The 62,750-nt window shown below is 42.2% G+C and overlaps 4 protein-coding genes across 5 annotated transcripts in view; 3 read left to right on the top strand and 1 right to left on the bottom strand.

The window, feature by feature from the left end:
- MSANTD2 (Myb/SANT-like DNA-binding domain containing 2) overlaps positions 1–21,991 on the top strand; it is a 69,142-nt gene extending 47,151 nt beyond the window's left edge. The window contains exons 2-4 of one of the 2 annotated variants that reach the window (XM_006867654.1): positions 14,740–14,839; positions 16,929–16,989; positions 20,456–21,991. In XM_006867654.1, coding sequence (XP_006867716.1) covers positions 14,740–14,839; positions 16,929–16,989; positions 20,456–21,308 — 1,014 coding nt within the window. In that variant the 3' untranslated portion in view covers positions 21,309–21,991. Of the gene's footprint in view, positions 1–14,583; positions 14,840–16,928; positions 16,990–20,455 lie in introns of both variants that reach the window. The other variant, XM_006867653.1, reaches the window with a different exon arrangement.
- A 9,166-nt stretch (positions 21,992–31,157) lies between these two features.
- ESAM (endothelial cell adhesion molecule) lies at positions 31,158–41,767 on the top strand. The gene is made up of 7 exons (XM_006867652.1): positions 31,158–31,227; positions 36,632–36,819; positions 37,806–38,007; positions 38,210–38,365; positions 40,348–40,470; positions 40,738–40,864; positions 41,452–41,767. Exons 1-7 carry the CDS (start codon positions 31,158–31,160, stop codon positions 41,765–41,767), a joined length of 1,182 nt encoding a protein of 393 aa, XP_006867714.1.
- A 1,297-nt stretch (positions 41,768–43,064) lies between these two features.
- On the top strand, positions 43,065–48,192 carry VSIG2 (V-set and immunoglobulin domain containing 2). The gene is made up of 7 exons (XM_006867678.1): positions 43,065–43,125; positions 43,596–43,759; positions 44,259–44,466; positions 45,523–45,678; positions 46,661–46,780; positions 46,897–47,038; positions 48,060–48,192. Exons 1-7 carry the CDS (start codon positions 43,065–43,067, stop codon positions 48,190–48,192), a joined length of 984 nt encoding a protein of 327 aa, XP_006867740.1.
- Positions 48,193–50,054: 1,862 nt separating this feature from the next.
- Positions 50,055–57,539, bottom strand: NRGN (neurogranin (protein kinase C substrate, RC3)). The gene is made up of 2 exons (XM_006867651.1): positions 57,525–57,539; positions 50,055–50,273 (listed from the first exon to the last, which is right to left on the bottom strand). Exons 1-2 carry the CDS (start codon positions 57,537–57,539, stop codon positions 50,055–50,057), a joined length of 234 nt encoding a protein of 77 aa, XP_006867713.1.
- Positions 57,540–62,750: the final 5,211 nt, after the last annotated feature.

Here is a 62,750-nt window from a genome sequence, read left to right as displayed (position 1 = left end):
TGGGATTCACATTTAGGTCCTTAATCCATGCTGAGTTGGTTTTTGTATAAGGTGTGAGGTGAAGGTCTTGTTTCAATCTTTTGCATATTGTTTTCCAGTTCTGCCAACACCATCTGTTGAAAAGACTATCACCTCCCCATGTGAGATATTTAGGTGTTTTGTCAAAAACCAGTTGGCTGTATGTAGATGCGTTGATTTCTGGATTCTCGATTCTGTTCCATTGACCGATGTATCTTTCATTGTACCAGTACCAAGCTGTTTTGAGCACTGTAGCCGTGTAATTTGAAGTCAGGAAGTGACATATCCTATTCATTCTTAATAAAGTAAAGGTAGATAGCTTCATGATCAACAAAAATCTCTATTTCATAAGAATTTCTGTTTCTTTTGAAATAGAGATTTTTGTTGATCATGAAGCTATTAGCTTAAGAATGATTAAATGTACCCAGACCCATCTGAGTGGGACATTTCCACTTTAAAAGACACACAAACCAACCCAGGACTGCTGGGAGAACAGAAGATTCTTATTGAAAGAAAGACCTGCAGACAAAAAGTGGACTGTTTGGCTGTTTGAATTTCAAGCAAGCAGTTTGCTTTGGAGGCACCAAGGCAAGAAAAGTCAGCCCATCAGGGAAAACCCCTTTCTAAAACTGAAACTTAAAGGCAATCTGTGAGCAGTCTAGTATGCTCGCTGGTGACCACCTTGGTCTACTTTTGAGTAGAAGTGGGGGACATACAACAATGAAGACATGGGCGGAGTTTGACTGTGTTCCATTGACACCCATTGACTTGAGATGAGAGAAAGAAAGAAGGGGTGGACTGATCTGAAGTTTAGGAAGATGTGTGAACTCCTGAGTCCATGGGCACTGTCCGAGGCCCCTGGATGCTAAGGGGTGAAAGTGAAGCAGCAAGCTGGTCTGAAGTGCAGGAAGGTGTACGTGAACACCAGAACTTGCAAATAGTACCCATTTGACCTAGCTTGGATGGCTAGCTGATGAGAACTTGACCAGATGAATATAAGGATGTTTGATACTGTAACCAAGTGCAAACTGCTACAGTTTGATGAACTAGACTTTGGCTTATGGGTGCAGTTGCTCAAAATTCCAACTGGAATGGAAGGATACTTTGTATTAAGGAGCAACCTTGTTTCCTCAGTGTACCAGGTGGATAGGGACTGGTGATTTAGACTTTGGCTATCAAAAAATGGTAGGGGGGTATGTATAAAGGCATGAAGTGACTGACTTACAAGCTTTTATGAATGTGCTTACTTTCACATTGAGGGGGATAAGGTAGAATCCCCACTGAATAGTTTCCTTCTTTTCCAGGTGGATCTGGTGAAAAGGGATGGGGGATGATGATGGTAGGATTTTATGATTCAATCGTAAGTAATTGTTAGCAGGATTAATTGTGATCGTCATAACTAATTTTAGAAGATGTGCAACTAAAAGGAGGAAGTAGTTAATCTTCCATTTCAGGAAGAGATCATCCCAGGACCCTCAAGAAGGAAGAGCATGAATGGAGTGTGAAATCCTTACCTAGAAAAATACTGATAGTGGAGACTGTGACAGAGGTGGAGGCATGGAGAGGCAGAACAGCTGCAGGCTCTAGGTCCATGGACAGAGCAAGGCTGTGTGCCTTTGGGCAGGAGTCTGGGTTACGGAATGTGCCCTTTGGAATTTTAAATGAATATGTACTTTTTGTTTTGTATGTGTATATCAAATATTTTTGCTTTGTTCATTTGTGAAATATAAGATGTAAATGGAGAGCCACCAGGAGGAACTGTTGTTACAGGAAGGGGATTGTAATCAATGAGCTGAAACAAAGTATATAATTTGTTGAATGTAAAGCTGATGATCTTGACTGAAAACGTTCTTTCAATTCACAATAAAAAGTTTTTAAAACAAGGATGATTAAATGGATTTCTATATCCATAAGTAATAATAATCCATGAAGCTATTTGTCTTTGCTTTATTAAGAATGCTTTTATATTGTTCTTTCTTGTATATATCCATTTGACACTTGAGGTTTATACCGCCTTTTCAGCAAAGTACTACATTATTAATATTCATTCGGTAGTTAGGTAATGAGCATCTGTTTCTGAATCAGACACTGTACTTCGCTGTACAATGAAAGTCTGGAGCAAAAGGAGGTAATGTCCCTTTCCTCATAAAACTTCCAAACTTTTGCAAATTAGGTAACATGGGTATAATTGGGCTTTGGGAGATCAGAGTGGTGCCGGTGTTAGAACAATATAAATATTTTATTTTCTGCATGGAAGTTATATAAAGACATTACAAAATTAAGTGGAAAAATAAGGGGAAGTCTTTAACTTCTTCACCATAGCTTCTTGTTAGGGCCGTCTAGTCAGTTTTGACCTTATGCAAACAGAAGGAAACACTGCCTGGTCCTGCGCCATCCTCACAATGGACTTGACCCAGTCCATTTTGTTGGGAGACTTCCGCTTTTTAGCTGACCCTGCACTTTACCTAGTATGATGTCCTTCTCCAGGGACTGGCCCCTACTGATAGTATGTCTGAAGTATGAGAGAGGAAGTCTAGCTATCCTGGCTTCTAAGGAGCATTCTGGCTGTACTTCTTCAGCACAGATTTGTTTGTTCTTTTAACGGTCCAGGATATTTTTAATATTCTTCATTAACACCATATTGCAAATGCATTAATTATTCTGCAGTCTTCATTCTCCACTGTCCTACTTTCACATGAATATAAAAGCTGTTGAAAATACCATGGCTCGAGTCAGGCACACCATAGTCCTCAAACTGACATTTTTGCTATACTAAAGGCACTAATTTTCCGTAATTGTGTGTAGTGCTTGCTACTAATGGCTGTGGCTAAATTCCCTCTAGGAATTTTTGTTGTTGAAGGGATTTGCCTCAACCAAGGAGCTTAAATTCAATGACTAGTCAGTGCTGAAATAGAAAGGCCCAGCCTCAGGACAACTCTGAAGGATCATACAAGTTTCATACTTCATCTAAGGCTACTCTCTGCCCAGTCCTGCTTCCCAGGTGCCCTCCCCAGTAAACTTCTAGTACACAGTCTCCTTGGAGTCCTTCTCCCAGGACACTCTCTTTTAGCTTATTGTAACCATTAGGAATTATGTAAATGGCTCAGGAAAAATCTCAGGTAGTTAATGGTTTTACTTTATCTCGAACCACATAGTGGACAATGTTTGATTTTTATAGAAGTATGAAGACTTTTCTTAACCATCCTCACAAAGCTGAGAATAAAATAGAAAATTCTATGAAATTGGCTATAAAAAGTGTTATAACTGAATTTCCAAAAATTTCTTAAATAAGTACAGGTCACTTAAGGACAGATGCTTAAATTAAGTTGAAAATGTTTACTTTTAGGTTTTTCATAAAAAGTATATTTACATGTCAGAGTATGAGTGTGTTCTTTTCATACATTTGTGACCTGTAGTTTACACAGTGTAAACTGAACTTTGATTTAATGTTTGTACACAGATAATTTGATGCAGGATTTCTGATAACTCAATTTTTAAAATTATTTTTATCTGGATGTCAGGATTATTTCTTTCATAATCACACAAAATTTATGCATGGAAAAATTTCATAGTATGGGTTACTTTTGCATTATAGTAGAATTTCATAAGACCTTCACTGTGAGACTCACACAATCTACATGTGAAAGGAACTGAGAGGCGAACTCTTTTGGTGGGGTGGGGAATATTGATTTGACCAGGTTCCCCTTTAAACATTGAACTTATAAATAGAAGGGGCCTTTGCTTTTTGGAAAGCAATTCAGTGTTGTAACGGTTAAGTTCTGTGAGATTTTTTTTTGGTCATTTTGTGCATGTATTTCAATATATAGATATAATTGATGGTGGAACAATGGAGAATGTAATGGCAGATGAATGTTTGTATGGCAGTGTTATGCTAAAAGTATTTGGATAATTCTCCTGAATGTGTTTTTTAAATATACATTTTAAAAATAGACATTTTCAAATACCACTTTGAGGTGGTGTCCAGGGAGTGCTGTACAGAGAAAAAGATTCAAGAGAGATGCTGGCATAGAAGCTTCAGAAGTGATGTAGGAGGTAGGATGAAAATAATATGTAATCTAAATCAGTTCCTTGCCAGTAATTGATTTTTTTTTCTTCTTCTTCCAAGTGGGAAGTTAGATCTAGACAAATAGATGACTATCTATTACTGTTTATGTCTGAAATAGTTAAGGGATTCTGTGTACTCGAATCACTTGTACCTGTTTTGCTCTAAATAGAGACAATGATTTTGACCATTAGTATTGCTGTCTTTGAGGGTTTTTTCCTTCATAATCGGAATGAGCAAGACCCTCAGCTGCTGGTGTGAAGGAATCTAGAAAATGTGAGGTTTCTCACTGAGAATTAAAACTTCTGGAATTTTATAGTCTATGCAAGAATCTCTTCCTCATAAGACACTGACCAGTTTAAGCTAAGTGAGTCATACAAAACCAAACCACTGCTATTAAGTCGATTCCGACTCATAGAAAACCTATATAGACATATAGCGCTTCTGAGATTGTAGATCTCTACAGGAGCAGTTAGCCCTATCTTTGCCCTGTGAGGAGCAGCTGGTGGGTTTGAATTGCTGACCTTATGGTGAGCAGTCCAGTGCTCATCCTACAGCCTTACTGGGACTCCCTAAGTCACTGATTCAGAATGAACTGCAGACTACTAGGAGTCAACACTGGACAGTTCCCCAACAGAGACTGAAGCTCCTGAGAGGTAAGATCTCTTTGTTTCTGGTGGTCATTCTTCTCTTTGACCCTGTTAAAATCCAAGAAGCAACTGAGTCTTTTTTCCTTTCTGTTATTGACAGAGCTACCTTATGTTCTTAAATTGTTTATTTATATTTAGTTTGTAAGTTGTAAGAAATAACAAATTTCAGACAGGGCTTTAGAGCTCCTTTTGCCAGGTGACCCTTCACTCTCCCAAAGGAAAATATAATAGCAAGAGTGATAGATATTTTTTAAAAACAACCTTGTCCACTGTATTTAGTCCTCATATGTTAGAAATTAGAATTGATTTGCTTACTATTAACGTACAGCTATAACTGTATGTTTTATACCCTTTTCTGTTCCTGCCTGTTCTAAAAGGTTTTTATAGTCCCCTTGATTTGTTAATTTTATAAATATAATCCACAATTGTAGTTAAACCTGCAGTATGCAGATGATATAATCTTGCTTGTTGGAAGTGAAGAGGACTTAAAACACTTAATGATGAAGATCACGAAGATCAATGTAAAGAAAACAAAAATCCTCACCACTGTACTAATAAATAACACCATGATAAATGGAGAAAAGATCAAAGTTGTCCATGATTTCATTTTGCGTGGATTTACAATCAGCACTCATGGAAGCTGCATTCAAGAAATCAAATGACATATTGCACTAGGCAAATTGCTGCAAAAGACATCTTTAAAGTGTTCAAGAGCAAAGAGGTCATTTTGAGGACTAAGGTGTACCTGACCTAAGTACCATGTGTTTTCAATTGCCTCATATGCGTATGAAGGTTGAACAATGAACAAGGAAGACAGTAGAAGAATGAATTTGTTTTAATTTTGGTGTTGGAGAAGAACATTGCAAGTACTATTGGCTACCAGAAAAACAAGCAAATCTATCTTGGAAGAAGTGTAGCCAGAATGCTCTTTAGAAGCCATAATGGTGAGACTCTGTCTCTTATACTTAGAACATGTTTATCAAGAGGATTCAGTCCCTAGAGAAGGATATCATGCTTGGTAGTATGGAGGGTCATTGAAAAAGAGAAACACCCTCAGTGAGATGGGATTGACACAGCGGCAGCAACAGTGGGTTCAAAGGTAATAACAATTGTGAGAATGGCACAGGACTGGGAATTGTTTTGTTCTGTTGTGCATAGGGGTGCTATGAGTCAGAACCAACTCACCAGCACCTAACAACAATAATTAACATTGTGGTTAATTAATTTCATGATTTTGTTAACTAAGAAAAAGTATATCTCCTTTGCTAGTGATTCACCACTTTGAAATTATTTTAATTACTTAATTTGTTGTTGTGTCATCAAGTCAGTTCTGACTCATAGCGACCCTATGTAGGGTTTCCGAGAAGTAGATGGTGGATTTGAACCGCTGTCCTCGTGGTTCAAACCCACTTGCAATCCAGTGCTTATTGTACAGCACCACACCAGGTACATATTGGATAATCTTTTATGTGATAAAGCACTTTTCTAGGCTCAGGGGAACAGGTGAATTACAATTTATGAGTGACATTTGGTACTTTTCACATGCCAAAAACTTTTTGAAGGATTACTTGTCTTTGGGTCTTGATTCCTCATTGATTAAGTGAAGAAGTTGGCCTAGACGATCTCTAAAGTTATTTTTCATTCAAAATTTACCTAATGTTTTAGAAATTGGAGCTTCAGTTTTCAGTTAGAGTCTTGGGTACTCCCACCCTCACCCCTTGAGGATTAAATAATATAGAAAGTTTTATAAAAAAGAGATAAGTTGGCCAGGATAATCACATGGAAAGGTGCTGCATGAATGTCAAATGAGTGAAGGACAAAGTTTAAGAATCATTGTTAGTAACTAACAAGACACGAATGACCATAATATGTATGAATAGTTTCAGTAGAATAATAGACCAGACAGATCATATTGGGGTATGGATATAAATAGTGTAAACCACAAGCATTACCTGAAGTTCTGGTATGGCACTGTAGGAAAAGCACTGGACGGCTAACCCCAAGGTCAGTGGTTCAAACTCACCAGATGCTTTTTGGAAACATTATACAGGGTCTCTGTGAGCTGAAACTGACTCAACAGCATCTAACTACAACAACAATTAATATTGTTTAATTGCCACTTCAGAAAAAGATATCTTGCCCAGCTTGTAGAAAAAGGTGCTGTTTTTTGTGAAGAATCAATTAATATGTTTCTATGACATTACTGATAGAATTGTTTTCCTTTGAGAGACAGGAATTTGGCTGTATGACTCTTAAGGTCTTAAGGGAAATATTAATGTTGTTTTATCTAAATGAGCAGGATCCTGATAAATTATACTTACACTGGTTGTCCCAATCTTTAGACTATCTTGTAAAGTTTAAGGTACTAATTAAATCTTGTCTTATTTTAGGGTTTCTGACTAATATATCAGACTGCTTACCAACATGTTATATTCTTTTATGGAAGAAAATACTAATCACATAGGGTAAGCAGAGTTTTTAAACCTGATGTTCTTGGTACTTTTTAGTGAGTCCACACAAACCTTGAAATTCTGTGGAAAGGTTTGTGTATGCGTGCATTTTTCTGGAGAGGCAATCTATAATTTCCATTAGACTGTCAGAAAGATTCATGACTCAAAAAGGTTAAGAATCTTTGCTTTAGGAAGGAAAAGCAAAAGATTTAAGGAGAAAAAGTAAATAACTTGCAAGAGTTGCTCTAAGTAATAAAAACTTGGGGGTGGGGTGTAAGGGTGGGAAAAAGTATGACCTTAGTTTGTGCTGGGCTTTATTTTGTTGGTTTGTAGTTGGTTTTTGTTTTTTTCCCCAAGGATTTACATGATTGCCAAGTAAGTTTGCCTGATGTTAGTGTATAGAAAACCTAAGAAAATAGGTAGTAAACATTCTGCTGCCCTCAAGGGACTATTGCTGTAGGTGACTTCCTGATGGTCATTGGTTATAGCTATGTCAAAAGATATGCATGGTAATTTATCCTATATTTTTATCATCCCTTTTGTTGGATGCCAAAATGTTTACACTTATTTCTTCTCACTTATTGATAATCTTATTATCTCACATTTCCCATTTACAACAATAGTAGAAAAAAGTCTACTTTTGGACTGTTTTATTTTGCAACAGCTGTGGAGCATCCACTCCCTCAAGGAGGGTCTCCTTGAAGCTGGGCTGTGCTGCTCCTCTACCACCATTCCCTCCCCATTTGACTAATTTGGGTCTGGTTGTCTCTGTGTCTACAACCTCTGGGCAATTGCACAGGCAGCATTGAGCCTGTTCTGGTTCCCAGCTACTGTGTGGCTTAAGACCCACACTGCAGCTCAGTATTGCTGTGGGATGGGAAGGGAGGAAAGAAAGTGATATAGGAGAGAGTATTTGGAAGGAATGCTTCAAGTTTAATGATTTCCCAAAGTGGGCCTGAAGCCTCCTCTTCTTGGGTCCCCCTTCTCCCCACTTGCCAGGTTTAGAGGGCAGAGCAGGCTGTAGGGTCATGAGCTGCAGGAGTTACAGGGATGGCAGTAGAGCCCTGGAGGTGGCACAAAGGACGCTCTGTCCCAGAACAGGAGGAGGTGAAGTAGTTAAGCCATGAGTCCTCCAGTCACACAGCTCAGATTTACTCATAATTGTTTCCTCCAAGCCTTCTCCACAGAGAAATAATAAATATATAGCTAGACTCCTCACAGTGATGAGGGCATCAATACAATTGAACTGTTATAATTTCTATAATCATATTTTCTTTAAAAAAAAAATGGACAAGTAGATGGTCTGAAAACAGAAAAAAAAAATCCTCTATTTTTGTATAATGCCAATTTTCACACAAGACTTAGTCTTTAGAACCTAACCATGTGGATAAATGAAGAGTGGGTGTATTTACTTATGTTTATTATTTAAAGTTTCTCCCCCCTCCCCCACCTTTGTGCTTACAAGCTGTCAAGTTGGTGTTGAATCATAGTGACCCTGCATAGGGTTTCTGAGGCTGTAAAGCTTTATGGGAGCAGAAAGCCTCACCTTTCTCTCATGGAACTGTTTGTAGTTTCAAACTGCTGACTGTGATATTAGCAGCCTGACTCATAACCACTACGCTTTCTTAAATATAAAAATAAACTAGGTGTTGTTTTGCCACTCCAACTAAGAGTGCAGCTAATTATAATAGTTAAAGCAATAATTTTAGCTATTTCTGTAAAGGAAGAAGAAAGATCTCTTTCTGCTTTAGATTGAGGTACTGTTTTTAACATATTTATAAGAAAATCAGTCACTAGAGATTTACTCCCAGTGTCATTCCCTGTGAAGTGCAGAGATAATATTTTTAAGGCGCTAGTTATAAATAAATGCAATAATTTGGGTGAAAGGAATCTCAAATTAATCACGCTTAGTTAGCAAGGGATAAAATAAACTATGTAACCCATTTCTAGTATGGCAAGTTCGACAACTACATTTGAAAATCTGTTTCACTGCTTGTTTTTTCTTATAGCATTGTTTCCTACTATTATAACTAAGTTGTCCTCTCTGCAGTATGACTTTCTCATGTGACATCCTAGACTGATTATGCCAATGTTTTCTAAACATTTATATAGCTTGTTATGCTTTATTTCTATTCCTCCTTGTTAAATACTTTGTTTCACTTATCACTAGCTCTGTTAGAACAGTGGTTTTGTCATGGTGATTATTTTTTAGTGGTATGAAATGGGGTAAATTTTGAGAAAATTATTGAGTCATTAGCAGAATTGGTGGCATATGCCCTTATGATTTATTTAGTGTGGTTCCTACCTTGACATATCTGGGAAGAATTTAATTCTTCTCACTTCTGAAAATCGGAGGGATTGGAGGACACTGAAGCAAAAGAAACCCTATTTCACCCTAAAATCATGCCAGGAAGGGCTTTGATGAAACCACTGACCCTATTTAGAAATCTTATTTTCCAAGCCTTTCATTATTTTATTTGCCCTTTTCTGAACTCTACAATTTCCCTCTCTTGTAGCTGGTTCGATGCCCAGAACTGAATGCTGTGCTCCAGCTGTGGCCTCACCGGTGCTGAATAGAGAGGAAGAGCCACCTTCATAGCTTACATGTGATTCCTCTGCTTATACAACCCAATACTGGATTTACTTACTTTGGCAAGATAGCTGCATTGTGCACTGTATTTAATGTTACATGTACTGTAACCCTGGGTCTTTCTTTGCATTGCTGCCGTTAAACACAAATTCTGCCAATCTAAAACTCCTGCCTTTGTTTACCTGCCTCCCCTCCCATGGACTTCCCTTACATTTATCTGCAATGAATGTCATTCTTTTATTTTCTCATTTCCTTTCCCTCCAATTTAAACTTTGGCAAAACTTTCACTTTGTCCTATAAATTGTCAGTTTTCAGCCATCTTATTTTTCTCCCTGCTTTGGTGAAGGAACACCTTTCAAATCTTTTCTCTGGCTCTTTTCCTATCATAGTCATTAAATATGTAGCCTGGTGAATTTCGTAAGCATTCACCTGGCATTTCTATACACATGAAATCCTCTGATTTGACCACCTGATCAAGTTGTTATCTCTTCTTTAGTTGTTCTATTCAGAGTTTCTGGACTCCTAATCTCTGTTCCTATGACCCCATTCAAGATACAGTATTCCTTATAGATCTTCCCCTAAAAAGGAGAAAATAAGATAATATCAGCTTACTGTAGAACTTTCTAACATTAAGGAAAGTGTTAGTCTTAGTTATGGATAGAATAGCCTTTAATAACTTTAAGCGTGTTCTTTCTCATTCAGAGTTAGTAATTTTTAAAAAATTAAAGCTGTGCACCTCTAAGATGAGTAAGGTAGAGGGAAGAGAAGAAAGACAAATTGAGGTATTTGCTGAGTTTAGTATAGCTCTCTGAAAATGAGAGGTAAAACTTTTTTTTTAAATAGCTTCTGAAACATTTTAATCTCAGATTTAGAATCAGGTTTTAAGTTGTTTAGTTTAGGACTGTGATGTAATCGCTCAATTACGTGCTTTGATTAATCATTAAGTGTGAAGAGTGTAACCTTTTCTAATTTATTATGAATGATAAGAACTGGAAGGTCTCCATAGGTCTTTCTTATCTATTTTTGAACTCCCTAAAGTTTAATTAAACCCAATATTTAGTATAGTAGCAGTCAAGGTAATATTTGAGTTTTAATTTATTTTTCCTATTTTATTTGATGTACTCTATTTAAACAGTATTTCTTGGATTTGTGGTCTTTATTGAAATCTTACATGCTCTTTTATCTTGAGACAATTATAGTCAATATGGAAATCTTAAACATTATTTCAATATACCAAATTCCTATTATGTGGATTTACCAAATATCTTTCCATCAGACACCTAAATAGGTCTTTTACATATAGCATATTGCATTATAAAAATATATTACAAAGAGATACTACAAAGTAAGATGTCAAGATCTGTCAGCTTTGTAACAAAATGTAAAATATAACACCTGACTTTTCCCACAGTATCTTTAAATATTACTAGTTTCTTCATCTACAATTACATAGACCAAGTGATATTTTAAGCTCAATTTGAAGGTTTCAGAAACATTAAGATAGTTTTCTGTGGTTTCCTGCCATGTATGTTGTCAAAGATTAGTGACTGTGTGTGTACTGTGTCACTTACTGATGAGCATAGTGTTTCCTAAAGCACTTTCTTCAAAGGAACGTTAGTTCTAACCCTTGACTTCAGAAATTATCCTTAGTGACAGAGCCAACTGGATTTTTCTGTTGTGGAATGCTTGTCTCTAGACAGTAAGTCAGTAAAGCAGTGGCGTGGCTTTTATCTCCATTTATGGACATGGAAGGGTAAAAGGAGCATGGTTCGGACTCTCTGTTTATGGTCCTTAGATCGGTTGGAAAGAGTGGTTGGGGTGTTCTTTCAGGCACAAGACATTGTGAGATAAAAATAAACTGGCAGGAGATGTTTGTAATTCAGATTCTAATCCCTGCAAGAAGGGCAGGGGCAGTGGGAAAAGGGAGTGTGGAGAAAGTCAAATGAGATTTGCTGTAGTCATTTGTCTCCTGCCACTTGAAGGTTTGCCCATGACACACTTTTCCCAAGTTCATATTTCCAATTTGTTCTGAAAATTTTTATGTTAAGTAGTTGTAGCTATCCTTTATCAAGAGAAGGAAAGGACACTTAAAAGCAAAAAGTGTATTATCAGAAACTTCAGTTCTTTAAACCCTCGTTTGAGGTATCAGAAGACATTTTAAGAGAGAGAAAATTATGCCAATATTTATGTAAGAAAAGACTGGCTGGTATTAGGGCAGGGTGATTCTAATCATTGCTCTGTTTATGTCTGAAGAAGATCATCATATGTAGCATGCTTTTATTTTTATTTTGTCTGTCTGGATTTCCGGCTTCAAGGGAGAGATTTGCAAAGTATTTGACAGGGTGTCTTGTAATTTGTATTGAGCATTCATGGAAGCTTAATAAATATTATTGAGGGTTGTTTTATTTTGGCTAGTATAGGTGATGTACAAGTGTAAGTCAAAAAATATTGCTATAAAAGCATAGCAACCTTTATTAAATATTTCAAAATACAAAGCTGTTGTTTCTCAACATGGCCTCCTTTAGGTCTGTATACTTCTGAAGAGAGTATTTCCAACTGTCTGCCCCTTATCCAAATAACTCTGAACTCTGATTTATACAACATCCAAACAGTACTTTTGGTATCCTCGAGGTACTCACATTGTGTTCCTTTTAAATGTTCCTGGCGTTTGGAGAACAAAAAGAAAATTGAAAGGGTAAGATCTGGGTTGTAGGGTGAATGGGGTAAGGTGTCCCAACAAATTTCTCTTAGGACAGCCCTTGCTACCTTGATGAGTGAGAAGGTGCATTGTTGTGATGAAAAAATAAATTTCTAGGTGCAAATTTCCTGGACTTTTTCTCACCAATGCAATCCTCAGTTTTCTTAAAACTTCTTCTTGATAAGCTCCCATAATTGTCCTATGTCCTTTGAGAAAAATCTATCAAGATAGATTTAGAGTCCAAAAAATCAGTAGCTATACCTTTGAACTGAATTTAATTGGTCCAGCAATTAAATTTGGAAGTTACTGTTTTGATTAGAACTTGCTCTCTGGATCTTATTATTGGTAAACTCAATTTGTCCCCAGTTATAATTCATTCCATAAAATTGTCTTCATTCACTTAGATCTTATTTTAAAAACTGATGGAAAGATCAGCTCTTTGAGCAAAGTAATCATATTGCAATTCACTTTTAGTATACTTTTGGTTTTGAAGGTACCCCAAGGAGATTAGCTGCTCCTCAGAAAGCCTATACAGGGTTGCTCTAGGTCGGAATCGACTCAACAGCAACAACAACAAAGGAGACTAAGACAAGTGTATTACTGAGAGAACTTGTCTACAACCATTTACTGATAACAGAGCTGTATTTAAACATGTTTTATTTGGAATAAACCCATACATGTATAAACTGGAACCTAGTAAGAAATACTTTTTGACTTACCATTGTACGTACCGGCTTACGGAAAGATCACGTCTCATTTAAGATAAATTTTTAGCCTGGCTAATGCCTATAACAACAACAACAATGCCTATAAGGAATCCTGGTGTGGCGCTGTAGGATAATGTGCTGAACCATAAGGTCAGTTTGAACTGCGAGGTCGGTGGTTCAGCCCATTCAGCCATCCCTTAGAAACCCTATGCAGGGTCGCTATGGGTCGGAACCGACTCAACGGCGCTTAACAACAACAGTGTCTATAAATTAAGTCTGAAGTGAACTGGCTTTATACAATTGAGTAAGGAAGTATTCAGTAGCCACCAGAGAAAAAGAATCTTGTCTTTCATGAAAATCTTTAACATGAAACCCAGGAAATTAGAAAGGAAATCAGAACAAAGGAAGGCTGCGATGGGATAGAGACTATGACTGCAGCTAAACTAAATTTGGAACCTGGAACTAAGTCCTTGGTTTATCTTCTGAAATATCAGATAAGATAGTTTTGAACTCAGGAAACTGGACTAATAATCGTAAATGTGAGTTAAAAATAAAAACCATGAAGAAAATTGAAGTGTTGTACAAGATAATAAAACTACCCAGATTTCATTTGTGGACTTACATAATATTTATTGTGCCGTGTAAAAGAAGTGAAATAACATCTTCAACCCGCATTGCTACTCATCCCCCACCAAGGTGAAATTATTGGCCTCATTTGTTGTTTTGCTTAGCTAACATGTTGAGTTGGTAGATTATCAGTACATTTTTAGACATTGGTATTAGCGTACTATTTCTTTAAAATTTGGAGCTAGGAATTTATAGCATTATTGATCTAACTTCTATTTAAATTCTGGTAGCTTCCCCAAAGACAGACTAAGTTAGTAAGAAATACAGATTATGTGAGCTTTAATACCTGTTTGGTTCAGACAATTGTTTTTGTCCGAATTCCTTCTTATTCAAGAGTAAGAAAGATTATATTCTTTGCTTTGGGGAATTCTTTCTGTCCTCCCTTCCCTCACTTTCCAAATTCTGGGCACAATAGCAGCTCTTTCTCGTCTGTGGCAGGTGTGCATCCTATTGGCTGGCTGGTATTTATTTATTTATTACCTTATTCTTTTTAAATGGGGGTGGTGGTATAAAAATATGTGTATGGGTTACATGCAATAATGTTGTAATGTTTCTTGTTTAATAGATAATTAATTGCAAAATAATTGTTTTAAATATAAAATGTTTGAGTAAATGATAAATTAGTATTTTTTTCTAATAATGAATTGAAATCTAACATTCCTGTAACAATGTGTCTATGTTTGTTTGTCTGTGTCTGTCTAATAGTAATTAATATCTGTGGTCCATACCTGGAAGAGGAAGTACAGCTTTAAAGGAATAACAAAAGACTTTGTGTCTTAGACCCTTCGCAGGTGTTACAGTCGGGTGAAAGAACATGGTGTTGGGAAAAGAAAGAGCAGTTACACATTTGAACAGTTGGAACAGGTGTTTGGTCAGGGAGGATGGGATGCTCAGCCCTGCCAGCCTGTACTTATTAACAGTAGTGGCTTGTACCAGGAGCTGGAGTCAGATGGCAGCACTATGGAGGAGTATTCACAGGAGGACTGGGGAAACCACAGTCAGGATCTCCATGGCTATCCAACAGATCAGGAATTGGGTAAGAAAACCAATGTATATAATACATATGTATACATATATACACCTTTAAATGTACATGGATTCTCACTGGAGAGTTACGATACTGTTTTCACTGTCAGCACAAAGCCTATAACCACTATATTTGGGGCATGGACATCCTTGGGTTAGCCTCAAACTACCAGCTAGTACTTGGTGTTGATCATTTGATGATTTGGGTATCAGCAAGATTCCTAATCTATGCTGAATCAGGAAGCTCATGACAAGTGGAATCTTATGCAATTCTAAATATCCTGCATCTTAATTGCTGAATAGAATATTGACTCCTTCCCTAACTGCCTATAGATGTAACTGTACAAGGAGGCTTCATAAGGTGCTGGAAAATTTCCATCATTCAGTTACATTTTTCCATGACTTTTGCAGCTCCTTCTCCTTCCTTTATCCTAAATTATATTATTGGAAAAGGACCCCTACCAGACTTCACTCTGAACATAAAAATAAAGGGAAGCCTCAATTTGTTTTGGAAAAAAACTGATATTTGAACTATGTCAATGATCATATTTCTTTAAAGCTCCTCAGTGATCCCATCCCAACAAAAGCTGGAGTGATTTATACACATTCATAGGCATTAAAGCGAGTTCTGGTGTGGCACTATAGGATTAGCACTGGACAGCAAGGTCGGCGTTCAAACTCACCAGCAGCTCCTCAGAAACCCCATACAGCGTTGCTATGAGTTGTATCTGACTTGACAGCACTTAACAACAATAACAATATAGGCATTAAAAAGAAAAAAACAACTTCTAGCCATCAAATTGAAACATTTTTGACCTAAGAGGATATGTGTATTGGTGGGGTGGGACGGTGGCCAGGTTGTTTGCTTGGTTTTGCATTAAATGCTCCAATTGTGGTTTTCATCATTTGGAATTACTAATTTAAGAAGTTCTGGTCTGACAACGTAGAATAAGCACTGAACTGCTAACCACAAGGTCGGCTCTTGGGAAACTATGCATGGTCACTATGAATCAGAACCGACTTGATGGCACTTAGCAACAACAACAATCAAGGAACCCTGGTGGTGCTGTAGAAGCACTGGATTGCTAATTGCAAGATTAACAGTTCAAAACCCACCAGCTACTCTGCAAGAAAAAGATGAGACTTTCTACTTCCGTAAAGATTTAGAGCCTTGGAAATCCTATACAGGATTACTATGAGTTTGAATCAACTTGTTGGTAGTGGGTTTGGTTTTGGTTTTAATCACATTTCTGTTGGAACCATTACACATTAACAGCAAGTTGTATGATGAGTGCTTACTTTTTTAAGTAAATGTTCTTACTCCCACTGGGTACTCAGGCAACCTCATAGGAAATGTAAGTAGAATTAGCAATGAAGGTGTGTTTCCCTAACTTGAGGTAAAATCCATAGGTACTGCTTTACAGAATCCCTGATGATCGAGAAATGCTAATTCAAGAGAAAAGGGATTAGATGCTAATATGTTTCTTAAGAATGCTATTTAAAAACATATCTCAGATATTGGGAGAGAAAAAGAGGCTGTAAAATTTGACTAGCATAAGATTATAGAATAAAAGGGGAAGGTGCTAACTGATCATTACCTTTTCATTCCAAAGTAGTCATAAGGTCTGGCTTACTTTGGCATTCCATTGTGCTGGTTCTGGCCTAGTGATTTGGGCCACCCAAACCTTAGAAAAAATATTGTGATATATAGCTACAGAGTGTGTTGATCCTGATAGTGGAGAAATAATTGCTCTGTGAAACCTGCATAGAAAATCTAAATTGAACAAAATTATTTTCATTCTTGTTCTTTTGAGATCACATTTGCAGTGAAATTAAACTTTTTTAAGCTGCTTGCTAAAACTCCACTTGTGGCCTTGAAGAATTATGCACATGTAGAGCTGGTTTCTGATCTTGCATGTAAATGGATATATTTCATTATATATATTAGAATTATATTTGTAAATCTGGTGTTAGACACAATAGAATTAAGGTCAGACATTGGAAAATTTGGAATGAACAGTAAGCATAGCTTTGTATCTATATAAATGTATGTCTCACTATAGGAAAATATAATTTGTATCAACAACTTTGTCTTTCAGATGAAATACCTATTACAAAGAGAACATTCAAAATAAAACAAGAATCTTCTGAAGAAGCACAGTAAGTAGACGTTACACTTTTTCCACAAAGTGTATTTGCCCAAGTTTAATGACTGTTGAAAGGATTCAGAAAGTCAATACTGTAAGTTAGACATGCTATATTGGAGTCCTGGTGTGGTGCTGTGGGTTAATGTGATAGACTGCAAAGTTGCTTTCAACTGCAAGATCGGTGGTTCAAGCTCACAAGCCACTCCTTGGAAACCCTATACAGGGTTGCTATGAGTTGGAACTGACTCAGTGACACTTAACAACAACAACAACATGGATGTTATTGGAGTCCTGGTGATGGAATGGCGAAGTGCTTGGCAGCTAACCAAGAGGTCAGCAGTGTGAATCCACCAGCCCTTCTGCAGAAGACAAATGCAGCAGTCTGCTTTATAAAGATTTGCAGCCTTGGAAACCCTGTGGGGCAGTTCTTCTCTGTTCTAGAGTCACCATGAATTGGAATTTGGCTTGACAGCATTGGAGTTCAGTGGATAGAAAGGTTATAGCTATACCACTGAGGAAGCATGTCTAGTTATTCTTTCTCAAGTTATTAGCTTAAGTTTTTCAGTGGCAAATTTTAAATGTTAAGAATTATTTCTAGAACAAAAAATAAATGTGCTACATGAAAATAATTGTGTTTATGTGGTTTGCTTATGTGGATACCTAGATATTTAAATAAAATTTTAAGATGAGTCATAGGGCCTTGAATTTATCTGGGATTAGATAAGATGATAGGAGGGTGAAATTAAATTACTATAGTATTACATTTTGGGAATCAGAAAATAAATTTTTGGGTGACCTGTTTATCAACTATGAAAAGAAATAAGTTGCTGTAGTAAAGACTAAGAAAGTCTAGGGACTTCCACTAGCCTTCATCTCCTAATCTTTCCCCAAGACTTTAGTACCATCTCTTTTGTAAGGATATCACAGTTCTGAGTTGCCAGTAGTGTTATATTTGTGGGTTTTTTGAAACAGCTTTAAGTAAGCTAGTCTCTGGTTAAATCTAATTGTTTAAAAACATTGCAATAGAGAAATTTAGAGGGAAGATGAGGAACACCATTTGTTTCATCTAGTAACCTTGGCGCATGCATAGGATCCACTTTTCTTGCATACATCATCCCACACATATCGGTATTTGTGTAACTGTGAAGAAAAAGTAAAGGGAAGAGGCAGAATGAAAAAGACTGTGATGATGAATAATACAATAAAAAAACATTACACCTATTCCTCACTTATCAAATATCCTGACATTTTGCATTTACCATATTCAAAAATCTACGATTTTGCTCATTAATAACGTGTGTGGCAGTAACGAATCCTAAGGTACAAGGTGAGAGTAATGCTGGCTGTGATGGTTAAGGTTATGTGTCAGCTTGACTGGGCCATGATTCTTAGTGGTTTGGTAGATATGTCACAATGTAATTTGGCAGTGAGGTCATGATGTAGTTATTTTGTGATATGATGTGGTTATCCTTCATTTTTAACTTGATCCTTTTTCATATAACATGTTTGGTCTTTGGAACCTAGCCATGTTGATAAGTGAGGAGTTAGTGTAGTTTTCTTTCAGCAAACCACCACCACTACTGCTCTTTTGCATAAACTCATTTATTTTTTCTGATTAACTTTTAGAAATCAAAGAATCCCTAATGTCCACTGATTATGTGTCTGGGGAGGATGTGAGAGATAGGAGAGTTCAGGGATCAGGAACTCTTCCCCAGAATCTACCATTATCCAGTTCAAGTTTATGACCCAGATCAGTAAGTTTGAGGCCATCTCTTTGTTCAGAGGTAGATCTGTTTTTAAGATTGTAACATCAAAGTACCCCAAAGAGGGAAAGCTTTATGATTACTGATTTTAAAAAATGAGTTATCACAAGACAATACATTCAGACTTAAAAAAAAAAAAAAAAAAAAAAAAAGCCGTTGGCTATTTCACAAAATGCCCTATCTCTGAGAACCTACAAGGAACTGAGAAATGATGAACTCAGACTTCACAGAATTGGTTACAGCAACCCAAACCACCTGAACTTTCCCCATGGTTGGAACTTCAGAAACCAGGATCTACAAGAAACTGATCTCAGAAACGGTTTAACCTTTTGATGACCAAATTATTTTTGCTTTGAATATTTTTGTTGATACCTTGTGTTTTTAGTAATGGAATGGGGCAGTGTTTTTAAGGTCACAGAGTTTGATAAATTTATGTGGGACCCATATGTCTCAAGTAGACTCTAGTGGTAGGATTGGTGGGGTGAGGCCTGTTTCTTCATATTGATGCAGTTATACATGTCCGTTCCAGGCAGAAGTACATACTACAACTGGCATATCCCAAGAAGTCTGCTCCTGTTTCTGCTGCATGCTGTCTAGTCGGCCCTGACTCATAGCAACCTTGTACAGAGTTCCCAGGCTATAAATCTTTATAAAAGTAGAAAGCCTCATCTTTATCCCATGGAGCAACTGGTGGATTTGAACTGCTGACCCACTACATTACTAGAGCTCCTTCTAAGAAACATAAGCTTAACATGTTGGACAAGTTATATATGTCCTATGGGTTATGAAACGATTAAGTAATTGGATGTAGTTCTCACTGTACCCTAGGACTTTGAAAAGCATATATGAGTCTTAAACCTAGGGAGTTTCAGGTTGAGATCATATCAACAGTATAAGAAAGTGATGGGCCCTCCTGAAATCTCAAAACTGTGCAGCTCACAGAAAATGCTATTTTGTCTATGTGTTAGGTCATTAGTTATAATCCGTTGCATATTTTCCTCCAGCAATCAAGTATGAGCCAAACTATATTAAACTATAAGAATGTCCAGGTTATAAATTAAGCTGTTAACTATTTTAAGTGATAATAGATGCTGTTCTAAATACAGTATCCTTCACTTTTCTTTTGAGAATTAAGTCTAAAGACCGTGATTTTTATTCATTAAAAATACAAGCAGGTTTCAGAAAGTTCATGGAAAGTTTCTATTATCTTTTTAGTTCATTTTTCCACGATCTTTTTGAAGCTCCGTGGTATGTATGATACTTAGATTTCTTAAATGGAATCCTGGTATGGTGCTGTAGGATAAACACTGGACCTTAAGGTCAATTTAAACTGCAAGGTTTGCAGTTCAAATCCACCTATACAGGGTCACAGTGAGTTGGAACCAACTCAATGGCACTTAACAACAACAACAACAAATTTGATACAGCCAGATTGCATAAGCAATGAAAAGCAGTTTTCACTGATTCCTAGAAATTTCTTAGGCATGTTTCTCAGATTTTAATACTGTTATTACTTAGACCTGCATTGTCCAATACAGGCTATTAAAAATTTATATAAATGAAATATAAAATTTAGCACCTCACTTGCCGTGACTTAAGTGTCAGTGGCTCCCATATTAGATAGTGTGAGTAGAAGGTATTTCTATTATTGTAGAAAGTTCTGTTGGACACTGCTGACAGACACCTGAGGAATTTGGTTTTTATTTCTCTTTCTAGGAAGAGAGATATCATGCAGAATATTGTACAGATTTTGGAATCGGTACAGTTGAAATGGGAACTATTTCAGAGCTGGACAGACTTTTCAAGGCTTCATCTTTCTAATAAACTGGCCATTTTTGGAATTGGTTATAACACCCGTTGGAAAGAGGATATTCGTTATCATTATGCTGAGATAAGTTCCCAGGTGCCCCTTGGTAAGCGACTTCGGGAATACTTCAATTCGGAGAAACCTGAGGGACGGATTATTATGACCCGAGTGCAGAAGATGAACTGGAAGAATGTTTACTACAAATTTTTAGAGATCACTATTAGCGAAGCAAGGTGTCTAGAGCTACACATGGAAATTGACTGGATACCCATTGCTCACTCTAAACCAACTGGTGGAAATGTTGTTCAGTATCTATTGCCAGGAGGCATTCCTAAAAGTCCAGGCCTTTATGCCATTGGCTATGAAGAATGTATTGAGAGACCCCTCTCACCCCACATGGAGCGATGTTCCCTGGACCCAGGAAAGGAGAGCCGGGTTGACCTGGAAACCCTGTCAGCACAAGCCTCATTACAGGTGGAAATGGAGCCCACTCGAATTATCTATTGCTACCTCGGGATTGCTGAGGTCAGGACACTACAGCAGTGCTTATTTTTACATTTCCAAGCAAATACCAAAACCTTCAGCAAAGATTGGGTTGGTATTAACGGTTTTTTGTCTCAGAACTGTATTGTAGATCCTGGAGTTTCTCCAAAATCCATCTATATCAAATTTGTAGAAGTAGAGAGGGACTTTCTTTCTGCAGGCTCTTTAGTGGAGTGCCTGGAAAAAGCCATTGGATACCCCTTAAAATTTAACAACTGAATGTCATCCTTCATAAGGATTTGGGGCTCTTAACTTCCTGTATTTGCTTCCCAAATCCCAGACTGTCCCTTATCCAAAAACTGCCATCAAACTCTTCATGGAAGCTGTCTTTCCATGATTGGGTCAGTACAACTTTTAAGAAATTGTAATAGACTTTGGGAAGAAAAAACAGATCTCACCTGAAAATGCTCATTTTGAGCAAGTAAGACATAACAATGAACTTGCATGGTGGGTTAGCTGTTTCTTTTTTAAAAATAAAGATAATTTTTAAATGGGTTTTAGAGCCCTAATATGAACAAATGTAGATACATTCCATATTGGACAAAACTTATACTTTGAGTTTCATATGAAATTGAAAAATTGTATTTTTTTCACAATGTTTCATTTTTACATATCTATGTCTCTATATAAGTGTTATTTACAACCCTGAATAAATAAGCAATAGATAATGGCAAGTTACATCTTGTGAGTCACATTAAATAAGACTGTTGTCCATTATCACCCTTAGCTACTATTGTATATAATTTAGAGTTTCATTTGTTTTCACCAACCAAGTGTTTTGCTACTTCCAATCAGTGTTGCCTGCAAAGACTTTTGTTTCTGTGATGTACCAACTTTACGGTTGTGTTACCATTTAAACTTAAAAAAAAAAAAAAAAAAAAAGATTAAAATAATTCCTGGCCCCTTGGCGTACTAATTGAGCTTTTTGTAGCAGAGTGTGACCTCGCTAGCAGTGAGGACTGTACTCTAATTTTATGTTAAGTATGTACAACACAGGCAGAGCTGGGTGTGTTCACTGCCTTCCACTCTCTGTATCCCACTAACCAGTATCATTTCTTGTCAGAGTACCAAAGTCATTGGACATCTCATTTTGTTTATTCTACTTTTTAAATGACTTCTGACCTAAGTCCATGAATTTGTAAGAGACATTCATTTCACATCTTTACACTCAGTGAATGACCAGGGCAACTCTCTCAAAGAGTACCGGTGGAAAAATTAAGAGCTGAACCAGTAGAAACATGACTCATTTTTAAAGTGATCCATAGGATATTGGACAGTGCCAGTTTAAGTCTTTCAGAGATTTCAGAGATTTGTCATTCATCAACTAACACTCCACTAAAAGATTAGTATTCTTGACTAAGAATAGTTTACTGGAAGAATTACCACTTTTGTCTAATGTTAGGAATCCGTTAGATTGGTATTGGTATTTGATTCCCCAACATCTGTTAGGTGCTATATTTTCATTAGGTTCCAAATCTAGGTAAGAGCTATAATGCTCCCTGTTTTTCATACTACTGAAGATGAAGTTGTATCTGATAGAAAATTTACTTTTTCATTCCACTGACTAATCTTATACCAGTGGTTTTCTCATTCTATTGTTTTCTGGTTGGTTGATGCTTATTTTTTTTTCAAGTGGTTAGAAAACTTAAAATCAATGGGATTCCTTTTATTTATATAATTTGAGCCTTGGTTTGTGGAGTTGGCTGTTTTCTGATATAAGCTGCTAAAAACAGGCACTAATTCAGGGACAGTATTACTATTCTGAAGGTGTCTGAATGGAACACCTTTTCTCCCTGGACACAGACTGTAGCCATAAGACTTAGGAAATACTCAAGATTTTACTCTTCATTGGAACTTGGAACTGTGGTCCTAAAACTGAGGCTGCATTGACCTTTTTGTAGTAATAATCTCTTAGCATTCAGTGTTAAAAGAAAAAAAGCATTATCACAATAAAAAGTTAAAGCAAAATAAAAAACAACAGTACTACCAGGAATACTACATATTATCACTAAAACTATGCCTCAGATCAACCCTAGAATTAGCATATTTCGTGGTTTGTTTGTTTGTTCCTTCATACTACTTCCCATTGCTTACCTGGGAAGAGCTTTTTAGGAACATTTAGTGTATCTACTTGACAATATTGAAAGTGGAGCATTGTTAGATCACTTTGAACATATAGAGAAGATGGCAAACACTGGATCCAGTATGCACCTTCACCATTTGACGTGGAATGTGGTGAGGGGTGGGGACAAAAGGACAAAGCTGAACACTGGGCATTGAAGTCCCACAAAGAAAATAGCTTGCTAATACTGAATGTATCCAGTCCCTTTGGCCAGAACACTCTAAAAAAGAAGACACAAGGTTGCCAGGTAACTACATATGATCGTTGTTTAGAAACAAAGGATGAGACTGTTGTTATGTGCTGTTGAGTTGGTTCTGACTCACAGCAACCCTGTGCACAACAGAACAAAACATTGCCCGGTCCTGTGCTATCCTCATTATTGTTATGTCTAAGCCTACTGTTGCTGCCACTGTATTATTCCATCTCAGCAAGCGAATCTTCCCCTTTATCACTGATCCTCCACTTTTCCAAGCTTGATGTCCTTCACCAAGAACTGGTCTCTCTTAATAATATGTCCAAAGTAAGAGAGACAAAGTCTCACCAGCCTTGCTTCTAAGGAGCATTCTGGCTGTACTTCCAAGACAAATTTGCTTGTTCCTCTAGCTGTATATGGTACTTAAAATATTCTTTACCAATACTTTTATTTAAATGCATGAATTCTTCTATGGTCTTCCTTATTCATTGTCCACCTTTTACATACATATGAGGCTATTGAAAATATCATGACTTAGGTCAGTTGCACCTTAGTCCTCAAGCTAACATCTTTGCTCTGAACACCTTAAAGAAGTCTTTTGCCACAGATTTGCCTAATGTAGTGCATCATTTGATTTCTTGACTGCTACTTACATGAGAATTGATAGTTGTCTTTGACAACTTCAATCTTTTTTCCATTTATCATGATGTTATTTATTGGTCCAGTTGTGAGGATTTTTGTTTTATTTATGTTAAGGTACAATCCATACTGAAGACTATAGTCTTTGATCTTCATCAGTAAGTATTTTCAAGTCCTCTTCTTTTTTAGGAAGCAAGCCTTTGTTATCTGCATATCGCAGATTGTTAATGAGTCTTCCTCCAATCTTGATGTCATGCTCTTCTTCATGTAATCCAGCTACTCGGATTATTTGCTCAGCATACAGATTGATAAGTATGGTGAAAGGATACAACCCTGACACACATCTTTCCTGATCTTACACCATTCAGTATCCTCATGTTCTGTTCACACAGAGCCCTCTTGGTCTATATACAGGTTCCCTATGAGCACAATTAAGTGTTCTTGAATACCCATTCTTCAGTGTTATCCATTGTTTTTCATGATCCACATAACAATGCACAAGTAAACATCTTTCTGAAATTCTGTGCTTTCAGGCAAGATTCATCTGACATCAGTAGTGATATTCCTCATTCCACATCCTCTCCTGAATCCAGCTTGAATTTCTGACAGTTCCCCATTGATGTACTACTGTAATTTTTTTTTTTTTATGTTTTATTGTGAATTATATAATAGTTTACATGGGAGAACATTAGTTTTACATTCATTCTATCTTATATAATTTCATTGCCATGATTACAATCCCCTCCATGCATCATCAACCAACCAAAGGGTATACCCTGCAAGCCTGCCCCCTACACTACTCACGCCCCCCCCCCCAAGTCTTCAGCACACAGCCCCTCTCCCTCTCTGGATCAAAAGTCCCCAGCTGCTCCATTGCTCCACGTCATCATCTCTGCCTCCATCTCAGGCATCACTGCTGCTCTGGGTAGGTCCCGCTCTCGACTCTTTTCCATTGATGATCCTAGGGACCTCCGCGCCTAGACTGGAAAGTTAATCACTCCCTTCCTTGCTATAAAACGTCTACCTTTACATTTCCAACCCTCACAATCAGTCCTGATAACAATTATTCACTATTATATCACAAGATACCCATCTGCATTTCATCTCATAAGCTCCGCTTAGACAGATTGGATACTACTCACTGGAGAATCTGCCTTCCTCCAGGCCCTGTAGCTCTAGGTTCCCTCTTGAAAGCTTGTAAGCCAGTCACTTCTTGCCTTTGTAGGCGTCCCCCCTCCCCCATTTTGGGTACCCAATGTCCAAGTTGCCCATCCCTGTCTACTCTGTGTGGAGGGGGTGGGAATGATTCTTGCTGTAGCTGTAAGGATTTGTTCCCTCTTTTGAGCTACTGCTTCCATAGGTGTAGGTCAAGTTCATCAAATTGTGTCAGATTACTCTTTTTTTCTGCTTCTTTCTTCTTCTAGTTGAGCTCTGATCATCCAGTCATTAAAGCCAGGTCAAATGGGTATTATCTGCAAGTGTGGGTGTTCTTGTGCATATGCCCTCTCTTTTTATCAGCTACATGCTTCACTCTCCACATTGTAGGGCTTAGCTCGCCACTGCATTGCTGTTTTTCCCTCACTTCCCCTTATCAGTGACTAGAGTGGTCACCAATGCAACTGTTTTTTTATTTAACTTCAGCAGAATTTTACTGCATGTGATATTAATCTTGTTGGATGATTTCTGAATTTAATTGGGTCACCTTTCTATGGAATGGGCATAAATATAGATCTCATCCAAATTACATAGATGAGTGAGTGCCTCCAGTGCTGCATCAGTTTGTTAAAACATTTCAATTTGTATTCAGTAAGTTCCTGGAGACTTGTTTTTCACCAATGCCTTCAGTTCAGCTTGGACTTCTTCCTTCAGTGCCATTGGTTCATGATCATATGCTACTTCTTGAAATGATTGCGCATTGGCTATTTCTTTTTGGTATGATAACTACTATATTCATTCCATCTTACAATGTTTTCGGAATCAGTATTTTCCCCATGCAGTCCTTCAGTATTTCAAATCAAGACTTGAATTTTTTTTCTCCAGTCTTTCAGCTTGAAAAATGCTGAATATGCTCTTCCCTTTCATTTTTATGACTCCAGGTCTTTGTACATTTCATTATCATTTTTTACGTTGTCTTTTCAAGCTGCCCTTTGAAAATTTCTGTTCAGCAGTTCTTCCAGTCACTTTAGCTCCCAGTAAATTTAACTTCTTTATGTTCAAGAGCAAGTTTCAGAGTCTTTTCTGACTCCCACTTTGGTATTTTCTGTCTTTTTAATGACCTTCATGTATGATTCTCTTGATGTCATCCCACAAAATCATATTTTGGGTCATTTGGACTTGTTTTAATTTTCTTCAGCTTTAGCCAGAACTTGCAGATGAACAATTGATAGTCTGTTCCAGTCTTACCCAGGCCTAGTTTTGGCTGTTGATACTGAACTTCTCCATCTTCCTTTTCCACCAGTATAATCAGTTTGATTCCTGTGTGTTTTATCAGGTGTGTTCCATGGGTATAGTTGCTTTTGATGTTGAAAAACAGTATTTGCAATGAATAAGTTATTGGTCTTGCAAAATTCTATCATGAGACCCCCAGCATCATTTCTATCACCAAGACAATATTTTCCAACTAAGTTTTCTTTCTCTTTGTTTCCAACTTTCTCATTCCAGTCACCAGTAATTATTAGTTGTCCTGACAGCATGTTTGATAAATTTCAGACTGAAGAAGTTGGTAGAATTCTTAAATTTTATCATCACTGGCTTTAGTGGTTAGTGTGCAAATCTGAATAGTAGTTGTATTAACTAGTCTTTGGATATTATCAAATCACAGCCTTGTATTTCAAGATAGATCTTGAAATTTTATTTTTGATGATGAGTGCAATGCTATTCCTCTTCAGCTTGACATTCCAGGCATAGTAAACCATATAACCGTCTGATTCAGAATGGCCAATACCAGTCCATTTTAACTCACTAATGTCTAGGATATCTATCATTATGTGTTTCACATCATTTTGACAACCTCCAGTTTTCCTAGATTCATACTTTGTACATAGCATGTTCCAATTATTAATGGATGTTTGCAGCTGTTTCTCTTCATTATGAGTTGTGTGCTCCATCAGTAAATTAAGGTTCTGAAAGCTTAACTCCATTCACATCATTAAGGTAAACTCTACTTTGAGGAGATAGCTCTTCCCCAGTTGAATTTGAGTGTCTTCCAACCTGAGGGCTTATATTCCAACACTGTATCCAACAATGTTCTTCTGTTTTTCACGTTTTCATTAGGTAACCTTTCAGAAGTGGCTTGTCTCTTCTTTCTAGTCTGTCTGTGTTTGGAAGCTCCACTGAAGCCTGTTCATCATGGGTGACCCTACTGGTATTTATGACACTGGTGGCATAGCTTTCAGCATCACAGCAACACTCAAGCCACCACAGTATGACAAACTGACAGATGAGTCATGGTTATATGACATGATCATTGATTGAAAAACAAAGAATGAGACTATTTAGACTTTAAGCTTTATAACTGAGCTACGGATCATGGAGACACTATATTCCAAGTAGGACACTATAATCCAAGTAGGAGTGTCAGACTGCAAAGACATTTGAACTGCAAAGTCGGTGGGTCAAGCTTACCAGCTGCTCCTTGGAAACCCTATACAGGGTCGCAATCGGTGGGAATCGACTCGATGGCACTTAACAACATCAGGATCAGTATTAGAAAAGATTTTAGAAATGTAAGATGAAGGGTACTTTAGGGGGAGAAAACCAAAACCCCCCAAAAATTATAGGTCATTCAGTTGACCTATAATTCTTTAACATGAAACTATAAGCACAGCAGCTTTTGTACATAACAGGTTTATATAAACTGTCCCAGCCAATCAAAGGACATCTGTACCAACATTCTCATTATACCAAAAGGTAAAGAACATCTTTGCAAAAACTCTCAGTAAGGGTCTCACTTTTCTAATTTCTACCACTTGAATAGGAGTCCTGGTGTAGCATTGTAGGATAAGCACTCGATAGCTAAACAAAGTCTGGTTCAAACCCACCAGTGGCTTCTTGAAAATCGTACACAGAGTCACTGTGAGTTGGAATTAACTGCACTTAACAAAAACTTCTTGACTGCCTCAGGGTCAGAAAAAAAGAAGTGGTTAGATACAGGGTTTCGGAGGAGCAGCTAATAGGTTTGAACCACTGACTTGATGGGTAACAGTTCAGTGATTATCCTACAACACCACATGAGGAACGTTCTTAGGGGTTATGGATGGGAATAGCACAGCAATGAGTATCTAATCCGGTTTCCCCCCCATGCCCTACTCTCAGGCTGACACCTCACAGGTAAGCCCACCTACAGGACATTGCCATCTGAGGGCCAGGTTTTAAAAAGCCAATCCAAGCCATGGGCCATGACTTTCCTTACAGACCACAAGCCTTGTGCCCAAACACTCGCCATGCAGGCCATGTGATGAAGGAGGATACTCAAAGAGGCCATGGACCTCCATTACCCCAGAGGATTGGGTTACTTTGCTGAGGCAACACTTGCTGAGGTGGTGTGAAGGGTATTAGGCTATCAAGATGGGGCCAGGTAGGGACTGCCTGTCTGTCACATAAAGACATTCTCTGTCTACAAACCTTGGTTACAGCGTTATTTCTGATGGTGAAATTATTTGAATTCTAAAGGAAAAAGTTAGATACAGAAGCACTGGATAAGGAATGAGCATAATCATTATAATTACATCCCTTGGTTTTCATTGGTTACAACCAAAAGAGTGTGCTGCCTTGAAAAGTTTTCTTATTTGGGATGACTTAACTAGTCTGGAAACAAAGGAGAGATGGCGTTCATTGTAGACTAAAGGTAGGAAAAATTTGAATGTGATTAAAAGCACAAAACAAAACAAAAAAACACCCACAAACTGCCCTCTTCCCTCTCTCCTAATCTACTTGAGAATTCCAAGTTTGTAGGGCCAGGCAGTTATCTACTGTCTTTGCTGCTATTGAGCTACCAAGTATTAAATTTCAGGGGTGTGGCACTGTGGGATAAAGCACTGGACCACAAGGTATGTTTGAACTATAAGGTTGGCAGTTCAAACTCACCACCCTCTCGGAAACCCTATACAGGGACACTAAGTGTTGGAACCTACTCGAAGGCACTTTACAACAACAATGAGCAATTTAATATTTGCACAGACATTGTTCAGAGCCACTGCATGACAGGTATTTATTTGAAAAGGATCCAGGCAAGTCACACTAACAAGAGGCAGCTGAGATCGTGTTTGGGGCAGTGAATGCACAAAGACCATACATAGCGATGTTAGTGTAGAGCATAACTAGACTAAATGGAATCCAGGAGACCTGGATTCTTTATTTCTTAGTCAGCCACAGCAGGCAGCGCCAGAAATTTGTTGTTATGCTTTGTGCGCTCTGTAACCATTGCTTGGTTGTTGCACTATGCTCGGATGTTTGCAACACATTAAAAAAAAATTTTTTTTTTTTGGTATGTATCTGTTGGACAAAGCAACAGTAACAGGTGCGTGCAGTTCTCTAAGAGAGCAGCGGCCACCAGAGGGCGGAGAAGTGCCTTTTGATTGAATGGGGGAGTTGGGGGGTTGGGGAGGAGGCGGTTAAATTAAATTCTCCGTGAACAAGTTCTAATTCCGGGAATTAAAGGATCAGAGCAGGCCTGAACCGTTCGCTGCAGGAATGAGAGGCAGCGAAGAAACTGGGAATAAGGAAAAAATTGACGGACTTTGTACAATACGCCCTTCACCGCACTGCCTTCTCTCCCCAGTCTGTATAAAGCTGTTCTTTCCTGAGGGATGGAACTGAGAGCCGAACTTGTTTCATCAGTTTCCTGCTCAACTTTCTAGGCCATTATTTTCCCTGCTTGTGGTTGTTGTTAAGTGCTGTCGAGTCAATTCTGACCCATAGCGACCCTCTATAGGTTTCCAAGGAACTGCTGGTGAGCTTGAACCACCGACCTTGCAGTTCAAACGACTTTACAATCTGACGCATTAGCCCACAGCCACACTAGGATTCCCTGCTTGTGGTAAGAAGCACAAAAAACTGGGCAATCTTCGGCAATCTACAGAGAACTAAAAAGCCCCTTGCTAATTATAAGATAGGCGATTGGAACCCAGCTGCCAAGATGTGGCAGTCTGTTTCTGAATAAAGATTTTCAGTCTTGGAAACCCTATGAAGCAGTTCTGCTCTGCCTTATGGAATCAATAGACTGCAGCGAGTCCAGAAAATTCGCAGAGACCTATCTTCCCCCGCCCTCAGGTGGAAACGGTCCCTGCATCAAAACCGCCGACCCACCAGCGCTTGGTTTAAGTTCCCACTTTGGGTGCGGAGGGGGCGTGGCTGCAACTTTTCCGGAACTTTTCTTGGTCTGAGACCGCGAGCTACTTCTTCCAAGCTCCCTATTGCTTGGTCCGTCCCTGGCTCTGGGAAAGCGGTTGATGGGGCAGGAGAATGGGCCAGGCTGCGCAGGCACTCGGACTCCTTCCAGCTGTTCTGCCCCCACGTACTGCTAAACTCGGGACTTAGAGAGATCGCCCCTCACCCCTGACTAACCCCCTTAGGGAGGCCGCCCTGGTTATAGGTTTAAAAGTTCAGAGTCATTAGTCAGACCAGAGCTGCTGGTCTTTGACTATGTTACCCGGACATTGGACAATCCCCAAACCTCTCGCCCTCCCTAGTCCCCTTCTTGCCCCACCCGCACAGGGGTAAGAGTATGGCGTAGGGTGTCTGTTCAAGAGCTTTCTTACCTCACGGTACCCCAGGATGACTCAGGAAGACGCCACGACTTATCCACCCATACCCTCCATCCTAGCCGGGTCAGACCTCGGGATTCCGACCATGGGAGTACCCTCCCCCACCACGGCGGGTCACCAGCACGTCTCGCCAGAGAGAACGGCGACCTCTCCGCCCCCTCGAATGCCCCGCCTTCCTGTCCCTGTCGGTCCCCACCCCAGCCCCGGCACACAGGCAGATTCGAACTGGAGCCGCCCTTGGTGTCAGTAGCCTGGCTCCTGGGCCCACCCAGTTGTTGATCTGCCTTGGCACCTGCTGATCGGTGTGTCCCAGAGTGAGTACCCATAACTCCATCGGGGCAGGGAAGGCCATGGTTTTCCTGCCTGGGCCGCCGGAGGCTAACTTGCTGCCGTTTTTGTTCCTGGGGCTGAGTGCCCTCGGTGAGTGAAAAAAATGGGATCAGGAGAGGACTGTGCTGGGGGTGGGGTGAATCCAATCCTAGGAGAGGTGATTTGGGGCGCTGATGAGGGGGGCTGGGTAAACAGGGCTCTCACCTTTGATCTCTCCCCTTCCCCGGACATCGCCTAGACAAACCTGGATAAGTCTAGGATGAGTTGTTCGACCGTTCTTCACCCCTATTCCACTTCCACCGACTCCACCCTAGCAGAAACACTGGCTAAAAAGAAAGATTTAGCCAGATCCAACCCACTGACAACACACACTAGTGGATGTCAATAACCCTGGAAGAATTCCCTAGTCCTGAGACTTGATACAGGCATTACTTTTTACATCAATCTGTAGTCCAAACCATCTGTCTTGCCTCCTCTCCCTGCTTCCTGCCTTGTGAATCTAGGGAGCTGTCCCCAAAGCAAGGCCCACTACAGTTCCCATCAATTCTGTAGCCCAAATCCTTCCTCTTGGGCCCTCACCCTGTTTCCTGCCTTGTGAATCCAGGGAGTTGCCCCCAAAAGTGTGACCATGAGGTCATTTGAGACACAGGAAATGAGGGACGTGTTCAGATACTGAGAGGAGAATTGTGACCCCCACACAGAGGTCCATGACCCCTGTTGGTTTCTAGAGTTAAAAGGACAAGGAAAATAAGAACCAGAGCTACAATGAGTCATGAGTAGAAAACCTTGAGGAGGGCACTCAGCCCCTGACCCAAAGCAGTCCCATCTTTGGAGAGAGAAAGACACAGTAGGAACTATATCCGCTATACACTGATTCACTTGATCTTTCCAGACTTTCTCACTATTCTCTTCGAGGATCTACAATGGGGGTGAAGGGTGCTTTTGACAGGCCAGCCTTAGGTTGGAGGCCACCAAGGTTTAAGAGAGAATAAGACTCAGAAGGCCATAGAGTGAAATTCAACTGCAGTGATGAGGGCTGAGATAGGAGGGCTTAACTCCCAACTGTATCCCCTTTAACTTGGCCCTTGCCTTCATGGTATTTTGGTATGATGTATTAGGGTCCCCAGACAAAGTGAGGTTCAAGGGCATGCTTCTGGCAGTAACAAGCTAGGACAACTTCCTGCCCTTCTGGGCTTGGTGGGCCTGCTCCAGGATCCCTCAGCTTCTCAACTCCCTTCTCCCAACCTCAACCTTAGCTCTTCTTTCCCTTTTGCCCTGATCATTCTACCTCTAACTCCCTCACCTCCTCCCTGCTGGTACAGGAGGTCTCTAAAACAAGGGAGCAAATCTGAGTTTGCTGCCTGGGCATCTTGGACACCATCTGCAGCTCATCTACACCCTTCTTTTTTCTGTCCCAGTTATGCATTCGTTTGTCATACTGGGGGTTTGGTTCAAGGTCCCTACTGGATGGGTTGTAAGAAGGTGTGTTTGTATGTATGAGAGACAGAAAGCACTTTGGGGTTAAATAGCACTGGGGCTAGCACTCTGGGTGCTGTGAGGGGCTCTCCAAAAGAAGCTTCTGCTCCTCCATCTGTAGATGGCTGTTTATGGTGTTTCCACCTTTCGGCTATTGTGAATAGTGCTGCACTGAACATTAGTGTACAAGTCTCTGAGTCTCTTAGCTGCCCCTGGAGCGTGAGAAGGCCGCTAGGGGAGTTTCTCAGAGAAAGAGGGAGACTAAAAATAGGAACCTTGGGGAGCCCGCCCATTTTTGTTCTCCATAGGCCTTTGCCTGTTCCCTCATTCTGATCTCAGCTGGCCAGAAGACTCCTTTTCTTGGGCTGCTCCTGTCTCCTTCAATCACACCCAAGCAACCTATTTTTCTCTCTCGATGGCCACCATGGATCCTAAAAGCAAAAACTGTTGACAAGTTGGGGAGCTTCCCCTCCAGCATACATCCAGGACAGAGGGTGGTAAATTTTGGGGGTCTCCCCAGTATCTTCCAGTTTCTAACTGCAGGTTTGGGGCAGAGAGTATTTGCCAATAGTGTATCCAGTGCTATCAATGTGCAAGGAACCCTGGTGATACAGTGGGTTAATCATTGGGTTGCTAACTGCAAGGTCAGCAATTCAAAGCCACCCACCACTCCCCCAGGAAAAGATGAGCTTGTCTGCTCCCTTAAAGATTTAAAGTCTCTGAAACTCTATGGAGCAGTTCTACTATGCCCTATAGGATTGCTGAAAGTCGGAATCTACACCATGGAAGCAGGTCTGTTTTTTGGTGCTAGGTTTTGCAAAGTGAAATTATAAATGCAGGACCTCAGGGAGACTGCTAAGGGTACCTATGCAAAGGAAATGCTCACTGCTAGGACCAGGCAGCTTTCTCTACCTGAAGTTTCTGGGCACTGGGATGGAATGCTGCAGAAAGGTCCTGGAAAGCCAACATTGCTGGCAGGGAAGTGCCAAATGGCTAGAATTCTGAGAGGGTATCAAACTCCTTGAGGGGAGGGTTGTTTTCGCCTGGAGAGTCTCCGGTCTAGCACCCTCCCCCCTTCATTGTCTTCTGGCTTATCAACAGGCACAAGTTTCCTGCCCAGTCTACAGGGACTAGCTAGGAAATGGGAAAGGGCGTGCTGCACAAGCCAAGGAATAGAGATGGAGCTTTGTAAAGACACGCACCCGGAAAGTGGTGGGGGTGACGCACATCCTGGCAGGGATCAGCTTCCTGACCCAAGAAGGTCTTCAGCTGTGGACTAGGAGGGAGGAGAGTTAGGTATGTCAACAGCCTGTGCCTGAAAGATGGCCACCTGTTCCCCACGGGGTGATGGTGTTTCATACCCTAGTGCCGAGGACAAGGAAGAGCAGGCTAAGGGGTAGAAGTCCAACATCCTCAGACTTCTTGTTATTAAATGATCTTGAATCAGTTCTGACGTTACAGTGACCCTGAATTGGGTTTCTGAGGAGCAGCTGGTGAATTTGAACTGCCAACCTTGCAGTCCAGTGCATTATCTCATAGCACCATACCAGAACACCATCCTTAGGCCTAGCCAGGTACAATCCCAACTTTATTCCACACAGGGCTTAACATGCCATCCCCTCTCTGAACATCAAAAATTGAGTGCCTTAGATACCATGATGAAAGCATTGATTGAGTACACTCCCCTCTTGAAACTAACACCCAGTCCACCTCTGAACCCTGGATGTACACTGAGAAAGGTTTGTAATTGATTGTCAAGAGACGTCCTTCAGGTCCTAGCTCTGTCTGTCCCTGTATTTACTAGAACCCAGAAAGGCCCCACCCAGATCTCCTGGATCCTACAATGTCCTTGGGAACTTTCTGGGTCTCAACCCCCTGCCTTCCTGAAGAAGCCTACCCACTGGGACTGAGCAGAAGCCTGGAAGCACTGTAGTACCAGGCAAGGCCTGGGCACTGAGCCACTGCCCTCTTTCTTGCTCAGGCATTTCAGAAGGACCACGGAGTTAATCAGTAACCCAGTGGCCTCCCAACATTCTCTGCCCATCCAGGCAAGCATGAAGGAGTGAGGAACTATGGGAACTCCAACTAAAGTTACTACTCCCTCTTGACTAGAAAAATTGGAGGTGTAAGCAGGCTACAAATGTTGCTATTGTTAGGTGCCCTTTAGTCAGCTCCGACTCATAGCAACCCTATGCACAGCAGAGCAAAACACTGCCAGGTCCTGTGTCATCCTCAAAATTGTTATGTTTGAATCTTGTTGCAGCTACTGTGTTGTTAGTCCACTTTTTGGGGGGTCTTCCCCTTCTTCCTTGACCCTCTACTTTACCAAGCATGATGTCTTTTTCCAGGGACTAGTCCCTCCAGATAACATATTCAAAGTCATACCATCTTCACTTCTGAGGGGCAGCCTGATTGTACTTCTTCCAAGATGAATTTGTTTGTTGTTCTGGCAGTTCATGACAATGCTTTAATGTTCTTCTCCAACACCATAATTCAGTTCTTCTTTGGTCTTCTTTATACATTGCCCAACTTTCACATGCATATGAGACAATTGAATATATTGTGGTTTGGGTCAGGAACACCTTAGTTCTCAAGGTGACACCTTTGTTCTTTAACACATTAAAGAGGTCTTTGTTTGACTCTGATTGTGGCTTCCATGAGCGCTGATTGTGCATCCAAGTAAAATGAAATCCTTGGCAAGTTCATTCTTTTCTCCACTGATCATGATGTTGTATATTGATTCAGTTGCAAGGCATTTTGTTTTCTTTACATCAAACTGTAGTCTATACAGAAGGCTGTATTCTTTGATCTTCATTAATTAGTGCTTCAAGACCTCTTCCATTTCAGTGAGCAAGGTTCTGTCATCTGCATATTGCAGGTTGTTAATGAGCATTTCTCCAATCCTGATGCTGCTGTGTTCTTCTTCATGAAGTCCGGCTTCAGCATACAGATTGAATAAGTGTGATGAGAACTTGATGCACACCTTTCCTGATTGTAAAACTACCTCTTGATTTGTATGTTGTTAAGTGCTGTTGAGTCGGTTCCAACCCATAGCGACCCTGTTTCTGAGGAGCAACTGGTGAGCTTGAACTGAGGACCTTGTGGTTCAAACTGACTTTTCAGTCCAGTGGCATTAACCCACAGTGTCACACCAGGACTCCTTGGTCTATATGTTGCTGTTGTTGTTAAGTGCCTTAAGTAGGTTCTGACTCATAGCAACCCTGTATAGGATTTCTGAGGAGTGGCTGTTGAGTTTGAATCACCAAATTTGTAGTTCAAAATGACCTTATGGTCGAATGCTTATCCTACAGCATCACACCTTAATATATATACACATATACAATTCTGCATGAGCACAATGAAGTGTTCTGGAATTCCCCTTCTTCACAATGTTATCATAGTTATGACCCACACAGCTGAATGCCTTTGCATAATCAATAAAACAAAAGTAAAAATCTTTCTGGTATTCTGTGCTTTCAACCAAGATCTAACTGACATGAGCAATGATATCCCAAGTTCCATGTCCTCTTCTAGAGTGTTGTTGTTAAGTGCCATTGAGTTGGTTCGGACTCATAGTGACTCTGTATAGGGTTTCTGAGGAGCAGCTGGTGAGTTTGAACAATCAACTTTGTGGTTAGTCATCCAGCGCTTATCCTATAGCACCACACCAAGACTTCTGGAATAATGGAGGTCAAAAGTAATAAATCTACCCTTCCTGCTGGATCTCTTTCCCACCCCTCCAGGCATCCGCCCCCTCTTTTTGGTGCCCAGAAATCTCTGGATAAAAATAAATGAATAGAAGGGGTCCTTATCCCGCTACAAACCCACCTGGTGAAATGGAAAGCAGGTTACTGAGTCAGTGGTCCCTGATGAATCGGGAGGCCTCCAATGGTGGGGCTTGTTGAGGTTCCTCCTCCATGTTTGAGCGATTGTCAAGACCCTCTCCAACGGTCACAGTAGGTGGGGTTCACAGGAGCAGGGAACCAGCCTTCTGAGCTCACGCCTTTCTTCTCCCCAGCGACTCCTTCGCGGGCCCAGCTGCAGTTGCAGGTGCCGGCGGGCCTCTCCAGGTTGCAGGCGGTAGAGGGAGCGCAAGTGGTGCTGCCGGCGTGGTATACCCTGAAAGGGGAGTTGCCTTTGGCTCAGCCAGGGGAGGTGCCTTTGGTGATCTGGTTCTTGGAACAGGAAGGGAAGGATCTGAAACAGGTGAGGAAGAAAAGCACTCCATCTGTGACTAGCTGTGCCCAGTGAGGGCGCATGGGAAAAAGCTGGCAATTTAGTGGGGAGGAGCTGGGAAGAAAGAGTTTTAGGGAAAAGCCAAGTGTCCTCACCGGTTCCGTTTTTGTTCCGCTTCCTCAAGTATTCTCTTTCACCCAACTTTCTCTACAAATCCAGCACACAAAACAGTGGAACTGGAGAAACAGTTTATTTTAAAATGGGTGTTGGGAGTTGGGGGATTGAGGAAAGGGGAAGTTTTAGGGCAAGTTACATAACTTTTAAAAACTGAGCATCTTTCTGTCTTCATATTTCTGTGTTTGCATACTGTCAGCAGTGTCAGATTACTAAGTAAGCAAGGTAAGCACAGGCTGGCTTGTGTTTACTTAGTAATCTGCCCCTGATTGTCAGTCATAGGCTACTTTTCAGATGATTACTGTATGTTGCCTTTCCCTTCTCACTTTCCACAAGCTGCCCTCTCTCATCACAGCAGACATACCTAGAAGTAAATTATACTTCATTTTCAGAGTTCCTCATGTACATGGGCTCCTTTTAAGGTCCTGGAAAATGTGTTCACATAGTCATTCGTTTTTGTAAATAAAATAAAATAAAATTCATCTTGTTTTAAAGGTCTCCCTACTGTATAAATTTCAGGCTCTACAAAACCCAAAACCTGTGTCTATCCCTGCAATCTATACAGCCTCCTATTTACAATAGTTCTCCTTCCCCATATGTCACCTTTCTAAACACCTTAATTAGGAACTGAAGAGATGATGTATAGGGGAACAAGAACTATTCTGGTGAAAGGGACTCAGGGGTGATGAGATGGGGGCTGGAGTGGGCATTGGTACAGTTTAAAAGGGATGGACGCAAGTGAAGGATATCTGCAGAATGCCAATTTAAGGAAAGAGGGTTAGCTAAGCCTGTGGGTACAGTGGATGCATGTAATAATAGAGAAGTGTTATGTCCTATACCAGGTGTTGGCATACAACAATGGGGTCCTGTCAAGCATTCCTCGAGCATCTCTGGTCTACTCCATGCCCTCTCGGAATGTGTCTCTTCGTCTGCTGGACCTCCAAGAAGAAGATTCTGGGTCTTACCGTTGTTCTGTGAATGTGTATGAGGGTCAACTCTTAAGTAGGGGCCACAGCAGCACAAGTTTAGAACTCAATGTGTTGGGTAAGTGAGAAGCACACACTTTCTAATTCCCCCATCACAGGAAAGGTCAGTCAGATCTCTCTTCCAAATGGCTAATGGTAAGGATTGGAGGAGGACAAATGCAGCCACAAAAGAGAATATGTGGGTTGAGGGGAAAGGAGTAGGGGCGAGAAGTTCTATTGATTCCTTGGGGTATGTTTTTATTCTGTCTCTTCTCCCCCAGTTCCTCCAGCTCCTCCATCCTGCCATCTCCTGGGCTTGCCCCGTGTGGGGAGCAACGTGACCTTGAGCTGCCAGTCTCCAAGGAGTAAGCCTGCTGCTCAATACCAGTGGGAGCGGCTGCCTCCATCCTCCCAGGTTTTTTTTGCACCCATTTTAGGTGAGAGAACTGTGGCTGGGGAAGGGAAAAGATGAGACGTGCCAGAGGGACTGGAGTGGAAAGGGAAGTGAATACTGAAAAATATTGCGGGAATGGCAGGGTGAGGATGATGTGAGGAGGGGAGAGGAGAAAGGGGACCTATCAGATGCAAACAAATGTCCTCACTGTATTCTTACCTTACTAGAAAGCTCCTATGACCTAGTGGCTCTGGATTGTTGTTGTTAGGTGCCATCGAGTTGGTACAGACTCATAGCAACCCTATGCACAGCAGAACAAAACACTGCCCAATCCTGGGCCAACCTAACTATTGTTGCCACATTGGGTCTATCCATGCTGCCACCTGGCCAATACATCCCATTTGGGGTCTTCCTCTTTTTCTCTGACCCTCCACCCTACCAAACATGATATCCTTCTCCAGAGACTGGTCCCTCCTGACAATATGTCCAAGGAGCACTCTGGCTGCACTTCTTCCAACATGGATATGTTGGTTCTTTTGGTAGCCCATGGCACTTTCAATATTCTCCACTAACACCATAACTCAAAGGCATCAATTCTTCTACAGTCTTCCTTATTTACTGTCCAGCTTTCACATGCATATGAGGTTATTGAAAATACCATGACTTGGGTCAGGCATACCTTAGTCCTCAAGCTGACCTCTTTGCTCTTCAATGGCTCTGGATTACTGCATTCAAATTCCAGTTTGACCACTCACTAACTGTGTGATTTTGTGCCTCTGTTTCCTGGTTTGTAAAATGAAGTTATCAATAGCCCCAGTTTGAACACACCAGCTATGAAAGACATTTTGCAAACAATAGGACCATGTTTAATATGGATTGTGGATTAAATGCTTTCAAGAACTATTATTAATTTGTTAGGCATGGTAACGGTAATTGTTGTTATGTGGGATAATGTCCTTAATATCTTGAAAATTCATGCTGAAATATTTACTTGGATATATTGGAGAGATTAGATAGATAGATAGATAGAGCAATAGATGTGATGGTGATCCTGGTGGTTATGTGCCTGGAGTTGGTTCCGACACATAGCAACCCTGTTTGGGGTTTCCGAGGCTGTAAATCTTTACGGGAGCAGAAAGCCTCATCTTTCTCTTGAAGAACGACTGGTAGTTTAGATAGATAGATAGATAGATAGATAGATAGATAGATAGATAGATAGATAGATAGATAGATAAAGTATGGCAAAATGTTAACAATTGGCAGATCCAAGTGGTATGTATATAGTTTTCATTTGACCATTTTTATAACAAAATTATTTTAACAGTACTTACCTCATATGTTTGTTGTGAAATTTTAGTACGTTGTTGTTAAGTGCCATAAAGTTGGTTATGACTCATAGCAGCCCCATATAGGGTTTCTAAGGCTTTAAAAAATCTTTGTGGAAGTATAAAGCCTCAACTTTCTCCCATGGAGCTGCTGGTGGGATTTTTTCATAAATAGCCAATAAATATTAACTTTATAGTAACTAATTAATTGAATCCTTCTAATACAATCAAGGAGGTCATGTTACCCCTATTTTATAGATGAAGAAATGGAGATCCAGACATGTCAAATAACTTGCTAAAAGTCACATGGTCTATTCTGGAATCCAGGTTTTCTAATTCCTAGTCCAATGTTCTTTCTTTCTCACCACACTACCTTCCAGAAATGAAAGCAAAAATAGTGTTTTGCTTTTTCTGTGCATCACTTCCTATTTAGCCTCCTTTCAGATATCAGTTGTGGGGGAACTAAGGAGTGGAAGTGGAAAAGGGTTTTGAGCTAGCAGTTTTGCAGCTGAGAGAACTCAGTATGCTGGCTGTCACACCCATTCCTTCCATCAAGGAACCTCCCAGAGAGGTAGAAGAGGACATTCTAGAAGAGAAGCAGGATTTTCTGTGTATGGGGTTTGGTTTATGTGTGTGTGTGTGTCTCTCTCTCTCTGTGTTAAAGATGGTCTCTGACCTGAGCACTAAATTGTGTCTACAGATGTTATCCGTGGGTCCTTAAGTCTTACAAACCTGTCCGTTTCCATGTCTGGAGTCTATGTCTGCACAGCCCATAATAAGGCAGGCAGTGCCCAGTGCAACGTCACCCTGGAAGTGAGCACAGGTCAGTGAGAGGGGTAAGTGTGGATAAGAAGAGTGATGAATGGGGGTGGGGTGCTATAATAGAAGGGAGGTAACCTGTTTTGTGAGGCCTCTGGTTATTAACAGGATGGGGAGCTTGTACAAATGTTTGGCACAAATGGTAACTGACCATTTTCTGATCGACCTTGTCTTAACAGGGAGGAAGAGACTTTATGGTGGCAGTGGGTATACTGGGATGGAGAGGGATGGGAACAGTTAGCTGTTCTCTCTGACACCGAGGATTTTCCAGGGCCTGGGCCTGTAGTGGTTGCTGGAGCTGTTGTGGGCACTCTGGTTGGATTGGGACTGCTGGTTGGGCTGTTCCTCTTGTACCAACGTTGGAGCAAGGCCCTAGAGGAGCCAGCCAATGATATCAAGTAAGTATCCCTCATCTCTGCCATGATGGGGGCTCTCCTAGTTTGATTTATGTTGTTGTTGTGTGCCGTGGAGTTGGTTCCGACTCATAGCGACCCTGCACAGGGTTTCCAAGGCTGTTAATCTTTACGGGAGCAGAACGCCTCATCTTTCTCCCACGGAGCAGCTGGTAGTTTAGAACTGCTGACCTTGCGGTTTGCAGCCCGATTCGTAACCACTACGCTACCAGAGCTCCTTAAGAATTCAGGCAGCTCCTGTCTAATGGAAAAGTTTCAATTTGATTCCTCTGGACAGGTTTTAAGAGGTGGTGGTGGTGGTTGTGAGCCATAGAGTTGGTTCTGATTCATAGCAACCCTATATAGGGTTTCTGAGGCTGTAAATCTTTACAGGAGCAGATAGCCTCATCTTTCTCTTTCAGAATAGGTGATAATTTCAAACAGCTGACTTTGAGGTTAGCAGCCCTGTTTGTGACCACTACACTACCAGAGCTAGAGGATGGTTAAAGTGAGGTGTATATGTGAGGGATGGTAAGACAAAGCATGTAGAAACATCCCACCTTCTGACTTCATATTACTTCTTTGATTATTAGGGAGGATGCCATCGCTCCCCGGACCCTGCCTTGGCCCAAGGGCTCAGATACAATCTCCAAGAATGGGACTCTTTCTTCTGTCACCTCAGCACGAGCCCTCCGACGATCTCAAGGCCTTCCAAGACCTGGCACATTAACTCCCACACCCAACCTCTACACCCAAGCCCTACCTTCACCAAGGCTGCCCAGGACAGATGAGGACCATTCTCAGCCAATAGCATCCAACCCTGGTGGGGTTTCTTCCTCTGCACTGAGCCGCATGGGTGCTGTGCCCATTATGATGCCTGCCCAGAGTCAGACTGGGTCTCTGGTGTGATGGCCCAACCACTCATTGACTAAGCCATCTGGTTTCTCTCCTTCCTTTTGGGGTCACTCCTAGCACAGAGGCCTGAATCTTGGGAGGGCGACATATTCTAAACCAACAATCCTCTGTCCCCACCTCTCTTTATGGGAAACCTGAGACTCAGTAAGACTCTAACTTCTAGGAGGTAAAAGAAGAAGAGGTTCCGACCTTGGATTAGGAAGAGCCTCCACCCTCTTACCACCCCACCCAATGAATGCAGCTGAATGCTGATGAGATTGGTTATTCCCCAAGGGCTTGGTGTGGGAGAGAGATGAGGTTTTCTGCTCCTGTAAAGATTTACAGCCTCAGAACCCTATATGGGGTTGCTATGGGTCAGAAGCGACTCCATGGCATACCACCACCACCACCACCAAGGCCCTAGTGGGAATTGTCAATGACTTCTTTAGGCTTTCCTGCTCTGTCCCTCACCGTTATCTAATGTCATCTTCTACCTTCATTCCAGTTCCCTGCATTAATATACACTGTCCTGTTTGGGTTTTTATTGGGTAGGGGATAGGGAGGATATTTTAAAAAAACTAACCTGCATGTGTTTTTGTTTTTGTAAACATCAATAAACTGTGTTTTTATGGAAAGCGAGAGTCAAATTGCCTTTTCAAGCTTGGAATTCCAAGAAGTTGACATTAAAGAAGATGCAAAATGGCCCTCTACCCAAATGTGTACACAGAAGGGCTTCTCCTCCCAATTTCTGGGCTTCCTAGCTCAGAACTGTTTTTCTAGTCTTTAAAAGGGGTATTTGCTGGTAAATGGAAAGGTGGAGGAATATCCTGTTGTTAGTTGTCATCCAGTTGATTCCCACTCATGGAAACCCATCCATGTGCTAAGACTAGTACTTCTTCATAGGGTTTTTAAGGCTGTTTATGATCTTTCAGAGACAGATGGCCAGGCCTATCTTCACAGCCCGCTTGCTCTAAACAGCAAGGTGTCCTTTCTTACGGAGCTTGAGTATGCCTCTTTCTCAGAGTCACTTTCCCCCCAGAGCTCCAGTTCTGGACCTTTCCCCTCAGGGTGACCAACCCAAGCCTACTCCTTATCCAAGGCCTGACAGCTTGAGAGGAAGAAAGCAAGGAGAAGCAGGGTTAGAGTAAATTCAGAAATGAGCCTCAAGGAGGGAGGAACATTTATTTCTTTAACCAAGGGTGCGGGCCTCTCCCCTTGTTTGCTCTGAGATAGCCAGTTTCACTCTTGACCAGCAAGAGTTTGCTGCCTTTTGGACCCTCCCTTCAGACTGCAGGACAGGTCTCTCTCAGTCATGGTCGGGCTCCTAGGTTCTGTCCTCTTTGGAGCTCTGCTGGGCTTCGTCTCCATTCACGGTGAGGAGAGGGGCGAGGGCAGAACCTTGGTTGAGAGCTGTAAACCGAGACTGTGCTTCTCTGAGCTCCTTGGGGCCTGCGTCAGTCAGCCGCCAGGGGCGCTGTGGCTCAGGGGTGGCGGTGAGGGAGAGGGGCGCGCGGGCTGGCAAGCAAATTTGGTCTCTCACAGCCGTGGATTAACAACGCAGGACTGTTGTTTTCCTTGTCCTAACAAACACACTCTCATATCTGGTTGAGTCTAGCTCCTGGTCCTTTCATCCACAAAAAACTCGGCCAGGCTCCTCTCTCCAGGAGGAGAAAAAAAGATTCAAGGGAGGGTTTCTGCACTCTATGGCAGGACCCCAGCCTCTGGTGTAGAAGCAATGAATTAGGTTGTAACCTCAAGATCCGGCCTCCGCTCCCACCCAACCACTTTCAGGGAGTCGCCCGCCCGAACGTTCCCTTTCGCTGGTCTTCCTTTGTTTCCCCAGTTCCTGGACTGGCGGTGGAGGTGAAGGTGCCTGCTGAGCCCCTGAGCACGCCTGTTGGCAAGACTGCCGAGCTGACCTGCAGCTACAGCACTTTGGTGGGAGACAATTTCGCCTTGGAGTGGAGCTTTGTCCAGCCTGGGAAACCCATCTCTGCATCCCATCCTGTGAGCCGAGAGCAACTGCGTTTGAGTTGGGGCTCTCCTCTCACCTGTTTTAGGAGTTGGCCCAGAGAGGCAGGAACGCTGCACCCAGAGTCAGGAGCAGGCGTTTAGGGATCAATATGCTTGTATGAAAGATAAGTGAACTCTTAGATCTTCTCAGAGCTGCAGTCTGTTTCATTTTGTATTACCTATTCTTCTCCCATAGCTGTATATCTAACTTTCCTATGTTAGTATAGTCCCAGTTTCAGTTAATGTGACAATATGCTATTCCTTCTATTAATATTATAATTTACAAATAGAGAACTCCATGTTCAGCTGAAAGCAGTGAATCTGGTTCAATTAGCATCTGAAAGAGGATGGTATTGGGGACAGAGGTTTTTATTATTAGTGTATTAGTTTCCCTGGGCCTCCTATTTATATATTTTTTTATATTTTATGATGGATTATAGAGTTGATGCCAAGCAGAAAAAAAATCACACGTGTATCATTTGCCTATTCCTAGATCCTGTACTTCACCAATGGTCATCTATATCCAGTTGGTTCTATGGCAAATCGGGCCAGCCTGCTTCAGAACCCTCCCACAAGAGGGGTGGCCACCTTGAAACTGAGTGATGTCCACCCCTCGGATACTGGAACCTACCTCTGCCAAGTTAATAACCCCCCAGATTTCTACACCAACGGGCTGGGGCTAATCAACTTTACTGTGCTAGGTAAGGCTGGCCGGGGACCCACTAGCCACCCATTGTACTCTGGCCGTGTTAAATTTCCCCACATCCTAAATCCAAACCTAACATACAACTCCATTAGGAACTCCAAAGGAAAATGCCCCCTTCTCAAAGTCTTCCAATCTTGGTGGTCACACTCCAGTTCCACCCTGCACAAAGAATGCATCCTTTCTCAGGGCTGGTAACAAAGGGTCTGAAACGGAAAGTCCTTTCCTACACATAGGGATCTGAGTCAGGTTCCCACCAACTCCATTCTTGTCCACAGGGAACCTCACATTCATAGCTCAGACTGTGTCCCTTCCAAGGTAAATGGCAGAAAAAGGGAGTGGCCATTAAAGGAACAAATTTACTGAGCAGTTGGTTCAGAACTTCTATCTTGCCCCAAACTCATTAAGTCAGTTCTGACTTGTTAAGTACTGTCGAGTTGTTTCCAACTCATAGCAACTCTGTATAGGGTTTCCAAGGAGCGGCTGGTGAGCTTGAACCACCGACCTTTGTGGTTCAGACGACTTTGTAGTCCAGTGCATTAACCCACAGCACCACAGCTTACTTAAAGATGAGCAAGGAAGTAGTATATGACCACTGTAATCAAATATCTGAAGGACAGTCACATAATGGAGGTGTAAGTTCTCTTTGGGAGCAGAGTCAGGAACTGGGATATTAACATAGATTTTGGCTCAACATGAGGAAGAATTTTCTAGCAATCAGAATTTTCACCAGTGGAAGTCACTTCTTGGGACTATAGAGTGGACAGAAAACAATCAAACCAGTTGCTGTCCTCATGTTGTCAAAGTAGAACTATATTTCATAGGATTTCACTGGCTGATTTTTAGGAAGCAGATTGCTAGGTCCTTACGCCATGGTACCTGTGGGTGACTTGAATTTGAACCTCCAACTATTTAGCAGCCAAATACTTAACTGTTGTGCCACCTGAGCAGAAAAGAACCACTATTTGGTAGGGACATTGAAGCAGAAACACCAGCACTTAATGGGAGCTGGATTAGAAGACTGCTAAGGTACTTCCTGTGATTCCCATTGCAGTGCCCCCCAGCAGCCCCTTGTGCACTCAGAGTGGTCAAACCTCTGTGGGAGGCTCTGCTGCACTGAGATGCAGCTCTTCCAAGGGAGTGCCCAGGCCTGCGTACAACTGGGAGCGTCTTGGATCTTCTACGCGTTCACTCGGGAGCATGGTGCAAGGTATGGACCCAGGGATTCAAGATCTGGGCAAATTGAACGCCACACTACCAATTCTATGATAGAGAATATGAAACAAACTTCTTTTCCTGCCTCTTCCGTGATTTCTTTATTGTCCTTTCCTGTTTCTTTCTGCACATTCTGTGGCTGGCTAATTTGGAAGCATTTCTTAACCTAAAAATACTCCTGACATCCTGGGATAGTGGAATTCAAATAATTCCCACTAGTCTGCTTTTGGGAGATTTCCTAGGGTCATGAATCCTTTCAGACTTCCTAGAAATGAACCCAATATAGTAGCATGGACTGTTTTGAATCATTTCCCTAGTTTAAGGAACCATACTAATATAACTAGCTACATGCCATGGCTTTGTTTTCATTGGTTGGCTTCAGTTACCCTGTACTCTGTCTCAACCCCAGCAAACCTTTTATCAACCCAGGACCATCCCATCTCTCCCCTACACTTTCTAAAACCTTCTCTCCCCACCCACAGCATTGTGTTTGGCCTACTAAAGGTAAGGTTTTAGAAAAGTGTTTGGATCAGTTTAGAACTACCCCAAGGGACGCTGCTTTTAGCAATCAAGCCTATCACAACTAGTCAGTTAGCACTCACCTTCAACCCTTCATGTGCATGCAGAACTCATTCTCCCAATGCAGCTGTATGTTGTTGGTCAGTTCTGACTCATAGGGACCCTGTATAGAGTTTCTGAGGAGCAGCTGATGAGTTTGAACAGCTGACCTTGCAGTTCACACGACCTTGTGATTGCTTATCCTTACGGCAACACACCAGGATCACAAAGTGGCTTTGACTCTTTCTGTCTGTGTCATCTCAGACAAATAAATTCCCTTCTATGTGCCAATTTCCCCATCAATAAAATAAGATTAATTACTTGTCAGGATTTGTAAGAGTTAAATGAATTACTTTTTACTTATAGTAGGTGCTCACTTCATTGAAGGAGTGACAGAACATTTCCTCTTCACCCTGTAGATGAGGTATCTGCTCAGTTAATTCTCACCAATCTCTCCCTGACCTCTGCCGGCACTTATCGTTGTATGGTCACCAACCAGTTGGGCAGTGCAGCCTGTGAGCTGAACCTCTCTGTGACTGGTAAGGAACTGTGGGCAGAAGCCAGGCTGACAGGCTTGGATTGGGGAGACTGTATGAATTTATCTGAGGAGGGCCCAAGAAAGGCCAGCCACTTTGAGAATCCTGTCTCTCCTTAGACCCCTCTAAAGGCCGAGTGGCTGGAGCTATGATTGGGGTGCTCCTGGGCATGCTGTTCCTGTCAGTTGCTGCATTTTGTCTTATCAGGCTCCAGGAGAGAAGGAAGAGCTCCAAGGAGACATATGGGGGCAGTGACCTCCGGTGAGCAAGAAGGCTGGGACAGGGTTGTGCAAAGGGAGGAGAAGGCTTGGGTTAAGTAGGTGCCTTTAACCCTCAAATACATTTAAGTCTTTAGGAATGTTTAAGGGTACATAAGGTGTTCTGGTAGCGTAGTGGTTATGAATCAGGCTGCGAACCTTAAGGTCAACAGTTCAAAACTACCAGCTGTTCCGCAGAAGATGAAGCTTTGGAAACCCTGTACAGGATCGCTATGAGTTGGAACTGACACCACGGCACATAACCACCACCACCAATGCTGCTGGTGTGGCGCTGTGGGCTAATGCGTCAGACTGCAAAGTCATTTGACCTGCAAGGTAGGTGGTTCAAGCTCACCAGCGGCTCCTTGTAAACCCTATACAGGGTTGCTCTGGGTCGGAATGGACTAAGATGGCATTTAACAACAACAAATGTTGCTTAGCTCTGGGGTTTGACGGTGGTGGTATGGCCTATTTATTTGAATGTGTGAGCAAGGAGTACAGGGTGGAGAGGCAAGGATTATTCACTTTACAGGACTGCCCTGACCCTCCTATTTAAAAAATTTTAAATGTTTGCTTTGCAGTTTCACATCCATTGCAGCTTTGGACTAGTGGTGGAAGGTAGATGCCAGGAGCTGAATTTGTTCAGTGTTCAGCTGAATTTAGTTCTTTTGTAGGGGCAGTGAGGAAAAAAGAGATGAAAGCTGCCTCCATCATCGACTTTAGTGGCTAGTCCTGGGGCTCAGAATAGTATTCAGAACAGTGTTTCTCAAAGTTTTATCTTCAAATAGCCTGTACAAAATCACTAGAAGCACGTCAGAGGTCACATCCTATCGCTCCTAAAGCAGAATATGAGCCTATGTGTATGGTTGGGGGTGGAGGTGATGACAGGGCCCTAGAGTCTTCATGTTAACCAAGTTCTACCAAGATGATTCTCATGCACAGTAAATGGAAAGCCCCTGGGCCAGAGGTTAATGTCCTTTGAGGTATACTCTGGCCTTCACTAAGAATTTGCCTCTGTCCATCAGGGAGGATGCCTTTGCTCCTGGGATTTCTCAGCAGACTTCTGTGAGGACTGATTGTAGCAATGGGCTCCTCAAGAGTGCTCCATTCACTAGCACTGTGAAGACCACCAGATCCAAGCGCCCTATGGTCATCTGACTTCCCTCCTGATCCCTGGGGTAGGGGTAGGGGAATAGGAAGGGGAGATGGTGGACAAGGGAGGAAGGGATTAGGGGGTAAAATATCAATACTTAAAGCCTTCTGGTGCCATATTGTGTCCTTCTTTCTGCAGGTAAACAGAATTCCTCTAGGCAAACAAAACCTTATTTACCAGTAAAGGAAAGTAAGAGCTTAAAGACTGAGAGATGATGATGTAGGCAAGAGGTCTGATGGGGTCAATGGTCAAAGGGTTTAAATTCTGGTTTCCGGGAATCCCCACACCACTCCAGCTTTTTGGTCTGCTCAGATGAAACTTGAAGCACCAAGCACTGGCCCTGTACACCTGGCACCCTCTGAACACTTGGACATTCTTCTTTATTGTTCACATTCCAAGTCGGCAAGATCACATGCACACACGGAGATTAAAAACTTTCTGGCTATAACCCCAGGAGCCCCGCGGGGCCCGTGCTTGTTGGGGCCGGGGCGTGGCCTCAACCCGACTCCTCCTACGGAGCCTCCCCAACGCGCAGCGTTTACATTAAGAGAGCTGGACAGGCGGCTCTCAGGGGTGCGCTGGAGAGAGGGGAAGGCAGATTACTGGCAGGCGTGAGACTGGGATGTGAAATAGGAATTTCCTTTCTGTACAGAGCAGGGGGTATCAGACACCATAAAAGCTCTCTTTTCCCTCCTCACCACAGATTCAATTCTCTAAGGCTACGATGGGGGCAGAAACAAAACAGAGAAGCAGGATGCACCCTTTAGCTGCGCACTGAACAAAGGGACTTTTTTTTTTTTTTAAGTGAGTTGCTTGACTACGCTTAGGGCGCCCTCCGTAGCGCACACAGGGAAGTGCACAGAGGCTGCGGAGGCAGAACCGCATGCTGAACGCCCAGAGAGGTACGAGAGAAGCAAAAGGAAGATCTGGGAGAGTGAGATTGGAGTGTAGGTAGGGTAGCGCGGATGGGCGAATGGGGACCATACTAGATGGGGGAACGGACTTGGCGACTCCGCAACGGAGCCTGTCTGGGAAGAGTCTGGAGACGCAGGGGAGTTTCTTGAAGCTGGCGGGTTGGTGGGAAGGAGGGGTTCACAAACACTGCAGGTAAGACTTGTCACTGCGAAGGGGACGCGGCATCCATCTCTCCTCCTGACCTGAGGAGACAGACGGTCTGAGAACCTGCCCTTTCCCTGGACCCACACACCTCTTTTCCAGAGCCAGGGCACCAGGGTAGGGAACACCCAAAGGCCCATCACCCAAAACTCCCACCCAAGGTCACTGAGCTGAAATGAACCGCCAGGCAGATATGTGTGTATGCAGCAGTGTGTTTGTTGGCTCTCGACTGGATTAGCGCAGCCAAATGGGAGTGATTGTATATCTGTATCAGTCTAGGTGTATATCCGGGTTGCAGGCTTAGGCACCTTGGCCTGTTAAAAAACCCGCAGGCGAAGAGTAAATTTTCCCCAGGATAGGAAGGGGTGAAAGCGACTGACTGGGGTATGTGGTTCTTTTCTCCCACTCTGGGTTTCATAATGCCATTCTGGGTTGTAACTTTACCTTAGAAAACACTCAGTTCTTCTTCAGTCCGGATGGCAGAAGTATGTGGGGGGGTGGGTAGTTGGAGAGAGAAACAGGTGAGCTCTAGGAACCTGCAGTACCCCAGCCTCCTCCATTCGCCCACCCATGACTTGGATATCTGCCCCTCCCCGCTTTAGCTGCTCCTACTTCTCTTCTGCACCCCACCAACCCACCCTGCCCTTAATCATCCCTTGCTCCTTTGCTGGAGACAAGCGGAGCAGCTCTTGCAGGTCCCTGGTGATGGGACCTGAGAGCTTCCCGACCCGCAGAGCTTACCTCTCCTGGCCTAGTCTCCGCTGGGGCCGCCGCCCGCGCCTCCCCGGGCGCCCCCAGCTCCGCCTGGCACCCCTGGACCGGGACCTTTGAGGCCGCGCTCTCCACTCTTTATCTTCTTCCGCGCCATGTGGCCCCGGAAACTCGCCTGGATTTTGGCAGCAGCTGCATTGGCACCGGGATCGTCCAACGGGATGTCTAGAATGTCCTCCGGTTTAGAGCAGGCGCTCTCCTGGGGGCGGGGCAGGAAGATTCTTCTGAGGTTGCTGGGTCAATACCCTAGGAGACCCTGAAGGATAGGGCAGGAATAGAACTCTGGAGGATAGAGGCAAGGGCGACACGAGGATGGGAGCCCAGAGAGGTGACAGCTCCAGTCCTGGATAAGGGTTAAGGCAGGGTTGTGGGCTGTGTGTGTTGGGCCGGGGAAGGAGGGGATCTCCTGGTTGGTCACAGGCAAAGAGGAGGATTCAGGGCCACATGGATTCCTCGGTTGTGCTCCTAATGAAACGAAAAGTGCATGGTGGGATACAAGAAAGCCAGATAACAAGAGTTCAGAGAGTTGTGTAGCTGACTGGAGGGTGGGTTTGGAGGGGCAAAGAAAACAGCAACAGGGATTCCCTGGAAGGTGGTGTAGAAGAATCAGTAGAAGAATCAGCAGTCCCCTTCGTGAATGAAATCACTCCAGAGATGGGTCAGCCTCTAGGACATAGGACTCTCTAGCCCAGAGACTCATTTTCCATTGACTCTCCATTTTCTACTGCTCCCCAGGATGAATTCAGACACAGAAGTGAGGGGGTGGTCTGAAGAAGTGACAGAGAAAAGGTTTCATTCTAAAAACGACAAAGGAAAGATAAGAAAGATGGAGCAAGAGACCCCTTCTATGATGTGCTCATAAAAAGGAAAAGAATTATGACAGTAGCTACCTTTTAAGCACTTACCTTGTTCCAGGCATGGTGGTAACACAGGCATTATTTTATTTAGTCCTCACAAGGCACTGTGGATTGATACGCTGGACTGCAAGGTCAGCAGTTCAAGCTCACCAGCTGCTCCTCGGAAACCCTATACAGGGTCGCTATGAGTCAGATCTGACTCAACAGTGCTTAACAACAACAATAAAGCTATGTTGTTGTTAGAGCCATGTAGTCTGTTCCAATTCATAGAGATGCGTATAGCATTTCCGAGGCTATAAATCTTTGTGGGAGCAAAAAGCCTCATCAGTCTCCCTTAGAGAGGCTGATGGGCTCAAACCACCAACCTTGTGGTCTGCAGTCTAGTGCTTATTTTCTAGAGCCACCACAATCCTTAAAAAATTGGCTAAGAACTCATAATTGTTTTTCCTCCATGGAAATATTTAGTAAAAGGCTAAAGATTTCTACAATGTGAAGAGAAACCAGAGTAAAGCTATTGTTGTTAGATACCATTGAGTCAATTCAGACTCATAGCAACCCTGTGCACAGCAGAATGAAACAATGCCCGGTCCTGCACCATCCTCACAATTATTGTTTAGTTTGAGCCCATTGTTGCTGCCACTGTGTCAATCCATCTCATTGAGGGGCCTCCCTCTTGTTTGATGACCCTCTAAAGCATGATGTCCTTCTCCAGGAATTGGTTCCTTCTGATAACATGTCCAAAGTATGAGAGACGAAGTAAAGCTATAGTGTACTTTTTATTTTTACTCTTGTTTATCTATAGTAAAACTAAGGTGTAGAGTGTTTAAAAACCTGTATGAGGATACACAGATAGCTAGCAATGGACCTAGGATTCAAACCTTTAAGTATGTTTTTAATCCCTACTTTATAGGACTCCTGGTGTAGCACTCAGATCACCACTGAACTGTAAACCACAAGGTCGACAGTTCAAACCCACCAGCTGCTCCTCAGAAACCCTATACAGGCCGTTATGAGTTGGAGCTGGCTTGATGGCATTTTAACAACAATACTACTCAAATGGTGCAAGAAACTCTGGTAGTGTAGTGGGTTAAGAGTTGGCCTCATTAACTGCAAAGTCAGCAGTTTGAATCTACCAGTTGCTCTGCTGGAGAAAGATGAGGCTTTCTGCTCCCATAAAGATTTACAACTTTGCAAACCCCGTGGGGTCACTATGAGTTGGAACCAGTTCCATGACACATAACCACCACTACCACATACAGTTGATGGTTAAAACTCACCAGCCATTTCTTGGAAACCAAATACAGGGTTGTTATGAGTCAGAACCAACTCAACAATAGGATGGTACAGGACTGAGTAGTGTTTCCTTCTATTGTACATAGGGTTGCTATGAACAACAACTCTATAGGATAAGGTGCATTGGTGGTTCCATGGTAGAATTCTCACCTTCCATGTGAGAGACTGGAGTTTGATTCCCAGCCTCAGTTCCTGGCTAATGCACCACAATGCTGCTACTTCTGATTTCTCAGTGTAGGTTTTCATGTTGCTAAGATGCTGAATAGGTTTTAGTGGAGCTTCCAAAGTAAGAGATTACGGGAAAAAAAGCCTGATCTACTTCTGAAAACTCAGTCAATAAAAATTCTATAGATCGTCTGACCAAGTGTTGCATGAAGTCACCATGAGTTGGAAGTCAATTCAGTGGCAGCTAAGAACAACTCTACTGGATAAGCAAATGCAGTCACGAAAATGAACCAAGGCTCTACCACTTGCTTAACTGTCTGGTCTTGGGCAAGTTACCCAATCTTTTCCTGGCTCAACTCCTTCACTTGAAAAATCATCATAATAATATCTGCTTGTAGCTTTTTCATCAGACTATAAGAGACTGATTTGCTTACCACAATTACCACTATAATCTATAATGGAGTCCTGGTGTTGTGCTGTAGGATAAGGTTGGTGGTTCAAACCTACCAGTCACATCTTGGTAATCCTACACAAGGTTGCTACGAGTCAATGACAGAACTTAACAACAACAACAACCTGTAGGGGTTATGGGAAAGAATAAACAATATGATATGCATGAAGTTTCTGGCATAATTTAGTTGGTCTATAAGGAACTCTGGTAGCGTAGTGGTTACGAATTGGGCTGCGAACCTTAAGGTCAGCGGTTCGAAACTACCAGCTGCTCCGCGGGAGAAAAATGAGGCTTTCTACTCCCGTAAGGATTTACACCCTTGGAAACCCTGTACAGGGTCGCTATGGGTCGGAACCGACTCGACGGCACTTAACAACAACAACATAAATGGTAGCTATTTCTATTCTTAAATTATACTACTTTCTTATGACACCCACCTCAGTTTGATTCAGAATGGACACCTGGGACAAGAGACAAAGTCACCCCTGCCCCAATGCTTTTCCCTTAAACCAGCTCCCTCTTTCTCTAGCTGAATTCTCTTGGCAATGTTGCTTGGTGGCCTATTTACAGACAGAACTGGAAGAAGAGTAAAAGGAATACTGGAAAGGGTGTGTTGGTCATAGGGCTGATGCCTTCTAAAACCAGAATTTCATGATGCGTGCCTGAGGGTTCTTATCAACTGAAAGGTAGGGTGAAGATGGATAGCACACTGGTTGCCAAGTAAGGAGCCATAGCTTCTGGTCCCAACTGGATACATCACTTCACCTCTGAGGGTCTCAATTTCTTCAGCCTCTGCTAGAATTTGGCCTAAAAGATAAAGTCTCCTTCAGCTCTCAAATCCTAACAGCACTTATGTGCCAGGCCCTGTGTTAGCATTGCCTTCCATTAATCTCTGTTTTAGAAATCAGGAAACTGAACCTCAGAGACATTTTATAAAGAAGACTGTGTTGTTAACCACTGCCTCAAGGCAAATCATTTGTCTATGAATTCATTTGGACCAAGTCAACTAGACTGTGCAAATGAAAGGCACAGGCTCCAAAAACATGTTTCTTTGCCTTTTCATATTAAGTGAATTCAGTAAAGTCATATACATGTGACTATGTATATCAGAAGGATCCCTGGTGGTACAGTGGGTTAGCACTTGGGTACCAACCGAAAGATTCAGCAGTTCAAGCCCACCAGATTTTCAGTGGACGAAAGATGAGGCAGTTTGCCTCCATAAAGATTTACAGCCTTGGAAACCCAGTTCCACTCTGTTCTACAGGATTGCTATGAGTTGGGGCAATGGGTTTTTTGGTTGTTGTTTAAGTTTTTCACAAACACCAGGTTTGGTGGTCAGGGAGGAGAGCCCCTGAATGAAAGATGATGAGGGACCTGTCTCTATCCCCTAAAATGTAAGCTTTTTTCTCTATAGTCTCAGTTCCTTCTAGTACTGAGCCAAATCCCTGCAGCTCAACCTCCCACAAAATGGAGTAGAAAGATACCCCTATCCTGACAATACTCTCTGTGCCCTGTCACCCCTTGCTCACTGCACAGTCTCACAATGGGTATCTTTCCTGCTCAGCCCTTAGGTCCTCCTGACATAGGAGACAGGAGGAAAGTTCTTGTGTACAAGGTGCACTGTAGGAAGTACCCAAGGATGTTGGCCACTGGAATAATTGTGTGATTAGCCTCTTGTTTACTATTTGCATGGGCAGCATCTCCTTTTTTCCAGAGAACACTCATTTCAACCTTATCTACCAGTCCCTCAATATGGCTTATTGACATGCAATCAGTCTATGGCACACCAGGACCTATTAAGCAGGGACTCAACAGCTACCTGAATTGCTCCTGAAGGACTGGAGGAAGACATGTTACATTCCTTCCTGGGCTTCTTGGTTCTCTCATGTCTCTCCATTGACTATGCCCCCTGCCTTCCCTTTTCCATCATGCTTTCTCAGCAGTACCTCACACTGTATACACCCTTAACTCACATCCCAGAACCCAAAGTCCATTTATTTTCTTTACTTCATAAAACAGTGCTGAGGAGGAGTGCCTTTTCCTCAGTGGGGTCCAGAAACCTGTTTAGAGTCCATTCCTTCTTTTACAACCAATCCCTTCCAGGTGAGTAACAAGCAGAAGGTAAGACTAGAAGGAGATATGTTATCAGAATTTTTCTCCAGATGGTGGGATAGTAAATGATTGACATTTTTCTTTTCTAAACTTCTCTCTAGTTAAAAATTTCTCTAGTATGAACATGTTGCTTTTAAAAAAATAATATTTTATTGTGTTTTGGGTAAAGGTTTACATAGCAACTTAGGTTCTCATTTAATAATTTCTACACAAATTGTGGTGTGGTGCTGTGGGTTAGTGTACCAGACTGCAAAGCCATTTGAACTGCAACGTCGGTGGTTCAAACTCACCAGTTGCTCCTCAGAAACCCTATACAGGATCGCTATGGGTTGGAACCAACTCAATGGCACTCAACAACAACACAAATTGTTCAGTGACACTGCTTACATTTTTTGCACATGTCAACAGTCTCATGATTTCTGTTCTGGTTGTTATGAGCATATATTTATGATGAGGGAAAAAACAAATATTTAGAGTAGAGAATGAAGTATAACTATTCTTAAGTTCTGCATCACTGGACAAATCATTTAACTTTAAAAAATATGTTTGCACATCTGTAAAATGAAGGCAATAATACCATCTCTTAGAACTGTATGATGATTAAATATAAAATACTACGTATAGAGTCCCTGAGTGGTACAAATGGTCAATGTACCTCACTGCTAACAGAAAGACTAATGGTTCAAATATACCCAGCGGTGCTTTAGAAAAAAGATCTGGAGATCTAGTTTTGAAAACTCAGCCATTGAAAGCCCTATGGAGCGCAGTTCTACTCTGATACATGATATCACTATGTTGTTGTTAAATGCCCTCAAGTTAGTTTCAACTCAGTGTTCCTGTGTAGAGTTTCAGTGAGTGGCTGGTGGGTTTGAACTGTTGACCTTTAGGTTAGCGTTCAGTACTTATTCTAGTGCCACACCAGGGTCCCTGAGTTGGAATCAACTCTATGAGGGCACTGGTTATTTTCATCACATGGTAAACATTCACATATTGGCAACTATTAATGATACCACTAAGAGTAAAAATCATAACCATGACAACTTGCCCCTAAATGAGATGTAGGAAAGTTTCACCCCTAGTAGAACGAGGCTTTCCTTTCCTTCCATACTACATATTTTTTACCCCTTTCTTTTTGTATACCATGGGATAGAGGGTGGGAAGCTAGTAAATTCTGTAACCTCTTATATTATTAGCTGGGTTGACTGAATGGGAATACAGGACTTCAAGTCTGCGTTTTCCATACTTCTTGTTGTTAAAATGCTATCAGTTGGTTTGGGCTCATAGCGAACCTGTATAGGGTTCCCAAGGAGCTGCTGCTGTTTGAACCGCTGACCTTGGAGTTAAAAGTCCAGTGCTTATCCTACAGAGCCACACTAGGACTTTTCCTTATTTGTCGCTGTTATGTGCCAAAGTCAGTTCTGATTCATAGGGACACTGTATAAGGTTTCCAAAGAGCAGTTGGTGGGTCTGAACTCCTGAACTTGTGGTTCTAGTTAGCTGTAGTTAGTAGCTCACCAGAACTCCTTTCCATACTTAAGGTTTTTAATGTTTCCCCCGAAACTTAGGGGTTCAAAATAAATTGTTGTTAAGTGCCATCAGTCAGTTCTGACTCATGATGTCTCCAAGGAGCGGCTGGTGAGTTTGAATCGCCGACCTTGTGGTTCAAATCGACCTTACGGTCCAGTACTGACTTAAATAATACGATTTATAAAATTTTACTTATAAACATTTTCATTAAAATATAATTTATTACTTAAATATCTATGTATACACTCATACATATGTATTTACAGCTCAAGAGCCAGGACCTATGTCCTGTGTCAGGCGCTTTTCATAGCAAGTCACCAGAACAGCAATCTACTTTCTGCGTCCAGGTTTCCTTAGGGGCATGACAAATTACGGTCACTTCCCTCCCTTGCCAGTAGGGCTCTTCCGCGGTCACTTCACCCAGCCCCCTCCAGAGCAAGAAGGCGTCAGGGGCAGGATCTAAGCCTCCACAGAAACACACATAGTAGGCTCTTTGCTGCCCGACATCACGACTAAGCTAATCGAGATAAACTGCGCGGTACAGGACATTTATGCAACTGTCAGAAGGTAGTGAGGATCAGTCTGTCCGCCCACGGATAGTGGCGGCAGTGGAGTGGGGAATGGGGTTGGGAGCCGAAAGCTAGGGAGAAAGGATTCGCTACAGCTTGGGTAGACGACCATTTCTAGCGTTTTGTCTGGGGTTAGTACCTCCTCGTCTAACCTGGAGCTTTCTTGCTGCAGTTTGAACCCTTCACATATACCCTGGATTCTGTAGTAGGTTTTCGAGCTCCTACTTCAACCTAGACTGTCTAGCGGATGGCATTCAGCTGTCCCCGTGAGGTTCAGACGCCCCCGTGGGGTGGGAAGCATTTCTTTCTAGGCTTCCAAGTGAGGTAGGCACCTCCCACCACCCCCACCCATGTCTCGCTGGGGCCCCTAATGGCTCCTCGCCTTCTGTACCCATTTATTCGCCCTCCAGGGAAGCCTCAGGGGCCCTATGCCCCACGCCAAGCGGAATGCCCATCCCCCAGATCCTGTAACTTACTGTGCAGCAGTCCATGTTGGTATTGTGGGGTCGTTAGTTGGGGGTGGAAATTTGAGCTGGGCAGAGGTGGGGGCTGTTTGAGGCAGGGTGGGAACTCTGGGACTCCGGACTACCTCCGACTCGCGCGGAACTAGCTGCTCTCCTCCAGGGTCTCTCTCCCGCGCTCAGCTCTGCTTGCGAAAGTAACCTAAGCTCCATGGTCTAGAAGCCAATCAGAAGAGCCTTTGTTCAGGTGGGCGGGGAGAACTAGATGCAGAACCACTCCCTCCTTGGGCTCCTTCCCCCTCTCTCTTCCACGTGCTCCAACCCTCCGCCTACACGCTTCCAGCCATTCCTCCTACACACTTCATTCTCCCAAACTCAACCTCCTTGCTTGTTAAACGACAGGCAGGGGTGGTCAGATGTATACTGGAGCAGGCAGATGGAGGCCCCCAATGTGCCGGACACACCTGCGCAGAGTTTAAACCCTTGGCATCTACCCTGGACTCTATCCACTTCCATCCATAAATGATTATAGAAAACCACGCATCCCCTACACACCTCTCCACACTTCCACAGCCTAGCTGGAGTCCCAAATACGGCTCCCTCTAACTTCCCTCCTCCTCAGTCGGCAAAGACCTACTTCCTGAGACATACAGTAGAAAAGTCCTTTCAGCACTCCTGCTGTAGAACGTATTGATCCACTAGGCACACAACCAGTGATGGACTCATAAGCACAAAAGCTCATAGATCCCACATGTCCGTAATATGATTCTTCCTAGTCTCACTAAAACGTGCGTTTTTCTTAACATGCAGATACATGCATCCTGCAGATACAACTTGCAAAAATAATCACACAGACTTTATGTACATGCCCTGTGTGGATAAATGCAGATATCATCTTTTATGGCACACACACACACAGGCAATTCCCTAACCCTAACCAAGATATTTGCATTACATATTTATCCATCCTGTACCAAACAGATGGTACCAATATATATATACATAACACCCACTTTTTATGCATTATTTACAGAATTGAACTTCCCTCTGACTCCCATGTAAGACTCTCCCTAACCTTTTGATCAGGACAAGATAAAAACTTGTCCTATTATCACCCTTGTCCCCGGGAAGAAAAATCATACCTTAAACAAAATGAGAATTTCAGAAGTAATTGCTCTTTGGGTCCACGTCGGAAGAAGGATGTGTGTGGGTTTTGTGTGTAGCTGTGAAGGGGAGATTTGGGGTATCATCTAGAAGGGATAATCTATCATTTTTGTGGTCCCCAATTTTCCTCAACTTGTTAGGTCACCAGAGTTGGCAGTGTTGTATGTTATGTGAGTAGGGTAGCTACCTTTGAGAAAACAAGAATGTCTTTCTCAGCTAGGGTCCAGAGGAAAGAAGGAAGGAAGAATGGCTGCTGCTTAGGACATGTTGACTGAAGTAGAAGAGCAAGGGAAGTGAAAATGGCTAGTGGATATGAATGCGACAGGAGATCCTGAAACAGCAGTAAAATAAATTCCCAGTCGCTGGCCAGTCTTAGCATGGCTGTTACACGTTTCCTACCAGACAGTTTAGCCAGAGGCTTTGTTTGCTAAAGGGAAAATGAGTGGGAGGGAGAGTCCGGCATCCACTCATGATGGAAACACAGTTGGCCAGCTTGGGTCCCTGAGCTGAGTTGGATGCTAGCTGAGATTCTAGGACTTGGGGTGTAGGGGTGTCTCGCCCAGCATGTTTGGGACCCACCCACCTTTGTAACTGAAAATCTGCTCCCCAATCTGTCTCTGGCACATCCTCTATCCCCCACATCCACCAAATGGCAGGTGTCCTGGGTACTCAGGCCCTTGCACATCTGGGACTGAAAGTTGTGCCAGCTCCCACTGGACATCAACTTGAGAATACAGAGGATATGGAGAAGGAGGAAAATGGGGTCAAAGAGGACATTAGGTCTGGACAATGTGCTTTTTTCTTCCCAAATTAGAGCTGAGGAAATCAGGATTTGGTGAGTCTGCAGTAAAGTCTCCCAAGTTGCTAGGCAACATCTCTCTGCAGGCTGTGCTGCTTCTGGGCTCTTCTTCCTGCTGGTCAGAGCTGAAAGGGGGAAATCTTTACAACCCCCTCCCACCCTCTTCTTAGACTCCTACACAGGCAGCATAGCCCTTCCTTCTCCCTGAAAAACACCTTTATATGGGAGTGACGGTGTCTCTGAACATTGGCATGCTCATGCGAGACCAGATATGACAACCAGATATGGCAGTTTCATCCTCAAAACAACCATTTCAGTAACAGCCCACTTGAGGCGCCTACACAAGACTGGCCACAGTGCTGGCCCTGGGGGATGGGCAGGTTATGAGACAAGAAAAAGAGAAGGCAGAGACCTGAATGAGAAGACAGAAACAAATGCTGATATCCAGAGGCAGAAACAGCAACACATACAGCCTCATGTAAGTGACCCAAAGGCACAGTCACACACACTTCCATCTACCCACAAAGATACACACTGAAAGCATGTTGTCACACACTGACAGGCACAAAGACATATGTAAAAATGGATCCTTCACCACTGCTTGTCAAGATCACATGGTTCCCCTAGTAATAGACTTGGTTGCTGAGGTTTGTTAGCAAGATAGGGTTAGATGGGACTCTGAGCCTTTGGTTCTTAAATAACTGAGAAGCAGGCAGCCTCACTTTGTGTGAGGTCAGGTAGTACTCCTCATGTTAGATTGCCTGGTCTAGGGCCTAAACTTTTGTAATGTAATCTATTAACTAGCCGGGCTTGGGCACAGTAGTCGTCTTTCTTGACTCTGAATTTCAACAATTCTCCTCTCTATTCACCAGCCCCCATCACTATTGAAGGCAAAGAGCTGCCGGGCTGGAAATGAGAGGAGCTTCTGAAGGGAGGGAGCAGGATAAGAAGCATGGAGGTAGAGGGGCCCAGAAAAGAAGTCAAGGTTGGTAGAGAAGGAGATTGTTAGATAAAAGAGAGGATACCAGGTATATTACTAGGAAGCTTCTGAGATGCAATACAGACCCTTATTGGGATAGATGGAGGGGGATTTGAATAAGATTGGATGTAATAAGCAGAGAGAAAAGCTATAGCACATGGCAATCTGTTTGCCAATACTTGTGACTTCCCTTCCTTGAAGTGGATACTTTCTGAACCTAGCATCCTAGCTCAAGTCTACAGAGAACTCCATACTAAGAGGGGGACTGGAAAGTAGGCGCTCTATGTCTTTGGAGGAGCTTTTCTGAGGGCTTCTTAGGTCAGGACTTTACCCATTTGAGCGGAATGAGTGGGGGTAGTAGAAAATTCTGTTTTCTCTGCAAATATTTCAGCTTTTGCTGTAGTAGTATTTTTAGCAATTTGGTTGGCAGAGTAGGAGCCTGGGTACATTTTAAAGGGGCCTCTGCCAGATCGCAGCCCCACCAACTGCATGTCATAAAGGAAATGGGAAAAAGCTCACTATTCAAGGGACATGTTCAGATTAAAAGCTAGGTATACTGGGTACTAGGTGATCCCAGGAAGGCTAGCTCTCTTTGTGAAGTCTCATTACCATTGTTGTTGTTGTTGTTATAGGATTTCCAAGGAACAGCTGGTGAGCTTGAACTACCTACTTTGTGGTTCAGACCAATCTTGCAGTCCAGCACATAGCACCACACTAGGACTCCATTAAGTTATCTTAACCAATAGGCTTTATCAGTCAATGCCAGCATCATTATCATTAGCAACATTGTCAGGAAGAGTAAATATTTCTTGAATTTCTGCCACTTGCAGAATACCACTTGTGGTGGTGGTGGTGTGCCATTGAGTCTGTTCCAACTCATAACAACCCTGTATAGGGTTTCCCGAAGCTATAAATCTTTTTGGGAGTAGAAAGCCTCATCTTTCTTCCATGGAGCAACTGGTAGATTTGAACTACTGGCCCTGCTGTTAGCAGCCCAGTTTGTAATCCACTATGGTACCAAATCCCCTTAGAATATCACTGCTGTTAAGTGCTATCAAGTCAGTTCTGACTCATACCAACTCTGTACAGGGTTTCTGAGGAGCGGCTGCTGAGTTTGTACCACTGACCTTGTGGTCCAGTGCTTATCCTACACTGTCACAGCAGGGCTCCTAGAATACCACTGTTATTGTTGTTGTTGTGAAGTGCCGTCGAGTCAGTTCTGACCCATAGCGACCCTGCATAGGATTTCCTAAGAGCGACTGGTGAGCTTGAAGCACTGAGCTTGTAGTTCAAACAGCTTTGCAGTCTGGCGCATTAACTCACAGCACCACACCAGGACTCCGGAATACCACTAGGGACACTAAAAGATACGATCTTTATCTTACCCACTGCCATTGTGTTGATTTGAACCCATGCTGTTGTTATGTGCCATCAAGTCAGTTCTGACTCAGCAACCCTGTACAGGGTTTCCGAGGAGCAACTGATGAGATTGAACCACTGGCCTTGTGGTTGAAATCTACCTTGTGGCCTGGTGCTTATCCTACAGTGCCATACCAGGACTTTCTGTTGTAATTTTTTTTTTTTTTTTTTAACATTTAAATCCTAAAATTTATTTTCAGACTAAAGAATGGCTCAGAATTTAATACATTAAAGACACATAGGATTTCATTATTTACTCAGTAGTAAAAGCCTCTCTTCCAACTGATTGTTTAATTTGAACTTATGTGTTATATGATTGTAACTACCACTCAACTCCAATAAAAGAGATAAAACAGACTGTGCGCAGATATAACCTCATGCAGTCTCTGCTATATACTTTTAACATGTTGAGTTACTGTCTCTTCATTTGATCTGAGAAACCTATTTCCAACATATAAGCATTAGTGAATTTTGGATATAACAGCTTATTTTATATAAATCAGAACAAGTTTGGCTATGTGGCTAGAGAATATGGGTACCTTGGTTGAGTACTTGGTTGCTAATCAAAAGGTCAGTTAAGATTCAAACCCACCCACTACTCTGCATGGGAGAAAGATGAAAAATGGCAGTTGGCTTCAGAAAGATTACAGACTTGTATGGGCAGTTTTATTCTTTCCGTAGGGTCCCTTTAAGTCAGAATTGACTCAATGGTAATATGTTCAATGTTATGATAGAAACCTTAGCTTGGAACCTTTTAAAATATTAGTCTATACTTTTTTCAGCCATAGTATTTTCAATAACCTCATATGGATGCGAAAGCTGGACAGTGAATAAGGAAGATCGTAGAAGAATTGATGCCTTTGAGTTGTGGTGTTGGAGG

The sequence above is a fragment of the Chrysochloris asiatica genome, unplaced genomic scaffold, assembly GCF_000296735.1.
Source record: "Chrysochloris asiatica unplaced genomic scaffold, ChrAsi1.0 scaffold00107, whole genome shotgun sequence".
In the NCBI taxonomy this organism is placed as follows: Eukaryota; Metazoa; Chordata; class Mammalia; order Afrosoricida; family Chrysochloridae; genus Chrysochloris; species Chrysochloris asiatica.
The sequence above is the reverse complement of the archived record's forward strand: the minus strand, read 5'-3'. Positions and strand labels throughout refer to the sequence as shown.

Bases quoted from the DNA above. Each gene is read 5' to 3' on its own strand.
- ESAM (XM_006867652.1), top strand. From the start codon at position 31,158: ATGGTTTTCCTGCCTGGGCCGCCGGAGGCTAACTTGCTGCCGTTTTTG. The intron at 36,820-37,805 runs GTGAGGAAGAAA...GTCCTATACCAG, and splicing joins AAGGGAAGGATCTGAAACAG to GTGTTGGCATACAACAATGG. The intron at 38,366-40,347 runs GTGAGAGAACTG...TTGTGTCTACAG, and splicing joins TTTTTTTGCACCCATTTTAG to ATGTTATCCGTGGGTCCTTA.
- VSIG2 (XM_006867678.1), top strand. From the start codon at position 43,065: ATGGTCGGGCTCCTAGGTTCTGTCCTCTTTGGAGCTCTGCTGGGCTTC. The intron at 43,760-44,258 runs GTGAGCCGAGAG...GCCTATTCCTAG, and splicing joins CCATCTCTGCATCCCATCCT to ATCCTGTACTTCACCAATGG. The intron at 47,039-48,059 runs GTGAGCAAGAAG...TCTGTCCATCAG, and splicing joins TATGGGGGCAGTGACCTCCG to GGAGGATGCCTTTGCTCCTG.